The sequence below is a fragment of the Capra hircus genome (genome assembly GCF_001704415.2).
Source record: "Capra hircus breed San Clemente chromosome X unlocalized genomic scaffold, ASM170441v1, whole genome shotgun sequence".
Classification (NCBI taxonomy): Eukaryota; Metazoa; Chordata; class Mammalia; order Artiodactyla; family Bovidae; genus Capra; species Capra hircus.
The window spans coordinates 29995006-30067094 of record NW_017189516.1 but is presented as its reverse complement, the minus strand read 5'-3'; the positions used below and the strand labels follow the sequence as shown (position 1 = coordinate 30067094).

General features: G+C 38.1%; 1 protein-coding gene across 1 annotated transcript; it reads left to right on the top strand.

The window, feature by feature from the left end:
- The first annotated feature begins 15096 nt into the window (after positions 1-15096).
- On the top strand, positions 15097-36042 carry LOC108634298 (myotubularin-related protein 8). Its single transcript, XM_018043682.1, has 6 exons — positions 15097-15247; positions 16556-16665; positions 25531-25656; positions 26514-26563; positions 32845-33045; positions 35469-36042. Exons 1-6 carry the CDS (start codon positions 15097-15099, stop codon positions 35599-35601), a joined length of 771 nt encoding a protein of 256 aa, XP_017899171.1. The 3' UTR covers positions 35602-36042.
- The last annotated feature ends 36047 nt before the right edge of the window (positions 36043-72089 follow it).

Here is a 72089-nt window from a genome sequence, read left to right as displayed (position 1 = left end):
TTGCTTTTGCCTTTGCCTTGCTTCATTTTGTACTCCAAGGCTAAACTTGCCTGTTATCCCAATATCTCTTGACTTCCTACTTTTGCATTCCACTCCTCTATGATGAAAAGGCATATTTTCTGATGTTAGTTCTAGGATCTTGTAGGTCTTCATGGAGTCATTCAACTTTCAGCTTTTTCAGCATTAGAGGGTGAGGCATAGACCTGGTTTACTGTGATGTTGAATGGTTTGCCATGAAAACTATCTAAGATCATTCTGTCATTTTGAGATTTCAACCAAGTACTGCATTCAGACTTTCTTGTTGACTATGTGGCGCTACTCCATTCCTTCTATGGAACTCTTTGCCACAGTAATAGATATAATGGTCATCTGAATTAAATTATCAGATTTCCGTCCATTTTAGTTCACTGATTGCTAAAATAGCAATATTAACTTTTGCCATTTCATGTTTGGCCACATCCAGTTTGCCTTGCTTCATGGACCTAACATTCCAGGATCCTATGCAATATTGTTCTTTACAGCATTTGACTTTACTTTCACCACCAGATACAACCAGAACTGCGACTGTCATTCCACTTTGGCTCACCCTCTTCATTCTTTCTGTAGCTATATCTCTGCTCTACCCCAACATAATACTGGGCACCTACCAACCTGTGGGGTCGCTCTTTCAGTGTCATATCTTTTTGCCTTCCCATACTGTCCATGGGGTTCTTAAGGCAAGAATAACTAAGTAGTTTGCCATTCCATTGTCAAGTGAGACACTGATGTGTCTAGTCTGTATACATATTAATTTCCAAAGTGACTGTATGAACTTTTGATAGTGACATATTTGTTAGCCCTAACTGGCAGGAAAATGCCCTTCAGCCACTCATCATAGCTTGATGACATGCCTAGTGCCCAGCCTTTCTACTGCTGCTTCTTGTTGAGCATTTGAACCTTCACTGGCTGTTGGCTGTCAGTCAAGGACAGATTCTCATCTTATGTATCACTTAAGATTTGTGTTTCCATATTAATTTTCTGTTTTGATGATCTGTTCATTGGTGTTATGGGGTGTTAAAGACTCCTACTATTACTGTTGTTACTGTCAGTTTCTCCTTTTCTGTCTGTTGTGTTTTTCTTATGTATTGAGATGTTCCTATGTTGGGTGCATAGATATTAATAATTGTTATGTCTTCCTCTTGAATTGATCCCCTGATCATTATGTAGTGTCCTTTTTTTTAAGGGAATGTTATTTTTAAAATTTAAATTTATTTATTTTAATTGGAGGCTAATTACTTTACAATATGTATTGGTTCTGCCACACATCAACATGAATCCGCCACGGGCATACACGTGTTCCCCTTCCTGAAACCCCTCCACCTCCCTCCCGATACCATCTCTCTGGATCATCCCAGTGCACCAGCCCCAAGGATCCTGTATTGACCTGGACTGGTGATATGTTTCTTATATGATATTTAACATGTTTCCATGACATTCCCCCAATCATCCCACCCTCTCCCTCTCCCACAGAGACCAAAGACTGTTCTGTACATCTGTGCTCTCTTTGCTGTCTCGCATATAGGCTATCATTACATCTTTCTAGTTCCATATATATGCATTCATGTCAGTTCATTTCAGTTCAGTCACTCAGTTGTGTCCACTCTTTGCAACCCCATGAATCCAGCACGCCAGGCCTCCTGCCATCACCCTCCCGGAGTTCACCAAACATGTCCATCGAGTGTGATGCCATCCACCATCTCATCCTCTGTCGCCCCTCTTCTTCCTGCCCCAATCCTCCAGCATCAGGTCTTTTCCAATGTAGTCACTTCTTGCATAGGGGCCAAAGTATGGAGTCAGCTTTCAGTTTCTTCAAAGAACACCAGGACTGATCTCCTTTAGATGAAATGTTGGATCTCCTTGCAGTCCAAGGGACTCTCAAGAGTTTCTCAACACACAGTTCAAAAGCATCAATTTTCTGGTGCTCAGCTTTCTTTAAGTCCAACTCTCACATCCTACTGACCACTGGAAAAACCTAACCTTGACTAGATGACCTTTGTAAAGTAATGTCTCTGCTTTTAATATGCTTCTAGTTGGTCATAACTTTTCTTCAAGGAATAAGCATCTTTTAATTTCATGGCTCAATCACCATCTGCAGTGATTTTGAGCCCAGAAAAATAAAGTTCTGATTCACTGTTTCCCCATCTATTTCCATGAAGGTGATGGACCAGATGCCATGTTCTTTCATTAGATATACTGTATTGGTGTTTTTCTTTCTGCTTACTTCACTCCTTATGATTGACTCCATTTCATCCACCTCATTACAACTGATTCAAATGTTTATTTTTAATGGCTGAGTAATACTCCTTGTGTTATGTGTACCACAGCTTTCTTATGCATTATCTGCTGATGGACATCTAGTTGCTTCCATGTCTGGCTATTGTAAACAGTGCTGCGATGAACTTTGGGGTACACATGTCTCTTTCAATTCTGGTTTCCTCTGTGTATACGCCCAGAAGTGGGATTGCTGAGTCATAAGGTAGTTCTGTTTCCAGTTTTTTAAGGAGTCTCCACACTGTTCTCCATAGTGGCTGTACTAGTTTGCATTCCCACCAACAGTCCAAGAGGCTTCCCTTTTCTCCACACCCTCTCCAGCATTTATTGCTTGTAGACTTTCGGATAGCAGCCATCTGACTGGCGTGAAATGGAACCTAATTGTGGTTTTGATTTTGCGTTTCTCTAATAATGAGTGATGTTGAGCATATTTTCATGTATTTGTTAGCCATCTGTATGTCTTCTTTGGAGAAATGTCTGTTTAGTTTCTTTCGCCCATTTTTTGATTGGGTCATTTATTTTTCTGGAATTGCAGCTTCAGGAGTTGCTTGTATATTTTTGAGATTAGTTGTTTGTCAGTTGCTTCATTTGCTATTATTTTCTCCCATTCTGAAGGCTGTCTTTTTCATCTTGCTTAGAGTTTCCTTTTGTGGCAGAAGCTTTTAAGTTTAATTAGGTCCCATTTGTTTATTTTTGCTTTTATTTCCAGTATTCTGGGAGTAGGTCATAGAGGATCCTACTGTGATTTATGTAAGAAAGTGTTTTTGCCTATGTTCTCCTCTAGGAGTTTTATAGTTTCTGGTCTTACATTTAGATCTTTAATCCATTTTGAATTTATTTTTGTTATGGTGTTAGAAAGTGTTCTGGTTTCATTCTTTTACAAGTGGTTGACCAGTTTTTCCCAGCACTACTTGTTAAAGGAGATTGTCTTTTCTCCATTGTATATTCTTGCCTCCTTTGTCAAAGATAAGGTGTCCGTAGGTGCATGGATTTATCTCTGGGCTTTCTATTTTGTTCCATTGATCTATGTTTCTCTTTTTGTGCCAGTACCATACTGTCTTGATGACTGTGGCTTTATAGTACAGCCTGAAGTCAGGCAGGCTGATTCTTCCAGTTCCATTCTTCTTTCTCAAGATTGCTTTGGCTATTCGAGTGTTTCTTTTTTTTTTGTATTTCCATACAAACTGTGAAATTATTTGTTCTAGCTCTGTGAAAAATACCACTAGTAACTTAATAGGGATTGCATTGAATCTATAGACTGCTTTGGGTAGTATACTCGTTTTCACTGTATTGATTTTCTTCCTATCCATGAACGTGGTATATTTTCTCCATCTATTAGTGTCCTCTTTGATTTCTTTCACCAGTGTTTTATAATTTTCTATATATAGGTCTTTAGTTTCTTTAGGTAGATATATTCCTAAGTATTCTTTATCTCTTGTATTCTTCATTTTAAGGTTTATTTTGTCTGATATGAGGATTGCTACTCCAGCTTTCTTTTGCTTTCCATTTGCATGGAATATAGTTTTCCATCCTCTCACTTTCAGTTTGTATGTGTCTTTAGGTTCTGAACTGGGGTGTCTTGTAGACAGCATGTATATGGGTCTTGTTTTTGTATCCATTCATCAAATCTGTGTCTTTGGTTGGGGGCTTTTTAACTCGTTTGCATTTAAAGTAATTATTGATATCTATATTCCTGTTGCCATTTTCTTAATTTTTGGGGGGGTTCATTTTGTAAATCTTTTCTTGTATTTCTTGAATATATAAGTCCCTTTAACATCTGTTGTAAAACTGGTTTGGTGGTACTGAATTTTCTTAACTTTTGCTTGTCTGAAAACCTTTTGATTTTCTCCATTAATTCTGAATGAGATCCCATGCTCAGTAGAGTAATCTTGGTTGTAGATTTTTGCTTCCAGTGCTTTAATTATATCCTGCCATTCCCTTCCTGCAGAGTTTGTGCTGAAAGATCAGCTGTTAAACATACGGTATTTCCCTTGTATGTTACTTGTTACTTTGCTGCTTTTAGTATTTTTTCTTTGTGTTTAATCTTTTTTAGTTTTATTAGCATATGTCTTGGTGTGTTTCTCCTTGGGTTTATCCTGCATAGGCTCTTTGAGCCTCTTGGACTTGGTTGACTATTTCCTTTTCCATGTTGGGGAAATTTTCAACTATAATCTCTTCAAAAATTTTCACATGCCCTTTCTTTTCCTGTTCTTCTTCTGGGACCTGTATAATTCTAATGTTGGTGTGTTTGATATTGCCGAGTTCTCTGAGACTATCCTCAGTTATTTTCATTCTGTTTAATATATTCTCCTCTTCAGAAGTTATTTTCACCATTTTATCTTCCAGCTTAATGATTCGTTCTTCTCTTTCAGCTGTTCTGCTATTCATTCCTTCTAGAATATTTTTACTTTCAGTAATAGTGTTTGTCTTTTTTTTTATTCTTTAATTCTTCTAGGTTTTTGTTAATCGATTCTTACATTTTCTGCATTCTGTTTTCAAGGTTTTTGATCATCTCTACTATCATTATTCTAAATACTTTTTCATGTAGTTTGCCTATTTCCTCTTCACTTATTTGGACTATTGTGTTTCTAGTTTGTTCCTTCATTTGTGCAGTGTTTCTCTGCCTTTTCATTATTTTTTTAAACTTACTGTGGTTGATGTCTCCTTTTCCCAGGCTTAAAGGCTGAATTCTTTCCTCCTTTTGGTTTCTTCCCCACTAAGGTTAGTGCAATAGTTGGTGTAATCTTCATATAGGGTGAGATTTATGCTGAATTTTGTTTGTTTTTACTCTCATGGGAAAGGCTGAGTGAGGTGGTAATCCTGTCTGTTGATGATTGGGTTTGTATTTTTGTTTTATTTGTTGTTTAGATGAGGCATCCTGAACAGGTGGTTGGGTGATGCCTGGGCTTGTATTCAAGTGGTTTCCTTTGTGGGAGTTCTCACTTTTTGATACATTTAGAAAATGAAGATCATGGCATCCGGTCCCATCACTTCATGGGAAATAGATGGGGAAACAGTGGAAACAATGTCAGACTTTATTTTTGGGGGCTCCAAAATCACTGAAGATGGTGACTGCAGCCATGAAATTAAAAGACGTGTACTCCTTGGAAGAAAAGTTATGACCAACCTAGACAGCATATTCAAAAGCAGAGACATTACTTTGCCGACTAAGGTCCATCTAGTCAAGGCTATGGTTTTTCCTGTGGTCATGTATGGATGTGAGATTTGGACTGTGAAGAAGGCTGAGTGCCGAAGAATTGATGCTTTTGAACTGTGGTGTTGGAGAAGACTCTTGAGAGTCCCTTGGACTGCAAGGAGATCCAACCAGTCCATTCTGAAGGAGATCAGCCCTGGGATTACTTTGGAAGGAATGATGCTAAAGCTGAAACTCCAGTACTTTGGCCACCTCATGTGAAGAGTCGACTCATTGGAAAAGACTCTGATGCTGAGAGGGATTGGGGGCAGGAGGAGAAGGGGATGACCCAGATGAGATGGCTGGATGGCATCACTGACTTGATGGACATGAGTCTGAGTGAAGTCCGGGAGTTGGTGATGGACAGGGAGGCCTGGCGTGCTGCAATTCATGGGGTCACAAAGAGTTGGACATGACTGAGTGACTGAACTGAACTGAACTGAGGGTTAGTTCGCTGGTAGTCTAGGGTCTTGGAGTCAGTGTTCCCACTCCAAAGACTCAGGGCTTGATTTCTCATCAGGAACGAAGATTCCACAAGTAGTTTGTTATGGCAATAAGTGAAATTAAAACACATACCCTAAACAAGAAACCAAAGATGAACCTCAGACAAATGGCTGTTAGAAAATCAGGTAAATATGATTGAAGTTATGAAATATACATACATACATAAAAATCACTGCAGATGGTGATTGCAGCCGTGAAATTAAAAGACGCTTACTCCTTGGAAGAAAAGTTATGACCAACCTAGACAGCACAGTAAAAAGCAGAGACATTACTTTGCCAACAAAGGTCCGTCTAGTCAAGGCTATGGTTTTTCCAGTGGTCATGTATGGATGTGAGAGTTGGACTATAAAGAAAGCTGAGCTCCGAAGAATTGATGCTTTTGAATTGTGTTGGGGAAGAATCTTGAGAGTCCCTTGGACTGCAAGGAGATCCAACCAGTCTGTCCTAAAGGAGATCAGTCCTGGGTGTTCATTGGAAGGACTGATGCTGAAGTTGAAACTCCAGTACTTTGGCCACCTAAGAGCTGACTCATTGAAAAGACCATGATGCTGGGAAAGATTGAGGACAGGAGGAGAAGGGGACGACAGAGGATGAGGTGGTTGGATGGCATCACCAACTCAATGGGCATAGGTTTGGGTGGACTCCAGGAGTTGGTAATGGACAGGGAGGCCTGTGTGCTGTAGTTCATGGGATTGCAAAGAGTTGGACACCACTGAGTGACTGAACTGAACTGAACTGAACATAAGCAAAATCAAACAGTCCAGCAAAACAAAGTACAATAGATTGACCTAGCAAACAAAGGAAACCAAAAATTATATCTACCTGTTAAGAACAAGACTGACTAAAGCACAAACTGGAAACAAAACTGAAGCAAGGTGCCAAGTAGGGTATAAAACAATGAAAACAAAACTAACAAATATGATGAGAGGAAAGGAAGGAAAGAATAAATATTTAAAGCAAAATAGAGGCAGATAAAGAAGATTTATGTAAATTAAAGTTAACTGCAAGGGGAAGATAACAGTAGGAAAAGCATACAAAGGAATAAGTGTAGAAAAAATAATAATAGATTTAAAAAATTAAAATTAAAAAAGGAGGAAAGAAAAAAGATATCAAAAAGGAAGAGGAAAGAATAAAGAAAAAAAATGAAAATTCTACAGAAATGCAAAAGCCCAAAATAGAGTCAGAGGTTTATAACAACAATAAAAAGTGTGACTGCAAAAAAAAATTCAAAAGCTTAATTAGCTTTCTTAGTTTCAATAAAATCAACAACTACAACAGAAGGGGAACAAAAAGGAAATGGAAAAGAAAATCCAAAATTAACAATAGAACAACTCAAAACATAAGCATAATAAATGTTTTTCTTTGGTCACTGCTGTCAGGATCCTTTCCCATGCTGGGAGTCACAGTCCACCTCACCTCCTGAGGATGCCTTCCAACACTGTGCTGGTCTCTGGGCCTGCTGTGGGTGCACCTCAGATTCTAATCTGGTCATTCACCTGTGTGATCTTGCCTCCACTGTCCACAGCTCTGAGAAAGAGTGCATTTTGTTTTGTGGGAGCCCTCAATGTCCTTTCATATATTCCACAGAAAGTTTGCCTAGTTGATCATGGGGATTTAATCTGCAGCTTTGACGGCTGGTGAGAAGGTTTTGGTTCTTCTTCCTCAGCCACACTGCCCCTGGGTTTCTATTTCGGTTTTATTTCCACCTCTGCATGTGGGTCATCCACTGAGGTTTGCTCCTGAGGCTGTCCTAGAGGACTTGTGTCTGCCCCAGTGAGGGCCAGGTGCAGAGGTGTTGTAGCTGCATGGGTCACAGTGATTCTGGCAGCACCAGGTACTCAGGGGAGTTAGCGGCTAGGGCAGCAGGAAATACAGTGCTCTAGAAGGGTAAGGCAACCAGTATTGTCCAATACACTCCAGTATTCTTGCTTGAAGAACCCCCTGACAGAGAAGCCTGGCAGGCCACAGCCCACAGGGTTGCAAAGAGTTGAACACAACTGAAGCGACCCTGCATGCAAGACATTTTTTTCCTTTTCTTTTTTTTTGCCTGTGGCAGCTCTATCCCAGTGGGGGTTGAGTGTGAAGGTGGCACAGCTGTGTAGGTTGCCAGGATCCTGGCAACACCAAGTGTGCAGGGACATGGACTACCTCAGCTGGTGGAGTTATGGCCCTATCAGAATCTTTTGAGCTTCTGGTGGCTGGTGATCAGAAGGCCTCTTTGGCTATCCTTTCTCTGTAGCTCTGCCTATTCAAGCACTCATAGGGCTCCCTTGCCTGGGGTCCTTCTCTGTTGTTTGGTGCATCAGCTACATAGAGCGGACACCCTGGCTGGGGTCCTGCTCTGTAGATCAGCACTTCAGGTACTTAAAGGGGCACCCTGGGTGTGGTCCTGCTCTGTAGTTTGGTGTGTCAGGTGCCTGATGGGCCAGCCTGTCTATTGTTCAGCTGCTGGTGCTCGCTTGTGGAGAGAGAGATGCTATGGTGATGGCTCCACCCCCTACATGTGACTCAGCAGTATTGCCTTGTTTCCATGGTTACCTCAGTTTCCTCCACAGGCATTTCCCACTGCAATCTCCTCCGTCATGTCCCCTCATCTGTCTCTCTGCAGCCAACAGCAGCCCTCGCCCTAAGATTGCTCCACAATCCCTAAGGTCCAGCTCCTAGCCTCTGCACCTTCTAGGGTACCTGTTCAGGGTATGTATGGCTGCAGCAAGGACTGTCTGATTTTCATTCCATTTAGGCTGCCACAGATCAGCTGTTTCACTCATAGCCTTAAATGTTTCTCCTCCAACTCAGACAGTTACCCTGTTGTGGGGATCAGACCCCTGCTTCAGTTCCCCCACCTGCCAAGGACAGGTTGAGTCCTAGTAACACTCCTGTTTTTCTCCCTCGTCCCTTCATACTGCCGAGTTTTGCTTGGTTCTATATATTCTTTTCCACTGGTCAGGAACTTCTGTCCACTCTCAGCTGGTGTTCTCCATGCATTTTTGTATCTGAAGGTATATTCCTGATGCATCTGTGGAGAGAGATGTACTCCACGTCTACCTGCTCCTCCACCATCTTTCAGGTTCCCTTAAAGTCTTTTCTTTTCACACACAGCCACAGAACAAAATAGTTTTGCTTATAATTTGATATGTGGAATGTGGCTGACTAGGCGGTTTCATTGCTAACTAGTGATTGCTAAGTCCCTGAGTTAGATAGAAGCCTAAGCCAGGGGTTGTGACTGCAGAGTTGAGCATGTGGTTGAAACCGCACTGTGGCTTTAGACAGATGTGTGTCCATTTTTTGTGATCTCTGACTCACTGGGCTCAGTAGAGAAAATAATTTCTGATTTTGTTCATATACCGTCCTTGGAGTACAAAATGAAGCAGGGTATGGGCTAACTGAATTCTGCAAAGAGAATGGACTGGTCATAGCAAACACCCTTTTCCAACAATGCAAGAGATGACTTTACACATGAATATAACCAAATGTTCAATTTTAAAATCAAATTGATTACATTCTTTGTAGCTAAAAATGGAGAAGCTGTGTACAGTTAGCAAAAACAAGTACTGGCACTGACTGTGGCTCAGATCATCAGCTTCTCATAGCAAAATTCAGGCTTAAATTATTCAAAGTGTGGAAAACCACTAGACCAGCCAGGCATGACTTAAACCACATCCCCTATGCATGTGCAGTAAAGGTGATGAATAGATTCAAGGGATTAGATCTAGTAAACAGTGTACCCGAAGAACTATGGACAGAGGTCTGTAATACTCTACAGGAGGCAGTGATCAAAACTTCCCCAAAGTAAAAGGAAAGAAAGAAGGCAAAGTGGTTATCTAAGGAGGATTTACGAATAGCTGAAGAAAGAAGAGAAGTGAAAAGTATGGGAGAAAGGGAAAGATACATCCAACTAAATCCAGAGTTCCAAAGAATAACAAGGAGAGACAAGAAGGTGTTCTTCAATGAACAATACATAAAAGTAGAGGAAAACTACAGAAGGGGAAAGACTAGAGATCTCTTCAGGGGAATTGGAAATGTCAGTGGAACAGTTTGCCCCAAAGATGGCCACAATAAAGGACAGAAAGTGTAGAGACCTATAGTAGAAGCAGAAGAGATCAAGAACACTTTTCCTCCCTCTATTTGAAGTAATGGGGCCGGATGCCATGATCTTAGTTTTTTTTTAGTTTCAAAGTGACTCTTTCACTCTCCTCCTTTACCCTCATCATGAGGCTGTTTAGTTTCTCTTTTCTTTCTGCCATTAGAGTGATGTCATCCACATATCTGAGGTTGTTGATGTTTCCCCCACCTATCTTGATTCCAGCTTGTAACTCATCTAGCCTGGCATTTCTCATGATGTGCTCAGCATATAGGTTAAACTAACAGGGTGACAGCAGACAGCCCTATTGAACTCCCATTTCAGTCTTGAACCAATTGGTTGTTGCATACAGGGTTCTAACTGTTGCTTCTTGACCCACATACAGGTTTCTCGGGAGACAGGTAAGATGGTCTGGTATACTTTAAGACAGGTAAGATGGTCTAGTATACTTTAAGAGCTTTCCACAGTTTGTTATGATCCACACAGTCAAAGGCTTTAGCATAGTCAGTGAAACAGAAGTAGATGTTTCTCTGGAATTCTCTTGCCTTCTCTATGATCCAATGAATATTGGCAGTTTGATCTCTGGTTCCTCTGCCTTTTTTAAACCCTACTTGGACAGCTGGAAGTTCTTAGTTCACATAATGCTGAAGCCTAGCATGCAAAATTTTAAGCATGGCCTTATCAGAATGGGAGATGAGTGCAATTGTCTGATGGTTTGAACATTCTTTAGTACTACCTTTCTTGGAAATTAGGATGAGGATTGACCTTTTCCAGTCCTGTGGCCACTGCTGGGTCTTCCAGATCTGCTGACATGTGGAGTGCAACACCTTTTTGGCATCATTCTTTAAGGTTTTAAATAGCTCTACTGGAATTCTATCACATCCACTAGCTTTATTAACAGCAGTGCTTCCTGAGGCCCATTTGACTTCATATGAACTCCAGAATGTCTGGCTTTGGGTGACTGACCACAAAATCATAGAAATCTGGTTCATTAAGATCTTTTTTGTACAGTTCTTCTGTGTATTCTTTCCATCTCTTCTTGATCACTTCAGCATCTACTAGTTCTCTACCGTTTCTATCCTTTATTGTGCCCATCTTTGGGCAAAATATTCCCTTGATATTTCCTGAAGGGATCTCTAGTCTTTCCTCTTCTGTTATTTTCCTCTGTTTTTATGCTTTGCTCATTGAAAAAGGTCTTCTTGTCTCTCCTTGCTATTCTTTCGAACTCTGTGTTTAGTTGGATGTGCCTTTCCCTTTCTCCCTTGCTTTTCATGTCTCTTCTTTCTTCAGCTATTTGTAAAGCCTCCTCAGATAACCACTTTGCTTTCTTGGTTTTCTTTTTCTTTGGGATAGTTTTATACTGCCTCCTGTACAGTATTACAGACCTCTGTCCATATTTCTTCAGGTACATTGTTTGCTAGATCTAATCCCTTGAATCTATTCATCACCTCTACTCCATATGCATAGGGGATGTGATTTAAGTCATACCTGGCTGGCCTGTTGCTTTCCCCCTCTTTCTTTAATTTAGGCCTGAATTTTGCTATGAGAAGCTGATGATCTAAGCCACAGTCAGCTCCAGTACTTGTTTTTGCTCACTGTGTACAGCTTTTCCATCTTCAGCTACAAAGAATATAATCAATTTGGTTTCAGTATTGACCATTTGGTTATGTCCATGTGTAAAGTCGTCTCTTATGTTGTTGAAAGAGGGTGTTTACTATGACCAGTGCATTCTCTTTTCATAATTCAGTTAGTCTTGCCATGTTTCATTTTGTTATCCAAGGCCAAACTTGCCTGTTACTCCAGGCATCTCTTGATTTCCTACTTTTGAATTCCAATCCCCAGTAATGAATAGAGCTTCTTCTTCCTTTTTTTTTTTTTTTTGGTGTTAGTTCTAGGAGGTCTTCTATGTCTTCATGGAACTGTTCAACTTAAGCTTCTTCAGCATAGGTGGTAGGGGCATAGACTTGAATTACTGTGATGTTGAATGACTTGTCTTTGAAACAAACAGATCATTCTGTCATTTTTGAGGTTGCCCCCAACTACTGCATTTCAGACTCTTTTGTTGATTTTGAGGGCTACTCCATTTCTTCTATGGGATTCTTGCTCACAGTAATAGATACAATGTTCATCTGACTTAAACTTGTCCATTCCCATCCATTTTAGTTCACTGATTCCTAAGATATTGATGTCCATTACTTCATGGCAGATAGAAGGGGAAAAGGTGGAAGCAGTGACAAGTTTCCTTTTCTTGGGGTCTAAAATCCCTGTGAATGGTCACTGCAGCCATGAAATCAGAAGACGATTGCTTCTTGGCAGGAAGGTGATGACAAACCTAGACAGTGTGTTAAAAAGCAGACATCACTTTGTCAACAAACGTTTGTATGGTCAAGGCTATGATCTTCCTAGTGGTCAGGTACAGGTGTGAGAGCTAGACCCTAAAGAAGGCAGAGTGCCAAAGAATTTATGCCTCCAAACTGTGATGCTGGAAAAGACTCCTGAGAGTCTCTTGGCCAGCAAGGTGATCAAACCAATCAATCTTGACAGAAATCAACCCTGAATACTCATTGGAAGGACTGATACTGAAGCTTAAGCTCCAGTGTTTTGATCACCTGATGCAAGCAGCCAACTCATTGGAAAAGTTCCTGATGATGGGAAGGATTGAAGGCAGAAGGATAAGGGGGCATCAGAGGATGAGATGGCTGGATGGCATCACTGATGCAATAGACATGAACTTGGGCAAACTCTGGGAGATAGTGAGGAATAGGGAGGCCTGGCATAGCAAAGAGTGGGACATGACTGGGCAACTGAACAACAACAATCATCCTTCAGTTTCTCAGAAGTTTGCTGTCTTGCTTCAACTAAAACTGCATTTGACATTCAGGGATTAGAAAGAATTTAATCAAATCTGTGTCTTTCACCATTATTAATCTTAAAAATGGTAAAGAGAAGTACCAAGCTTTTGAAAAACTAAAGAATTGGTGCCCTTTGTCCAAATGAAAGATCAAAAAGTCCACCTTTTTTTAAGTGTATTTTATTTATTTATTTTGCTGTACCAAGTCTTAGTTGTGGCATGTGGGACCTTCGACCTTTGTTGATACATGTGGAATCTTTAGTGTGTGTGTGTGTGTTTGTGTGTGTTCTCAGTTATGTCCGACTCTTTCTGACCCCCTGGACTGTAACCTTTCAGGCTCCTCAGTCCATAGGATTTTCCATTCAAGAATACTGAAGTGGGTTGCCATTTCCTTCTCTAGGAATCTTTAGTTGTGGCATGAAAATTATTAGCTGTGGCATGTGGAATCTAGTTCCTTGACCTGGGATTGAATCTGGGCCCCCTGCCTCAGGAGCATGGAGTCTTAGCCACTGGAATACCAGGGGAGTTCCTCAAAAGTCCGTTTTAATAGGTCCATTTTTCCTCTCTCAGAGGACATGCAAATATCTAGCAACACTCCTCTTCTGGATGGCTAGATCTATGCTTTTATTAGAAACTGTATTGTAGTGACAAAGTTCCATCCTTATGAGTTGATCAAATCTGGGTTCAGACCTTGCCTTCAGCTTTTATCCATATGATTCTAGTTGAAACTGGTTCACATCTCTGAACTCATCTTCTTATGAGGATAATATAAGTACCTATCTCTAGTGGTTCTTGTTGAGGGTTAAATGAGATAATATATGTGAAGGATCTAGCACAGTATCTAGTATACACATACTGGGGGCTCAGCAAATATTATATATTCTTTCCTACTTGAACATCAGGCTGCTTATATATAGCAGTTTCTCAGATATGCCAGACCTATTCCCAGAGAGTGTGTAGTGGTATGATGTAGCTAGGTATCTGTAGTAGCTGGCCTTTCTGCTGCTGCCCAAACTTGGGTAGGGACTGCTATAATTATTGTTTAATTTTTGGATGCATCCTTCAATCATAAACTTTCTTGTTACTAGGTGGTTGTTGCTTACACCTCCTGAGGTGTCCCTTTGATATTTGTTATTAATTTAATGAAAGCTCAGTGACATTGTGTGATAAGAAGTCAGAATTACCATTGTCTTTCCCTTTAAAAAATATCTTGCATTCTAAGTAGAATATGTTAACTTCTAGATTTTTTTTCCTGCATATGTTAATGTCAATAGTTTGTGTTTTTGAGGTTTCAATAGCATTCTTAAATTTTAAATACTATTATTTTAAATTCTTAAATGCTATTATTTCAATAGCATTGTTAAAATTTTATTACTACAGAAACTATACTCTATCCATATACATGCTCCTCCTACCTTCTGAAATGCACAGTAATGGGAGACTAGAAAATAGGCCCAGACAACATTAGTAAGATGGTCATCATTATAGAAGGTATTTTGGCTGTTTTATAGTTTTTTGATTAATATCTCCTCTCTGCAAGTCCCATTTACTCTCTACCCCACCCAACGTTCTTCATATGACCTGCTAGTGTTCTGATTATAACAGCTGAATATAGTGTTAAAATGGCCCTTGGTAGCTCCATTTCAATTTTATCAATGGGTGAAAGTCATGTATCTCATGAAGTCATGTTTTAGACATTTTTCTACAGTAGTTCTTTATAATTAACAGGCCCTGAAGTTCTTAGACTTCTTTCTAGAGCTTCTCAGTTATAAATGCTTTTGAACTTCTCAATTATAAAGACTTTTTTCTCAATATTAAAGCCCTTTCAGGTGAGAAAACATTTGTTTGTGATAGGAAACTCAAAATTATTATTTTAGTTCTTCAGATCAGACATCCTCATAGCTGCCATATCCTTCAATCAATCTCTTAAGCTGGGTTTTAATAATAAAATAAAAATACTAAATCTCCTTATCTTTACCTGTACTATTCTGTTACTTAAAATACCTTATCTATATGCCAATGAAATTCTCTTCATTCCAGAATGTGCTGTATCTTATCTGACTTCAGTTTTAAATGGGTGAGATTTAAAACTGTTTAGAATGAAGCATTGAGATTGACAAACCATGTTCTTTCATCATCTGCTCTATCTGCTCTCTTATGTTCTCAATATTGCAGTTAAATGCCTTGGCCAACCGAGCAGCTGGGAAGGGGTATGAAAATGAAGACAACTATGCCAACATTCGCTTCAGGTTCATGAGCATTGAGAACATCCATGTGATGCGGAACAGCCTGCAGAAACTCTTGGAAGGTACAGGGATTTCACCTGGACTAGGCCAGAGGCTAAACAGATTGCATAATTACATAAGGAAAAAGTATGTCTGATTTTGGGGTAAAATATAAAAGCAACCAGCAGAGCAGAATCAATAGGTGGTAAGATTTTTGACTATATTATGAATCCAGTTTGCATACCTAGTACTGAATTATAGCAGTGTTGGTCTGACAAAGGAACTGCAATATTTAGTTTCATAACTCTGGAGTCCATCTGGGTTTAGTTGGAAATAATTTATGGAAATAATATATCTGTATAAAATTATAGAGATTGCTATGTAGAGGTGGGTAGATCAACACAAATATAAGTGAATTTGGGATTTATTTCATCTTCCTCATTTAATCTGCTGTAAAGAGTCAGTCCAGTTTCATCACTGTGCTGATAAAGGGGGTGAATTTAGACTTCAAAGGAATAAAACTGTTATCAAGCAGTTTGGGTCATCTGTCATAGCTGCAAAATAATTGGGATCAGAATGGGGGCAAGGTGAGATCAGGGCCTCACAGGACTCTTGAGTCTAGAACATTTCTCCCAAAGCCACTATCCAGGATTCCATGATGAGATATGTCATCTCAGGCACACATTAGGGAAAACCTGCCCTCCTTAAGTGAACTTGTTCTTCCTCTCCTCAATTTTTTACTTATACTGTCTACCAGGACCTCTCCTTCACACGACCCTTATCAGATCTTGTCTCCTAGTCTGCAGCCCTTTTAGGGTATTAGTATTCCTCTTCCTTAGGTCTCTTCCTCCTTTCTTTTTTGTCCCACAATATTATATAGTAGGAGAAGAGAACCTTTTGCAGATTTTTTTGAGGCAAAAGATTGCCCAGTGCAAAATGCATGAAAATTAACATAATTTTTTCAACTGTTGAGACAGCACATAACTGCAAGGGAGTAGGTGGTGATGTGGAAGTAGACAGATGTTAAGGGCTACAGAGTTAGGATGAGTAGGAGGAGTTAAAATGGGAATCAAATGTGTTTTCTAATAGCAGGAGATGTGAGTATTTTCCTGTGGATACTAACTCAGTCTTTGGTCTCTCTTCTTTAGAAATTTCTGTGGTCTTGGGGGTGGATTCTATGGACTTGAGAAAGCAGAAACCCAAACTAGGAGATATGGTAGACTCTAGCTCTAGTACTGTCCCTGATTTGCTGTGTGATTTCCAACTAATTATTTAAACTTTCTGTGCCTCAGCTTCCTCATTTACAAAATGGGAATCCACTTTGTCCCCTTTCATGTTGAATAAACTGAGGTAATTGTGAATTTCAATTTCTGCTTCCTTTTCTACCTTAGTTTGTGAATTGAAAACTCCAACAATGAGTGAATTTCTTAGCGGCCTGGAGAGCTCAGGGTGGTTGAGACACATTAAAGCTATTATGGATGCTGGAATTTTCATTGCAAAGGTAATAATCAGGACTTTTAAGAACTTGCACTGACTTAAGTATGGGATCTCTTAAAGTAGCAGTGTATCATGGAAAGAAAATATGAAAAAAGACACCTGGTTTCTAGATTTAGGTCTACCACTAATTTAATGTGTGCCCTTGGCAAATCTCTTTCCTTCTCTAAGTTTGATCCTCTGTAAAACAAGGTAGTTAAACTAGAATCTAATGACATAACTTTTCTCTGGGAGGGGGGTACTGAAACTGAACTCTTTGACAATATGATTGACCCTCTCCCCTGGAAAAATGTACATATGGCTATGCATACAGAATATAGACCTTAATTTCAGAGACCTCAGATCTCTGGTTAAAAACTCTTAAATAATATCTCATGGTCCTTCCAACTCAAATACTCTGATGTATTTTTGTGTTGATTCTAAGGTACCAAGTGGAAGTAAGACTGGGTATAAAATAAATGCAGTTTGTTTCTATGGGTTTTCAGAGCTCTGAGTATAAAGCTGACCTTTCTGATGTCTTTGTATAGGTCTGCCTCTTAATACAGTCTAAGCAGACTTCATCACTCATTTATGCTGAGTCACTTTCTGACCTTCAGAACCCTGGCTTCTGTATCATTTATTAGGTGATGTTAAAAAAAAGAAGAAATTTGGAGTGTACATTTTCTCATTTTGAAATTTTGTTTATATATTCCTACATGAGTTCTTCCTCTCTTCACCCCACCCCAATTATTTGGTACAAGTGAAGAAAAGGAGAGAATCACTTTCACCACCCTTTTGCCATTTTCTCAGTTGAAGATGAGATTTATAGCCTCTGCCTTAAAAGGTTTTTAAAAGCGTGTATGTATTTAACTATCTTAAATATCTAGCCCTAATGTTTTTCAATTACCCAGTCCTATTGCTTACATTTTTCATTATAATATATTATTAGTGCTTACTGTGTGACCCCCCCAGGTCATTTCAAACCCATTATTCTAGCTGTTCTTTATACTGTTCCTTTTTTGCATGTACTATACCCATATATTTGTATTTCCTTTCTGAAACTGACTTCATGAGACCAAAGAGAGTGTGAATGGAGAAGGGAATAAATTTGGTAGATAGTACAACCTCATAAACATTTGTAAATTAAAATGAATGGATGAAAAAAAAAATAGGCTCATGTTTGTACAATTATCCTGTGTTTCCCATCTCCATAAACACCTATATATCCCCAGCTTGAAAAAGTCAGCCTTGAATTTTCTCTGTTCCCCTCCATCTGGTAATTGCCTCATCCTATGAGCTATCCTCAAGTGTTTCTCAAATCTATCCTTTCTTTCCAGCCTCTGCCTTAAGTACTATAATAACTTTCTGACTGGTTTACTTGTCTCTAGTAGTTGCTCCCCAGTTTGGCCACCAAATTGATACTAAAGTCATCTTTCTTGAGCAAATATGATAATGTCACTTTAAACTCAAAATCCTCCAATGATTCCCCTTTGCCCATAAGACCCTGGCAATCATGAAATCTTTTTGTTCTCAAAAACCCTATAGTATCCCTCCCTCTCTCTTTGTCTCTCATTATCTTTATTTATTTTTCTCACTATGAAAATTATACATGTACATTGTAGAAGTAAACAATTCAGAAGTATATAACATAAAATGTATATATTCCCTGTAGTTTTCCCCCACAACATATACATCACTATTAATAGTTTAATGTATGCCTCTAGATCAGCACTATTTGAACTTCCTGTGTTGATGGCTTCCTTTGTGGCTCAGAAGATAAAGAATCTGCCTGCATTGCAGGAGACCTGTGTTTGATCCCTGGGTTGAGAAGATCCCCTGGAGGAGGAAATGGCAACCCACTCCAGTATTCTTTCCTGGAATATTCCATGGACAGAGGACCTTGGAGTCATAAAGAGTTGGACATGACTGAGTGAGAGGGTGCTGCCCAATTCATGTGATGTTGGAAATGTTCACATGTGGCAGTTGCATACTTGAAACGTGGCTAGTGAGAGTAAGGAGTTTAATTTTTTTTAGATTTTTTTTTTATATAAATTTATTTTGATCAGTTTAAATTTAAATAGCCACTTGCTGCTAGTGACTACCATATGGCACAGTACAGGTCTAGATTTTCAGCATATATAATTATATATAGGGCTTCCCTGATATCTCCCTTGGTAAAGAATTATAACACTATATATATTATTATTACTACTTTGTAAGATTATGTTGTGCATATTTTTCTGCAACTTTTTATACTTAATATATGATAAATATTTTCTAGGTCAGTTCAATCAGTACTACCTCATTTTTTTTCAGTGACTATATAATATTCCATTAAGTAAATATTTGAATTTCATTTATTAGGTGATATTAAAAAAAGAAGAAATTTGGAGTGTACATTTTCTCATTTTGAAATTTTGTTTACATATTCCTACATGAGAACATGCTCTCTTCACCCCACCCCTATTATTTGGTAGAAGTGAAGAAAGGAGAGAATCACTTTTCACCTCTCTTCTGCCATTTTCTCATTTGGAGATGAGATTTATAGCCTCTGGCTTAAAATATTGGTCCCTGTTAACAGACAATTCAGTTATTCACATTTTTTACAAATGCAGACATTGTTGCATCAAATAGCCTTGAACATATTTCTTTATATGTGTCAGCATTCTTAAAAGTGAATTTTCAGTTGAAGAGTATGAGTATTTCAGTCTTTACTAGATGTGGCCAAATTGTCCTTAAACTAGGTTACACCAGTTTCCATTCCCACCAACAATGCCTCTCTCTATATAGCCAGCAATGGTTATCAACAGTCTTTTAAATTTTTGCTCATTTGATATGTCCTGTTTTGATTTGCACTTCTTTAATCATTGGTGAAATTGGACATCTTTTCCTGTCTACCAGTGACTTTTCACTCCATGTCGAGCCCTAAGGAAAGAGTGTAGCTGCTGCTATTAGGCCTCTGATACTACCTGAGGTATTTGGTTAACTGGGAAGCTTAAAAGGTTGAGAACTTTTTTCCAGATTTCTGTAAGTCTTGTCTTGCAACCTAACTATTTTTCTAGGAATATCATTTTTTTTGGTACCGTCTATTACAGAGGTTACTCATTTTCCCACACCCCTGAACCTCACAGTTCATGGCAGGTTCAATATTCCCCTTGCTTTTTACAAAACTACTTCCTCCTTTTAGGTCTGTTTCAGTTAGCTGTGCTGCTCTATACCTCTCCTAGTGGCTCTCTTTTCTCTAAGTACTTTGGAAACCATTTTAGGCAGGTGACTTGCTTTCTATCCTGATTCTTCCTCTCAATCCTGGGAGATTTGAATGTCCATGTACATACCTATAAAACAGTCAGCACTGATAGTTCTTTGAACTTTTATACTCCAGTTCTCACACTTTTACTCCAGCTAACCTGGTTTTTCTGTCCCATGAAGACCTCTGCACTTTTAACTCCATTTTTTCCACCTTTTCCTACTTTCTTCCCTATGGAGCCAAGACCTAGTGGTGTAGCACCTCATCCATTCCACCTTGCCTCTTTATCCTTCCATTCTATCTACCCTGCTAATCTCATTCATTCTCTGCTTTCTCTGCTTTTATATCCTGACTACTAAACAGTGCCACAAAGGAATAAATCCCATAGCCATGTTAATTGGTATTGAGTTTATGGTTTATAATATTGGTTGGGTCCCAGCCCTGTTCCACCAAGCAGATATTTCTAATATGTATTTTACTTTCAAGCTGGCTATAACACTGTTACTTTCCTCTCTATAAGCACATATTCTGGAGAAGGCAATGGCACGACACTCCAGTACTCTTGCCTGGAAAATCCCACGGATGGAGGAGCCTGGTGGGCTGCAGTCCATGGGGTCACTAAGAGTCGGACACAACTGAGCGACTTCACTTTCACTTTTCACTTTCATGCATTGGAGAAGGAAATGGCAACCCACTCCAGTATTCTTGCCTGGAGAATCCCAGGGACGTGGGATCCTGGCGGGCTGCCATCTATGGGGTTGCACAGAGTTGGACACGACTGAAGCGACTTAGCAGCAGCAGCAAGCACATATTCAGACTTGTCTCCATCTTTATAGAAAAATAAAGGTAATCTCTCATCTTGCCACACAACTATTTTTTCTCCTTCCTTGCTATCTTAGAGGAAATGGTGCTTCATACCTATATTCTAAATTCCATCCCCTCCTTCTTCAAGGAAACTTTTCCCCCTATATTTTCTTTTTCCCACCTCTCTTACATTTTCAATCTTTTCCTTTCAATGGTTTCATCCCTCAGAAATATGCTCGGCACTTTTTTTTTGGTGGGGGGAGCTACACTGGGTCTTTGTTGCTGTGAGGACTTTCTCTAGTTGCAGTGAGAGGGGACTACTCTCTAGTTGCAGTGCATGGGCTTCTCATTGTGGTGACTTCTCTTGTGCAGAACAGGCTGTAGGGCACACACACAGGCTTCAGTAGTTGTGAAACACAGGCTTTGTTGCCCCATAGCATGTGGAATCTTCCCAGACCAGGGATTGAACCCATGTCCTCTGCATTGGCAGGTGGATTCTTAACCACTCAGCCACCAGGGAAGTCAACTTAATACTTTCTTATTCCTAAGAAAAGAATTTTTCTTATCTTCTATTTACTGTTTTCTTTCCTCTTGCTTAGAGCTTTCTTGAAAGTAATTGACCTTCCTTATTTGCACTTCCTCACATCCCTTCACTCTTGAGTTCACTATAATCCAGTTTCCTTCCGTACCATTAGTACTCTTCTTGCTGAGGTCTCTAATGACCCCTAACTTGTCGATCTCCGGGTCACTCTTTAACCTTTGTTCTGTTTTCACCACTCTGCTACATTTGGGATTGTTATCCCCATTTTCTTTGAACCATTTTTGTAGTCCTGGCCTTAATCCAACTACTGTTTCCTGGTTCTTTTTCTACCTTTCAGGCTTTTTCACAAGCTGACTCCTTTAATAGCTTTCTCTTTCCTCTACTTTCCCCTTAAAAGTTACTGCTTTTTAAGGTCTTTCCTTTTCCCACTGTGGTCTCTGCGTGGACAGCACCAGTCATGCAGTTTCACTTACGATCTCTATTCATATTGTGGTCACATCTATACTCTGGCTCAGTTTCCTCATTCTCCTGAACTTCAGACCCACATATACAGTTGTCTACTGAATGCCCCACTGGGCATCCCCCAACTACCTCAGACTCTCCATGGCCTCAAATGAAATCTTACTTACTCTGAACACTAACTAAAACTTGTTTCTTCCTCTGTGTTTACTGTTCAGGCTAATGGTATTGTCATCCACTTATTTATTACTAAATGACACATTTAAGAGTCATTTTTGACTTTTCCCTCTCCTTCATCCCACATCTATTCTCACACTATGTCCTATTAAACTTTTTTTATTAACCTCTCTCTTCTCCTTTTCAGCCCCACTGCTACCACCTTTATTCAGGTGCTTATTGCCTTTCACAATTTTAGTGGCTCTTTGACTGATCTTTCTAAATCCAAACTTATGCCCTCTTATTCTCCTTATTGTCACCATAGTGAGTACATCTGATCATGGTACTTCTCTGCTTTTAACACTCCAGCAACTCCCTATCGCCACCAGATAAACTGCACACTTGTCAATCTGAACCTTACCCTCCTGGCCAGACTTGTCTCTCCTCACTCCCTCACTTCTAGTGTAGCCTCAACCACCAAGCTAGTTAATAATTCCTCACCTATGCCATGCCTCCTTGCCTTTGTAAATATTGTCAGATTATGCCCCCTGCCTGGAATATCCATTCCTCCTGGTCTATCTGACAAATGTCTACTCATCTGACAAGGCCAACTTTAGTTGTCTCCTCTTCTTTAGTTATTATATGCCTTTGTTGTATCTGGTGTTACCTTTCATTGTTTTAGTTATCATTGGTTTGTAGTCATTCATTTAAATGTTTGTCTTTTTTGTATTCCCAGTGCACACTATAATGCATCTTGTATAGTCACTCAGTAGTTACTAGCTAGGGGAGTAGATGAATGAATGTGTGAATAAATGCTGCTCTTCTTCCTCACCTGAAAAAATCCTACATTTTCTTCAAGGCTCAAGCTTCCCTGGCTCCTACAAAAGGCTATATTACCCTATAGCATCAGTTTTTCCACTGCATTGTATTTATTACCTTTGCTAATCCTGAATAGTTTGCTCAGTGAAGGCAGAAACTGAGTCTCATCTTTGTATCTCTAATCCTGAGCATATACATGACATAGAGGGATACATAATTAAGTGCTAGAATGAATAAGTGAATGCTCAATAGATCCCATTGCCAAAATTGCCCAGGTGGAGTAACTGCCCATATTTTTACATCATTCTGATTATATAGAAACTTACCTAAGACAGGTAAACCTCTCCACCTTAAGTTAAAAGTATTTATATTAGTAAGACTAAGTGGCTAAAGATTCCGAAGCAAATTACTGTCAGGTCTGGGACTGAGATGCAGAACTGTCCAGTTTTTGAGCATGAATTCTTCCTCTTGCCCACTCCTCGCTATAATAATTGATCCATGTCTTCTTCAGAAGTTTTATAAATGTAGATCTTCCTTTGTTTTTCTTTTTACCCATATCATGTATGTTTTGGGTTTTATTTATTTATTTATTTTTTACTTTATAATATTGTATTGGTTTTGCCACACATCAACATGAATCCACCACAGGTGTACGCATGTTCCCAATCCTGAACCCCCCTCCCTCTTCCCTCCCCATAAGATCCCTCTGGGTCATCCCAGTGCACCAGCCCAAGTATCCTGTATCCTGCATCAAAACTAGACTGACGATTCGTTTCTTATATGATATTATACATGTTTCAATGCCATTCTCCCAAATCATCCCACCCTCTCCCTCTCCCACAGAGTCCAAAAGACTGTTCTATACATCTTTGTCTCTTTTGCTGTCTTGCATACAGGGTTATTGTTACCATCTTTCTAAATTCCATATATATGTGTTAGTATACTGTATTGGTGTTTTTCTTTCTGGCTTACTTCACTCTGTATAATCGGCTCCAGTTTCATCAACCTCATTAGAACTGATTCAAATGTATTCTTTTTAATGGCTGAGTAATACTCCATTGTGTATATGTACCACAGCTTTCTTATCCATTCATCTGCTGATGGACATCTAGATTGCTTCCATGTCCTGGCTAATATAAACAGTGCTGTGATGAGCATTGGGGCAGATGTGTCTTTTTCAATTCTGGTTTCCTTAGTGCGTATGCCTAGCAGTGGGATTGCTGAGTCATAAGGCAGTTCTGTGTCCAGTTTTTTAAGGAATCTCCACACTGTTCTCCATAGTGGCTGTACTAGTTTGCATTCTCACCAACAGTGTAAGAGGGTTCCCTTTTCTCCACAACCTCTCCAGCATTTATTGCTTGTAGACTTTTGGATAGCAGCCATTCTGACTGGCATGAAATGGTACCTCATTGTGGTCTTGATTTGCATTTCTCTGATAATGAGTGATGTTGAGCATCTTTTCATGTATTTGTTAGCCATCTGTGTGTCTTCTTTGGAGAACTGTCTATTTAGTTCTTTGGCCCATTTTATGATTGGGTCATTTATTTTTCTGGAATTGAGCTGCGGGAGTTGCTTGTATATTTTTGAGATTAGTTGTTTGTCAGTTGCTTCATTTGCTATTATTTTCTCCCATTCTAAAGGCTGTCTTTTCACCTTGCTTATAGTTTCCTTTGTTGTGCAGAAGCTTTTAATTTTAATCAGATCCCATTTGTTTATTTTTGCTTTTATTTCCAGTATTCTGGGAGGTGGATCATAGAGGATCCTACTGTGATTTATGTCGGAGAGTGTTTTACCTATGTTCTCCTCTAGGAGTTTTATATTTTCTGGTCTTACATTTGATCTTTAACCCATTTTGAGTTTATTTTTGTATATGGTGTTAGAAAGTGTTCTAGTTTCATTCTTTTACAAGTGGTTGACCAGTTTTCCCAGCACTACTTTTTAAAGAGATTGTCTTTTCTCCATTGTATATTCTTGCCTTCTTTGTTGAAGATAAGGTGTCCATAGGTTTGTGGATTTATCTCTGGGCTTTCTATTTTGTTCCATTGATCTATATTTCTGTCTTTGTGCCAGTACCATACTGTCTTGATGACTTGATGACTGTGGCTTTGTAGTAGAGCCTGAAGTCAGGCAGGTTGATTCCTCCAGTCCCATTCTTCTTTCTCAAGATTGCTTTGGCTGTTCGAGGTTTTTTGTATTTCCATACAAACTGTGAAATTATTTGTTCTAGCTCTGTGAAAAATACTGCTAGTAGCTTGATAGGGATTGCATTAAATCTATAGATTGCTTTGGGTAGTATACTCATTTTCACTATATTGTTTCTTCCAATCCATGAACATGGTATATTTCTCCATCTATTAGTGTCCTCTTTGATTTCTTTCACCAGTGTTTTATAGTTTTCTCTATATAGATCTTTAGTTTCTTTAAGTAGATATATTCCTAAGTATTTTATTTTTTTCGTTGCAGTGGTTAATGGAATTGTTTCCCTAATTTCTTTATCTATTTTCTCATTATTAGTGTGTAGGAATACAAGGGATTTCTGTGTGTTGATTATGTTACATTTCTTTATTTTCTTTTTCATTCCCCATGTGTGTGTGGTCAGTTGTGTCTTACTCTTTGCAACACTATGGACTATAGCCTATCAGGCTCCTCTGATTCTCCAGGCAATCCTATGGACAGAGAATAGTGGAGTGGGTTGCCATTTCCCTTTCCAGGGTCATTCCTCATATAGGATACCAATATTATGAGAAGAAATTAATGTAGCCCAGTTAAGACTAAGTTCTCTGCTGTATTGATGGTAACCGTATATAATTAACCTGGCATGCTATGTAAAAGTTGTTTATGCTACTTTTTGCCTCTTGTCTTTACAGGCAGTGAAGATAGAAAAGACCAATGTCTTAGTCCATTGTTCTGATGGGTGGGACCGCACAGCACAAGTCTGCTCTGTGGCCAGCATCCTCCTAGATCCATTTTATAGGACATTCAAAGGACTCATGGTAAGAGAGCAGTGATTGGATGTTACTTTGCACAAGTGGGCGATTATGAATAGATCAAATATAACTCTCAACCGACTTGTTTTCTATAAGAAAGAGGTCTACAAAAACAACTCTGGTTTTCAGTTTAGCTTCTTTCACTAAAATAGGCATTTACAATCTACATACTTTCCATTGCACACTCAACATAGTTCCTTACCCATCAGAAGATAAGTTGGATATAATAGGCTGGTTGGTGTAAGGTAAAGGAAAGACTCAAAAAGTTAACAAAGTTTAATGGATGATTGTTAAATAAGCAAACTGATGGGCTCATCAACTTCATTGTCAGCCGTCTTGATGTCAGACTGATGTTTGTTTTCTGGTGCTGAATCCAACACTTCTTTGTCTTTCTATGAAACAGAACTTACAGTATGAGTTTATCCTCATTTTTCTTTTGGAAATGCTTTATTTTTTTTTTAATGGTTGAAATGCATTTATACCAAAATTTGTTCTTAGTACAAACTCAAATACTGCCTTTGGATTCCTATTTCTTCATAGGTTGAATTTAATATGTTTATCAAAGTTTAGTTATGACTCATATAGCCTGTCACACATTATGTAAAAGCCAAAAAACAAAAAAAAATGTTACAGTACAAATCCAGAATGATTTCTCCTGAGAGCTTTGAAATTTGAAGATAGCCTTTATAGGCCTTTAAAGGAAATCCAAATTACTTATTTATCATTTGGGAAATTAACTTTATGATCATTCAACACAAATTTGTACGAAGTCCACTTTAGCAAAGTGTTTTGATACGTTATAGGTATGATTAATTAATTTTATGATTTTTCTAATGCAAAGTTTTCTTTTTCATAAAATGAAGATCCTGATAGAGAAAGAATGGATATCCATGGGCCACAAGTTCTCCCAAAGGTAAACATATCCTCATTTTAAAGGTGGAGGCTAAGGAGAATTCAGTAGGGTGAGATTTATCAAAACCCTGATATGTTCTTGTCTAAGAAGGAAGAATAAGTTGAACATGGCATAAATCTCTTTTCATCAAGAAACACATATTCCATAAATAATGCTAAGGATCTAGGGACACAGTGGTAACTAGACTGTCATATCTGCCTTCAAAGTGAAACAAATGATTATATCAAATCATTAAATATTTCAAGGAAGACTAAACATCATAGGCCACAGAGGAAAAAGAACTTAACTGTGTTTGAAGAACACAAGATAGGCTTCCAGGAATAGGCAATTTTTAAGGATGAATTTTAGGGACTGAGTAGGAGTTTGCTAGAGAGAACAGTGAACATTCAGGTAGAGGGAGTAATATCTAATGCAATGCAACTTTTAATCTTTTATAAGAAAAAAGGCATTTGCATATGTTTGTTCTTTGGTAAGAGGTGGATGCAAGAACTTATATTTATTTAGTGATCTAGTGCTACTATAAGCCAAATAGCCTTACTGAGACTTTGTGTGTTATGAGAATAAGAAATGTTTACCAAATACCTAACAATATGCTGTAAACTATGTGAGACACCGAGTTGATAAAGGCACATAAAATATGAGTTTTTCCCTCAAGGAGGTTGCTGTTTAAGTCTTATTATCCCACATTTGTGTGTATACATTTAATTTCTTTTGATTACCACTCTCTAGCTATTTGGGTCCATCTGTTTGTTCTTCTTTTGTCAACAAACTTTGGTCCAGGCAATATGCCAGGTTTTGAGGGGACTGTATTGGACCAGATGTGTTTGCTGTCCCTTCTTTTATAGAAAATAAAATCAGGGATGACAGTATAATATGACATGGGCTTCCCAGGTAGTGCTAGTGGTAAAAGACCTGCTGGACAATACAGGAGATGTAAAAGATAAGGTTTAGGTCCCTGGGTTGGAAAGATCTCCTGGAGGAGGGAATGGCAACCACTCCAATATTCTTGCCTGGAGAATCCCATGGATAGAGGAGCCTAGTGAGCTACAGTTCATATGGTCACAAAGAGTCAGACACGACTGAAGTGACTTAACACACACACAGCATGATAACTGCTACAAGGGAACCTTACCCATTCTGGGCAAAGGAAAATTCCTAGAACTGGTGGTATTTTAGAACATTAAGAAGAGGAGGTTGATACATTTTTAGGTTTTGAGACATCTCCAGACTATTTTTCACTCTGGCTACACCATTTTATATTCCCACAAACAAGTAGGATGGTTCCCTTTTCTTCATATCCTTGGCCAGTATTTGTTGTGTTTCTTTTTGAGTTTCTTTTTGGGTATATATCTGAGAAAAAACAAAAACGTTAATTTAGAAACATACAAGTGCACCCGCATGTTCATAACAGCATTATTTACAGTTGCCAAGTTGTGGAAGCAACCTAAGTGTCCATCAATAGATGAATGGATAAAAAGGACATTGTATATATAGATACAGTGGAATACTACTCAGCCATAAAAAAGGGAGTGAAACTTTGCCATTTGCAGCATCATGGATGGACTTTGGAGGGCATTATGCTAAGTGAAATGAGTCATACAGAGAAATACAAATACTGTATGATATCACTTGTAATTGGAATCTAAAAAGTACAACAAACTAGTGAATGTAACAAAGAACTAGCAGACTCACAAATGTAGAGAACAAAGTAGTGGTTAGGAAGAAACTAGGGAAGAGGGGTAAAGAGAGGAGTAGGTAGGAAAGGTAAAGGAAAGACTCAAAAAGTTAACAAAGTTTAATGGATGATTGTTAAATAAGCAAACTGATGGGCTCATCATCTTCAGTGTCAGCCGTAGGTAGGAAATTTTTTAAGAGGGTTATATGAAATCATGTGTCTGAAACTTGTGAAAATTATAAAGCACTATAGATTTAAAGAATCTTTCATGCAAAAAAGGTTTTAAAAAAGAAGATTGTGTAAATCAAAACTATAATAAGATATTGCCTCACACTGGTCAGATGGCCATCATCAAAAAAATCTACAAACAATAAGTGCTGGAGAGGATATGGAGAAAAGGGAACCCTCTTGCAAAGTTGGTGGGAAAGTAATTTGATACGATCACTATAGAAGACAGTATGGAGATTCCTTACAAAACTAGGCATAAAACTACCATGTGACCCAGCAATCTCACTGCTAAGCATATACCCTGAGGAAACCAAAATTGAAAAAGTCATATGTACCCCATTATTCATTGCAGCACCATTTACAATAGGTAGGATATGGAGCAACCTAGATGTCCATTGACAGATGAATGGATAAAGAAGCTGTGGTGTGTATTTTCAATGGAATATTACTCAGCCATTAAAAAAACACATTTGAGTCAGTTCTAATGAGGTGGATGAACCTAGAGCCTATTATACAGAGTTAAGTAAGTCAGAAAGAGAAAAACGAATGTCATATATTATCATATATATATATATATATATATATATATATATATGGAGTCTAGAAAGGTGATACTGATGAACCTATTTGCAGGGAAGGAAAAGAAATGCAGACGTAGAGAACAGACTTATGGACATTGGGTGGGGTGGGAAAGGAGAGGGTGGGATGAAAGTAGAGAGTAACATGGAAACATATATTGTACTACCATATGTAAAATAGATCAGTTCAGTTGCTCAGTCATTGCCGATTCTTTTTGACTCCATGGATAGCCAATAGGAATTTAAAATAGATAGCCAATGGGAATTAGCTATATGACTCAGAGAACTCAAATTGGGGCTCTGTAACAACCTAGAGTGGTGGGATGGGTGGGAGGTGGAAGGGAGGTTCAAGAAGGAGGGGGCATATGTATACCCATGCCTGATCCATATTGATGTATGGCAGAAGCCCAATAAAATACTGTAAAGCAGTTGTTATTCATATTGATGTATGGCAGAAGCCCAATAAAATACTGTAAAGCAGTTGTTATTCATATTGATGTATGGCAGAAGCCCAATACAATACTGTAAAGCAGTTGTTATTTAATTAAAAATAAATAAATTTTAGAGAAGATTAAAGATTTGAAATAAATAGTGGATGTTTTGTAGAATGACTCCTTAGGAGAAAAGAGGGATATAGACTTCCATCCAAATGAAAACATTTAGCTTGAGGTAGAATCAAGAACCACCCTTACAGCAGAAAGCAAAGAGGAACTAAAGAGGCTCTTGATGAAAATGAAAGAAGACAGTGAAAAAACTGTCTTATAACTCAACATGTGAAAAACTAAGACCATGGCGTCTGGTCCCATCACTTCACGGCATATAGATGGAGAAAGAATGGAAACAGTGGGAGACCTTATTTTCTTGGGCTCCAAAATCACTGCAGATGGTAACTGAAGCCAGGAAATTAAAAGATACTTGCTCCTTTAAGAAGAAAATTAAATCCTTGCTCCATAGAAGAAAATCTATGACCAACATAAACAGCATATTAAAAAGCAGAAACATTACTTTGCCAACAAAGTTCCATATATAGTCAAAGCTGTGGTTTTTCCAGTAATCATGTATGGATGTGAGAGTTGGACTGTAAAGAACGCTGAACGCTGAAGAACTGATGCTTTTGAACTGTGGTGTTGGAGAAGACTCTTGAAATTCCCTTGGACAGCAAGGAGATCCAACCAGTCCATCCTAAAGGAAATCAGTCCTGAATATTCATTGGAAGGACTGATGCTGAAGCTGAAGCTCCAATACTTTGGCCACCTGATGTGAACTGACTAATTGGAAAAGACCCTGATGCTAGGAAATATTGAAGGCAGGAGGAAAAGGGGACGACAGAGGATGAGATGGTTGGATGGCATCATGCACTCGATGGACATGAGTTTGAGCAAGGTCCGGCAGTTGGTGATGGACAGGGAAGCGTGGTGTGTTGTAGTCCATGGAGACACAAAGAGTTGGACAGGACTGAGCAACTGAACTGAACTGATAACTAAGAACACCTCTTGAGTGGAGACTACATGGAAGGACAGGTGGAGAAGGAACTAAGTTTGTAAATGTCCAAGGCATAAGTTAGTTATTTTTACTTGATGGCCTTAATCTTTTTCATTAATACTGTAGACATCAATGTGAAATGTGTCAGGGTTACAGAAGATAGATTAAAATTTGCAAGAGCTGTAAGGGGTAATGGGAAAACTGTGTTAAGGATATACATAAAGGTTGCTGCTGCTGCTGCTGTTTAGTTGCTTCAGTCATGTCCAACTCTGTGTGACCCTAAGAACTGCAGCCTGCCAGGCTCCTCTGTCTATGGGGATTCTCCAGGCAAGAATATTGGAGTGGATTGCCATGTCCTCCTACACGGGATCTTCCCAATCCAGGGCTTGTACCCAGGTCTCCCACATTGCAGGCCAGTTCTTTACTGTTTGAGCCATCAGGGAAGCCAAAGAATACTGGAGTGGGTAGCCTATCTCTTCTCCAAGGGATCTTCCCGACCCAGGAATTGAACCCAGGTCTTCTGCATTGCAGGTGTATTCTTTACCAGCTAAGCTATCAGGGAAACCCATTAATAAAGGTTACTTGGGAACAATTAAGTTCCAGCTGAGTATGGAGACTTCAGTTGTCAATTTGCCTGGTTTTAAATTTTTCGCAAGCAGCGTTTATCAGTCAGGATTTGGAAGTAGAGAACATAGCTTTGTTTGTTCCTCAGTGGTTGGATTTTGAGGGAAAATAATGACAAAAAAAGACCAGAAAGTTGAAGAAAATGGGGAAAGACTAGTTGATGGGGGCAGATCTAGAATATGGAGTGGTAAGGAAGCTAGGAGGAATCTGGCAAGTAGAGAGGTCCAAAGATGAGGGCTGGATGAGGTAAGATGAGCAGCTTTTGGAAATATAATATATGGTGATCAGAGCAGGATATTGAGATTAAGGTTTCAAAGTAGAGGAAGCACCTTTAGCTAACATCAAGAAACATGGACGCCATGGATACACAAGCCTGATGTGAAGTACATAGAGGTAAAGATCGGTGAAGTAGGTTAGTTAGTTAAAGAGTCTAAGCCAATGTAGGTCATCTGCATCTACTCCAAAGATAAGTACTTACAACTGGAGTCAGATTCTTCAGAAAATGTAGAGAAGTGACACAAATATTGTAGAAGACAACACTGAGGAAAATGAATGAGCATGACCCATAATGGAAGTATTTTTAAGAGAGTAAAAGGAGTAGTTGAATGCAGTGGTAATGAGGAGAAAATTGATCCCACTTCAGCTTTCTTTTAGGATTATGATATACGAAGAGTGAATGACGAGCCTTCTCCCTTTTATTTGGGGCCCAAGAAGTAGTGTCCTTGGTGAGGTAGATTTCAATCATATCAAAAGGTAGAACATTCAGTGTAGAAGTTAAGGACGCCATGTATGTTTACAGTGGATTAGGGCTTCTAGTGGATGGTAGAGTTGGGAAAGAGCATCATGGGGGAGAAAACATTAAACAGTTCTGGGATGAGATTTTTTCATTCATTTAAGGAATGTATTAAATACTATTTTCACACCAGGCATTGTCCAGTAAACAATATAGATATGACCTTTGCTCAGTTCAGTTCAGTTGCTCAGTCGTGTCCGACTCTTTGTGACCCCATAAATTGCAGCACGCCAGGCCTCCCTGTCCATCACCAACTCCCGGAGTTCACTCAGACTCGTGTCCATCGAGTCAGTGATGCCATCCAGCCATCTCGTCTTCTTTCGTCCCCTTCTCCTCCTGCCCCCAATCCCTCCCAGCAACAGAGTCTTTTCCAATGAGTCAACTCTTTGCATGAGGTGGCCAAAGTACTGGAGTTTCAGCTTTAGCATCATTCCTTCCAAAGAAATCCCAGGGCTGATCTCCTTCAGAATGGATTGGTTGGATCTCCTTGCTCACATGAAGCTAAATATTGCTGTTAAATTAATTAAAATTAAATATAATTGAAAATTCAGTTCCTTAGTCATACTAGCCACATTTAAAGTGCTTAATAGTGACTGCCATATTGGACAGCACAAATATGGAACATTTCAATCATTGTAGAAAGTTCTATTGTAGAGGATGTAAAAGGAAATAGAATAGATGACCAAAGGGTTTATGATCTGGATAATAGTGAAAGTTGCTGGTGGCGAAAAGATCCACTGGGGTTAATGAACTTTGAGATTCTAAGTGTTATTTAGGCATTAGATATTTCCTTACCAATTCCAACACAGAAACTGAAGGTGACCTTGCTATAGCCTGTTCCAAACAGTGTAATCCCTGATGTTAATCATTGTCTTTCTTTACCTTTATTTGTATCTCTTAGGTGTGGCCACCTGGATGGAGACTCTAAAGAAGTATCCCCTATTTTCACACAGTTCCTAGACTGTATCTGGCAATTAATGGAACAATTTCCATGTGCCTTTGAATTTAATGAAAATTTCCTGCTGGAAATTCATGACCATGTTTTCTCCTGCCAGTTTGGGAACTTCCTTGGAAACTGCCAGAAGGATCGAGATGATCTGAGGTGAATTCAGTTTGTGAGAAAACACTGAATAGGGAGAGAAGATCAGTATAAATTTACCAGTCACCCTGAATTTGGGACAGCAGTTCACAAAAGGGGAGGAGATGACAACTATAAAAATAATTTTTGAAGCATAAAACACTTGGAATTTTATGGGTATTCCTCAAAACCTCAGAATCTTTATCTGTGAAATAGGGTTAATAATACATAATTTTCAGATCTATCATGAGGAATCAATAAAGCAATGGATGTGCAAGGGTTTTATAAGGAATGAGTGTATGAGTAGTCATTAGCTACTGTCCTTTATCATTTGTGTCTAAGATCACTAAATAGCAGGTCATAGGCCAAGTCTGGCTTAACAGGTATATTCTGTTTCATCTGTAGAGTATTTTTTAAACTGTTAATTAGTAGTCAGTATTTAAATATCATGATATTTCACATAAAATCCAGTTGTTTTAGGATTTTTTCCAAAATCAAAAAGCCATTGTGGCAAGATATTCTGCAAAATCAGGAACTCTGGCAGTACTGGACCTGCATTTTCTAATGGCAATAATCAGCTGGAGCTGAATAATAGACTGCTCCATTTGAATGAAGCAAGCTCACTCTTGTCTGCCACAATTCTCACTACTTTCTGTTGTTTATTCTCAGCTCACTTCGTATGTTACTTCCCCAGCTCCTATAGGCGCTTGAATTGGTACCAGACTTAAACTCTAACATCCTCACAATGTATAAAATGTAAATAATTTTTGAAGTTGACAAGACAGAGTTTCTGGGAATAGCATTCTCCTTGTTTTAGAGTCAGAGAAAAAGAATAGAGAGGCGAAGTGACTATCTCACAATCCACTCTTGTTTCAGAGTTGTTAGCTGAGTAGCAGTTAGCTCAAGTTCTCAGGCCCTGCTATGATGTATCCTGGATAAGTCAGATGATATCTCTAATTCTGTTTTCTTGTCAACACTGAGAACAGTGGTGAACTTTGCTGCTTCAAAATCTGTAGTTACTTAGTAGCTTCTGTACACATTTCTATTTCATTTTGCAACTAAAACTTTCTTACCCTCTTCCCAAATGCTTATAAACACATTTGTTCTGTCTCTGACCTGCTTTTCTAGCGCTAAAATCAGAGATCTTTTCCGTATACTTTTTCTCCACCCTCTTAAAATGAGGCTAATATATCCCCAACCCATTCCTCACACAAATCTGAATCTTCATGTAAAAGTATGAAAGTTGAAAATTTTAACATATGCTTTAATAGTTATTATATAAAACAAGCAGACATATCATTCATCCATGAAAGAAAAGACATGGACTCTAGGATCCGAGAGACCTGGGTTAAGATTTTGGCTTTGTCACCTACTAGCTGTGTGACTTTTGCAAATTAATTTTTGTCTCATTTTCTCATTATTATTTTGGGAATAAAATATCTCACAAGGTTTTATTATGAAATTCAATAGAGTATTTTAAATAGAGTCTGGGACAGTGTTTGACACATAGTAAATACTTAACAAATACTATTTAAGTTACCTCTGCAAGATTTTTTTTTCTTTTATCAACCAACAACAAATAAGAAAGATGCATATACAGTTCCTTTGGCCTCATTGAAATGGTCTGAGGATTCTAAAAGTTACAAGACTACAATTTTTACGTCATATATCCCATATCACTTCTCTTTGTTGTCCTCCTAGAGCTTTCTTTGACACTGTATGAGCAAATGAACTTCCCATGCATGGATACACAGCAGCTTTCATTGGGGACAATGAATTCCATGCTTTTTTGTGTTAACTAAGTCACTCCCCAGGGACTCAGCTAAGGGATAAGAAGAATCAGTCTTGTAATATAAATATCACAATCAGTGCTGCTCACCTGGGACAACTCACAAATATTTGCTAATATAAATTGCTAAATTGTTTTTCACTGTCTTATACCTTCTGAGTGGAGGAGAAGCTGGCTTGAAATAAAATATAGAAAAGCCAGAAATTAACCTCTTGTCTGTTAATTTACCAGATTTTTAAAAGGAATTCTAGAATTTTTAAAAACTGGAAAGGTTATTCATAGAATCCAAGATTTGGAAGAGACCTTAAAGATCACATTATACAAATGAGAAAATAGGCCCAGAAAGGGCTAGGGGCATCCCTAAGATTACATCACCAATCTGCGGCAGAGACAGAGTGTCTGCATATATACTCGGCACATGTGGTTCTTCAGTGTGGAACTCTTTCTAATCTCTTTAAAAATGGATAAGTTGAAGCCCAGATAATTTGTTACTCTATCATTCTTCATTACCATTTTTTTATTTTCCTTGTATCATATCCTAGCCTTCTGTCTTAGGTTATTTGTTAATAGAACTTAGATGATTGTCAAGTTCAGCAAATCTATTGATGTTACCTGCTTGCTGCTTTTAATTTTTTGGCTTGTTTTTCTTTTCTTACAGAATATATGAGAAAACCCATTCAGTGTGGCCTTTCTTGGTTCAGCGGAAACCAGACTTCAGGAACCCTCTCTATAAAGGCTTCACTATGTATGGGGTACTCAATCCTAGTACTGTGCCCTGCAACATTCAGTAAGTTCCTAAGCTGTTCATCCTTTCTTACAGCAAGCCCCAAGGCCTCAGCTTCTTTGCCTCTCCTTGTATAACTGACATCATCTCCATAATCCAAGCTATAGAGTAGGACATTTTCTCCCAGATTACCCATTCCTTGCTGCCTCTGAAAGCAAGACCACACTCCCATTAGTTTTCAGGGCTTTGTAGTTACTTGCTTAGGGAAATAAACAAGAAACAATTGTTTATTTATAGTAGTACAACCAGTCAAGATGTAGGTTGTTTCATTCCTTTTAGTCTTTCCTTACGTATTTCTCTTCTTTCTTATCCTTTTCCCCCCAAAAGAGAAGGAAAAACAGAGAAAGATAATGTGCTGATATAGTTTGTTCTACTTTCCCCACAAAGTGTTAAGTACAGGGTGCCATGCTCACTGACCACAATTCAATGAGTACAAGACAGAACTGAATGCATTTATTAAGTCTAATGGTTTATTTTGTATATTCTGTAGGATTTTATATGTGTAAGATTATGTCATTTCTGAATAGATATTGTTTTAATTATTCCTTTTCAATTTGGATGCCTTTTATTTTCTTGCCTTATGTAGAACTTCCAGTGCTGAATAGAAGTAGTGAAAGCAAGCATTCTTATACTGTTTCTTATCTTAGGGGGAAATCTTTCAGTCTTTCTCCATTGAGTATGTTATAGTTTTGCTTTATTTTACTAATGACCTTTATCATGTTTAGGACATTCCGTTCTGTTCCTAGTTTGTTGAGTGTTTTTATGATGAAAGTGTTTTAGATTATATCAAATGTTTTTTTCTGAATCATGTTGAGATGCAGATGATTATATGTTATTTTCTCCTTAATTTTATTTTTTGTTTGTTTTTGTTTGGCCACACTACATGGCTTGAGGGATCTCTGTTCCCTGACCAGGGATTGAACCCAGGCCATAGTAGTGAAAGCTCAGAATCCAGGGCATTAGGCCATCAGAGAACTCCCTCTTGTTAATTTTGTTAATGTGGTCTGTAGTGCTGATTGATTTTCAGATTTTGAACCAACCATGCTTTCATAGGGTAAATCCCACTTGGTCATGGTATATACTCCTCTTAATATGCTGCTGCATTTGGTTTCCTAGCATATTGTTGAGGATTTTTGCATCTATATTCATAAAGCATATTAATCTACAATTTTCTTACAATGTCCTGGTCTGGCTTTGGTATCAAGGTTATAGTGACCATATAGAATGAGCTGAGAGTGTTCCATACTCTTCAACATTTGGAATAGTTTTAAAAGAATTATTGTTAATTATTCAGTGTTTAGTAGAAGTCACTAGTGAAGCCATCTGGTCCTGAATTTTTCTTTATTGGGAATTTTTTGATTACTGAATCAAAAACTGTTATAGGTCTGTTCAAAGTTTTTATTTCTTGAGTCATTTTTAGAAGTTTGTATGTTTCTAAAAATTTTTCCATTTCATCTAATTTGTTGGCATGCAATTGTTCATGACTTTGTCTAGTATTTTTCTTTATTTCTAGAAGTTCAATAATAACATCCCTAACTTAATTTATGATTTTAGTAATATGAGACTTTCCTCTTTTATTTCTTGAGGTCAAAATACCTTCGTTTAATGTCAAAAGCATCTTGTACATAAACTGGATAATACATATTAAATGATGCATTTCTGTTACTTTTAGGGGTTTGAGGGGCATTTTTCCAGTTTTATTGTGATATAATTGACATGTAACATCATGTAAGTTTAAGGTATATAGTGTGATGATCTGATACATGTAAATATTGTGAAATGCTCACCACAACAAGATCAGTTAGCACATCCTCTACTCATACAGTTACCATTTTGCTGTTTGCTGTTATGGCGAGAACATTAATGCTCTACAATCATAGCAAAATATGGAATGATTAACAAATTTGTATGTTATTATTTTACACCTGTCATGCTAATCCCTGTATTATTCCAATTGTATTATATATGCTGCAAAAATGAGCACCCTCTCATTGTTTTTAATCAGTTTAACTTAACATTTTATTGAATTTATTAATGTTTTCAAAGAACCAACTTTAGTTTTGTTGATATTCATTTATCTCTGTTTTAATCTTTCTTATTTCTTCCCTTATGCTAACTTTGGGTTTAATTTGCCCTCCCTTTTTAGCTTCATAAGATGTAAGATTAAGTGGTTCTTTTTAATGAATGTACTTACAGTTATAAATTTCCTTTTTAGCAGTTCTTTCTCTAGTATTTTGGTATATTGTATTTTTGTTTGTATCAATCCCAAAGTGCTTTTTAATTTGAATTTCAGATAGTTCAGTTCAGTTGCTCAGTCATGTCCGACTCTTTGTGACCCCATGGACTGCAGCACACCAGGCCTCCCTGTCCATCACCAACTCCCAGAGTTTACTCAAACTCAGATAAAGAAACAATAATTTGCCTAAAAAGCTTAGATCCTTTAATGCACTTAAAGACAGTTCTAAAATGTAAGAAACAATGAATTGGGGCATTCAAGGCACAGCCTTTCTCTCCTCCCTTAGTGTCATCTTCACCCAGGTGAGACTCCCTGAACATCCATTTTCCCATGCAGGTTCCAGGATGCAGTTAGTTAAATCACTTTATTTCATAAAAATATACAGAATAGATTCCAAGGAAGGGGATATGTGAGTTGAAGGGAATGTGTGTATCTAATTTGTTATGGGTAATGCCAGATTGAGGCTGACCCTCTTGTGGAGTAGAAGCACTGCTTCTCCCTTTCTCTCTGCAGGCAGAGCTTGACTTCCCAGCCCAATCCCTCCATCTACTTTCTTCAAGAAACAGCTCTGCCTTTTTCCTGACCATTTTCGTCAACAATGTAAGGTTCTAACCAGTGCTGTGATGAGCTATATTGGAGCCTGTTGCAATGGGCCTATATATGTGCTTACCATCTCCTACTACCCTGTTCTCTGTATCTATGTATTTATCTTTTTTATTTGTTCTTCTTTTTATTCCACATGTGAATGAAATAATATTTGTCTTTCTCCATCTGACTTATTTCACTTAATAAATATAAAATCCTTAATATCCATCAATGTTGTCACTAATGGCAAGATTTTGCCTTTTTATGGTTGAGTAGTATCCTGTTGTATATATATGTATTGTGTGTGTATTTGTGTATATATATATATATATTTTTTTTCTTTTCTTTATCCATCCATCAATGAGCACTTGGGTTGTTTTATGCCTAGGCTATTGTAAATAAATCTGCAACATACATAGGGGTGGTGTGTATCTTTTCAAACTATTATTTTTGCATTCTTCATATGAATACCCAAAAGTAGAATAGCTGGAAAGTATGGTATTTTTTTCTTAACTTTTTGAGGTATCTCCATACTGTTTTCCATAGTGGATACATCAAATTACATTCCAATCATCAGTGCACAAGTGTTCACTTTTCTCTATATCTTTTCCAACATTTGTTTCCTGCCTTTGATACTAGCCATTCTGATGGGTGTGAGATGATATATTGGGGTTTTGATGTGCACTTCCCTAATAATTAGTGATGTTGAACTTCTTTTCATGTGCCTGTTGGCTATCTGTATGTCTTCTTTGGAAAAATGTCTGTTCAGATCCTCTGCCCATTTTTAAAAAAATCAAGTTGTTTATTTTGTTGTTGCTGAGTTATATGATTTCTTTATATATTTTACATATTAACCCCATATCATATATTTGAAAATGACTTGTCCCATTTGGTAGGTTGTCCTTTCATTTTGCTGATGGTTTCCTTTACTGTACAGAAGCTTTTTAGTTTGATGTAGTCCCATTTGTTTATTATTTTTTTATTTTACTTTACAATACTGTATTGGTTTTGCTTTTGTTTTCCTTGCCTGAGGAGAAAGATATTGCTAAGACCAACGTCAAAGAATACTGCCTATGTTTTCTTCTAGGGGTTTTATAGTTTCAGGTCTTATACTCCAGGATTTGATCCATTTTAAGTTGAATTTTGTGTCTGCGATGGGATAGTGGTCTAGTTTTTTTTTTTTTTTCCACATGTGGATTGTCCAGTTTTCCTAATGCCATTTATTGAGGAGACTACCTTTCTCCATAGTATGTTTTTTGCTCTTTTATCATAAATTAATTGTCCATATGTGCATGAGGTTATTTTTGTGCCCTCAATTCTGTTTCATTGTTCTATGTATCTTTTTTCTGCCAATGCTGTGATGTTTCTGATACTGTAGCTTTGTGGTATGCTTTGAAATCAGGGAGGGAAATACCTTCACTTTGTTCTTTTTCCTCAGAATTTATTTTGCTATTTAAGTGAAAAGTGAAAGTGTTAGTCGCTCATTTGTATCTGACTCTTTGTGACCCCTTGGGCTGCAGCCAACCGGACTCTTGTCTCCATAGAATTCTACAGGCAAGAATACTGGTGTGGGTAGCCATAGCCTTCTCTGGGAATCTTCCCAACCCAGGGATTGAGCCTGGGTCTCCTGTATTGTAGGCAGATTCTTTACCATCTGAGCCACCAGAGAAGCCCAGGATGCACATAGATTTTAGGATGTTTTGTTCTATTTCTGATGAACAAATGTCATCAGGATTTTGATAGGGATTGAATTGAATCAGTAGATTGATTTGGTAATATGAACATTTTAGTAGTGTTAATTCTAATCCACAGCCATGGAATGTCTTTCCATTTCTTTGTGTTTTGTTAAGTTTCTTTCAACAGTGTCATAGATTTTAGCAAACTGGTCATTCACTTCCTTAGTTAAATTTATCCCTAGGTATTGTTTCTGTTGTGATTGTAAAGAAGATTATTTTCTTTTTAATTTCTCTTTCTGCTTGTCTGTTGTTAAGGTGTAGAAACTCAAAAGATTTTGCATATGAATTTTGTACCCTGCAACTTTATTAATTTACTATTTCTAATAGGTTTTTTTGGTGGAGGCATTAGGGTTTTCTATATATAAAATCATGTCATCCACAAATAGTTACAGTTTTAGTTCTTATTTTCCAATTTGGATCCATTTTATTTCTTTTTCTTTTATAGTTGTTCTGACTAGGACTTCTCATGTTGAATAAGACTGGCAAGAGTGGGCATCCTTGTCTTGTTCCTAATCTTAGGGGTATAGCTTTCAGTTTTTCTTTGTTGGATATGATGTTAGCTGTGGGCTTGTCATATATGACTTTTATAATGTTGAGGTACATTTACTCTATGCCCATTTTATTGAGAGTTTTTATCATAAGTGACTGTTGAATATTGTAAAATGCCTTTTGTGCACCTATTGAGATGATTATACAATTTTTATTCTTAATTTTGTTGATGTGGTGTATCTCATTGGTTGATTTGTGAATGTTGAACCATACTTGCATTCCTGGAATAAATCCCAATTGGTCACATTTTATCCTTTTAATGTATTGTTGTGTATGTTTTGTTAATATTTTTGCTGACAACTTTTGTGTCTATGTTCATTAGAGATACTGACCTATACAATTTTTTTTTTTTTTTTTTTGCTTTACTCTTGTTTGGTCTTGGTATTAGGTAATATTGAGCTCATAAAATGTGTTAGCAAGCATTCCCTCCTCTTCAATTTGACAAGGGTGAACATTAACTCAACTTTTAATGTTGGGTAAAATTCACCTGTGAAGGGATCTGATTCTCGATTTTTTTTTTCCCTTGGGGTGAGTTTTTTGATTACTGCTTCAGTCTCTTTACTAGTGATCGGTCTATTCATATTTTCCATTTATTCATTATTCACTCTTGGACAGCTGTATAATTCTAAAAATTTATCTGCTTTTAGGTTATCTAATTTGTTGCTGTATAGCTGTTCACAGCATTGTCTTATAATGATTTTTATTTCTGTGGTATCCATTGTAATTTCTTCTCTTTTATTTTTTATTTTATTTAGCTGAGCCTTCTATATTTTTTCCTCTTAATGAGTTAAGCTAAATGTTGTTTATCTTTTCAAAAAACCTGCTCCTAGTTTCATTCATATTTTTCTATTATCTGTTTTATCTCTATTTCCTCTATTTCTGCTCTGGTCTTTATTATTTCCTCCCTTCCATTAACTCTGAGCTTTGTTTGTTGTTCATTTTATAGTTCTTTTAGGTTTATGGTTATGTTGTTTATTGAGATTTTTCTTGTATCCTGATGTAGGCCTGAATTGCTACAAACTTCCCTCCTCATACTGCTTTTGCTGCCTCCCATAAATACTAGTATGTCAGGTTTTCATTTTCATTTGTCTTCAGGTATGTTTTAATTTTGGAGCTTCTCAGGTGGTGCTAGTGGTAAAGAACCCACCTGCCAATGTAAGAGACATAAGAAACATGGATTCATTCCCTGAGTTGGGAAGATCCTCTGAAGGAGAGCCTGGCAACCTACTCCAGTATTCTTGCCTGGAGAATCCCATGGACTGGCAGGCTACAGTCCACAGGGTCACCAAGAATCAGACACGACTGAAGCAACTTAGCACACACACACACGTTTTTATTTCATCTTTAATTTCTTCATTGACCCGAGTTGTTTAGTAGCATATTTTTTAGTCTCTAAGTAGTTCTAATTTTTTCCAGCTTATTTCCTGTAGCTGATTTCTTTTGTATATGCCACTGTGATCAGAAAAAAAGACTTGATGTGATTTCAGCCTTCTGAAATTTATTGAGACTTTTTGTGTATGTGTCCTAGCATAGGATCTATCACTAAGAATGTTCCATGTCCACTTGATAAGAATGTATATTCTGCTGTATTTTTAAGAAGTAGTCAGTACCAACCTATCAAATCTATGTGCTCTAATGTTTTCTTTAAGGCTGCTGTTTCCTTGAAGACTTTCTGCCTGGATAATTTGTCCATTGATGTAACAGGGTGTTAACATGTGCTACACTTACTGTGTTGCTTTTAATGTACCCCTTTAATTCTGTTAATAATTCCTTTATATATATTTGTCACTCTTTAACATGGTTCATGTATATTAATAATTTTTATATCTTCTTGAAGAATTGTACCCTTTATCATTTATAATGTCCATCTTTGTCTCTTGTTAATTTTTTTGGCATAGTCTGTCTGTCTGATATGGTATGCCAACATCTACTTTTTTTTTTTTTGACTGCCATTTGCTTCACTTTGAGTCTATGTTTGTCTTTAGAGCTGAGATAAGTCTCCAAGAAGCAGTATATAGTTGAGAATTGTTTTTTCCTTTATTTATCCAGCCACTCTGTATCTTTTGATTGCTAAATTCAACCAGTTTTTATTTAGAATGATTATTGCTATCGAGAACTCAGTACTGCCATGTAAACTTTTGTTTCTGGTTGATCTATGTCTCTATTGTTTCTTTTTCCTTGTGTTTCTATCTGCTATTTTAATTTAGTGGCTTTCTATGATGTCTTTCTCAGTTACCTCTTTCTTGTTTCGTGCTGTACTTTAGATTTGTGTATGGCAGTTACCATAAAGTTTATACAAAGAATCTCTTAAAGTAGTTTTTACCTTTTGAAAACATCTTTCCTTAGTTTTTCTAAACCACAAAGATTATACAAAGTATCTCTTAAAGTAGGTTTTTTCTTCTGATAATATCTTATCTTAATTTTTCTAAACAGTTTGCATCCTTTTTCTCTTTCCTTTATATATTTCTGTTGTCTCAAATTATCCCTTTTTATGTTGTCAGTTTGTTACTAAGTGGAAGTAACTATAGTTACTTTTGCTTCTTTTTTGATTTGAATTTTATAATTAAGTTTTAAACAACCTATTCTAATATACATTTGTCATTTTCTGATTCTGTTTATTACCTTATTCAACATTTTCTGTACCTTTGACTTTTTCTGTCTGGTAGAAGAGCTCCTTTTAAACATTTCTTGTAAGGCAGTCCTAGTGCTGATGAATTTCCTCAGCTTTGTTATTTGGGGAAAACCTTCAAACCTTCATCTTTCATATGTAATATCTTTGCCGAATAAAGTATTCTTGGGTTACAGTTTTTAATCTTTCAGTATTTTTAGGATGTCATTCCATTCCCTCCTGGCTGGCAGAGAAATCTGATAGAATAATGGAGGTTCTTTTGTAGGAACAGTTCAGTTCAGTTCAGTTGCCCAGTTGTGTCCGACTCTTTGTGACCCCATGAATCGCAGCACGCCAGGCCTCCCTGTCCATCACCAACTCCCGGAGTTCACTCAGACTCACATCCATCGAGTCAGTGATGCCATCCAGCCATCTCATCCTCTGTTGTCCCTTTCTCCTCCTGCCCCCAATCCCTCCCAGCATCAGGGTCTTTTCCAATGAGTCAACATGAGGTGGCAAAAGTACTGGAGTTTCAGCTTTAGCATCATTCCTTCCAAAGAAATCCCTGGGCTGATCTCCTTCAGATGGACTGGTTGGATCTCCTTGCAGTCCAAGGGACTCTCAAGAGTCTTCTCCAACACCACAGTTCAAAAGCATCAATTCTTTGCCACTCAGCCTTCTTCACAGTCCAAATCTCACATCCATACATTACCACTGGAAAAACCATACCCTTGACTAGATGGACCTTAGTCGGCAAAGTAATGTCTCTGCTTTTGAATATGCTATCTAGATTGGTCATAAATTTTCTTCCAAGGAGTAAGCGTCTTTTAATTTCATGGCTTCAGTCACCATCTGCAGTGATTTTGGAGCCCCAAAAAATAAAGTCTGACACTGTTTCCACTGTTTCCCCATCTATTTCCCATGAAGTGATGGGACTAGATGCCATGATCTTTGTTTTCTAAATGTTGAGCTTTAAGCCAACTTTTTCACTCTCCTCTTTCACTTTCATCAAGAGATCTTTTAGTTCCTCTTGACTTTCCGCCATAAGGGTGGTGTCATCTGCATATCTGAGGTTATTGATATTTCTCCTGGCAATCTTGATTCCAGTTTGTGCTTCTTCCAGTACAGCATTTCTCATGAGGTACTCTGCATAAAAGTTAAATAAGCAGGGTGACAATATACAGCCTTGACGTACTCCTTTTCCTATTCGGAACCAGTCTGTTGTGCCATGTCCAGTTCTAACTGTTGCTTCCTGACCTGCATACAAATTTCTCAAGAGGCAGGTCAGGTGATCTGGTATTCCCATCTCTCTCAGAATTTTCCACACAGTCAAAGGCTTTAGCATAGTCAATAAAGCAGACATAGATGTTTTTCTGGAACTCTCTTGCTTTTTCAATGATCCAGAGGATGTTGGCAATTTGATCTCTGGTTCCTCTGCTTTTTCTAAAACCAGCTTGAACATCAGGAAGTTCATGGTTCACGTATTGCTGAAGCCTGGCTTGGAAAATTTTGATCATTACTTTACTAGCATGTGAAATGAGTGCAATTGTGTGGTAGTCTGAGCATTCTTTGGCATTGCCTTTCCATCTATTTTTCCTCTGGCTGCCTTTGAAATTTTTTCTTTGTCATTAATTTTTGACAGTTTTAATATAATATTTCTTGGATAAGGTCTTTATTAATTAATGTAATTAGCTAATTAGCTATTCTCTTGGTTTCATGGACATGCATATCTAGTATTATATATTTTGGATATTAACTCATTACCATTCATATCATTTGAAATGTTTTCTCCTATTCAGTGAGTTGTCTTTTTGTTTTGTCAATTGATCCCTTTGCTGTGCAAAGGCTTTTAAGTTTTATTAGGCCCTATTTGCATATTTTGTTTTTATTTCCTTTGCTTCAAGAGACAATTCAAAAAAAAATACTGCTATTATTTATTTCAAAAAGTATTCTTCCTGTGTTTTCTTCTAAGAGTTTTTTTGGTTTGTAGACTTACATGAGGTCTTTAATCGATCTAGAGTATATTTTTCTATACGGTGTTAAAGAATATTCTAATTTCATTGTTTTACATATAGCAATCCAGTTTTACCAGCATCATTTATGGAAGAGACTATCTTTTCTATGTTGTATATTCCTGCTTCCTTTGTGATAGGTTAATTGACCATAGTTGCATGGCTTCATTATTGGACTTCTATTCTGTTCTGTTGACCTGTGTATCTGTCTTTGTGCCAGTACCATACTGTTTTGATTTGCATTGTATTCAGTAGTATAATTTGGTGTCAGGCAACATGATCCTTCCTGCTCTGTTCTTCTTTGCAAAGATTGTTTTACCTATTTTTGGTTTCTCTTTTTTCCATAGAACCTTTAAAATGTTTGTTCTAGTTCTATTAAAAATTCTCCTTTTGTGACAGGGATTGCATTGACTCTGTAGATTTCTTTGGGATGTATGGTTATTTCAATAATAATAACTTTTCCAATCTGTATACTGAGTTATATAGCCTATATACCAACTTTGATGAAAGTTTTTAACATGAATCAAAACTGAATCTTGCCAAAAGCTTTTTCTACATCTGTGATGTTGATCACCTGGTTTTTATTCTTTTTGTTAATGTGATATATCACATTGATTGATTTGCAGACATCAAAAAATCTTTCCATCCCCAAGATAATCCCATTTGATCATGTGTGTGATTTTTTAAATCTATTGTTGGATAAGCTTTTCTAATATTTTGTTGAGGATTCTGGCATCTATGTTCATCGATGATATTGGCTTATTTTGTGTTGTCTTGTCTGCTTTTTTTGTATCAGGATGATGCTGGCCTTATAGACTGAGGCCAGAAGCATTCCTTTCTCAGCAGTGTTTTGGAATAATTTAAAAAGATATGTTAACTCTTTTCTAAATGTTTGCTAGAATTCACCCATTAGGCTGTATAGTTCTTTGGTTTCAGTTTCCAGTTTTATAGTTTATATTTCAGTTCCAGGTTATAGTTTCCAGTTTTATTGAGAGTATTTTTATTATTAATTCGATTACATTACTGATAATTGGTCTGTTCATACTATTTCTTCCTGGTTCAGTATTAGGAGATAGTACATGTCTAGGAATTTTTCCTTTTCTTCTAAGTTGTCCTTTTTATTAGTGTGTAATTGTTCATGGTAGACTGTTAAGATCCTTTGTATTTGTCTGATGTCAGTTGCAAATTCTTTTTTCTCATTTCTGATTTTATTTATTTTGGCCCTTTCTCTTTTTTTCATGATGAATCTGGCTAAAGATTTATGAGTTTTATTTATCTTTTCAAGCACCATCTCTTATTTGATTTTTCTTTTAGTCTCTCTGCCCTGATATTTATGATTTCTTTCCTTCTACCAACTTTGGGTTTTGTTTGCACGTTTTTTATAGTTCCTTTAGGTGTAAAGTTAGATTATTTGAATGTATTATTGTTTGCTGAGGTCAGCTTGAGAGTCCCTTAGACTGCAAGGAGATCCAACCAGTCCATTCTGAAGGAGATCAACCCTGGGATTTCTTTGGAAGGAATGATGCTAAATTGAAGCTCCAGTACTTTGGCCACCTCATGCAAAGAGTTGACTCATTGGAAAAGACTCTGATGCTGGGAGGGATTGGGGGCAGGAGCAGAAGGGGACGACAGAGGATGAGATGGCTGGATGGCATCACGGAGTCGATGGACGTGAGTCTGAGTGAACTCCGGGAGATGGTGATGGACAGGGAGGTCTGGTGTGCTGCAATTCATGGGGTCGCAAAGAGTCGGACACGACTGAGCGACTGAACTGAACTGAACTGAACTGAGGTCAGCTTGTTTCACTACAAATGTCCCTGTTAGAACTGCTGTTGCTGTGTCTCATTGATTATGGACCATTGTGTTTTTGTTTTTATTTGTCTCCTGGTATTTTTTTAATTCCTCTTTGAGTTCTTCAGTGATGCATTGGTTGTTTAGTAACATATGTTTAGCCTCCATGTGTTCTTTTTTCAGGTATTTTTCAGTTGCTAGTCTCACAACTTTGTGCTTGGAAAAGATGCTTGATAAGTTTTCAAATTGTGTCAATTTACTGATGCTTCAATTGTGGCCTAGTATGAGATCTACCCTTAGAATGTTCCATGTGACATTAAAAAATGTGTATTGTGTTGCTTTGGCTTGGACCATTTTATATAACATATATATAGCAAGTCCATTTGGTCTAATGTGTCATTTAAGGCCAGAGTTTTCTAGTTGCTTTTCTTCTTGAATGACCTTTTCATTGATATTAGTGAGGTATTATCAGTTCAGTTCAGTAACTCAATCGTGTCCAACTCCTTGAGACCCCATGGACTGCAGCACACCAGGCTTCCCTGTCCATCACCAAACCTGGAGCTTACTCAAACTCATGTCCATCGGGTTGGTGATGCCATTCAACCATCTCATCCTCTGTTGTGTCCTTCTACTCCCACCTTCAATCTTTTCCAACATCAAGGTCTTTTCCAGTGAGTCATTTCTTCACACCAGGTGGCCAAAGTATCGGAATTTTAGCTTCAGCACCAGTCCTTCCAATGAATATTCAGCACTGATTTCCTTTAGAATTGACTGGTTTGATCTCCTTGCAGGCCAAGGGCCTCTCAAGAGTCTTCTCCAACACCACAGTTCAAAAGCATCAATTCTTTGGCACTCAGCTTTCTTCACAGTCCAACTCTCACATCCATACATGATGAGTAGAAAAACCATAGTTTCGACCAGTTGAAAATTTGTTGGCAATGTAATGTCTCTACTTTTTAATTTGCTGTCTAGGTTGGTCATAGGTTTTCTTCCAAGGGGCAAGCGTATTTTATGTTCATGGCTGCAGTCACCATCTGCAGTGATTTTAGTGCCCCCCCAAAAAAAAAGAGTCTCTCACTCTTTCCTTTGTTTCTTCATCATGCCATGATCTTAGTTTTCTAAATGTTGAAATTTAAGCCAACTTTTTCACTCTCCTCTTTCCCTTTCATCAAGAGGCTCTTTATTTCTTCAATTTGTGCCATAAGGGTAGTGTCATTTGCATATCTGAAGTTATTGATCATTCTCCTGGCCATCTTAATTCCAGCTTGTGCTTTATCCATCCTGGAATTTTGCATGATGTACTCTGCATATAAGTTAAATAAGCAGGGTGACAGTCTTTACTTTATTTCATTCTTTTTTTTTTCCTTTTTCTATTCAGGAAAACTAATTTTCACTACTCTTTCATCCAGCTCACTGATCTGTTCCTCTCTATCTTTTAGTCCTCTATTGATTTCTTCTATTGTACTTTCTTTTCAGTTACTGTATTTCTTATTTCCAGTTGTTATTTATATATTCATACTCTTTGTTAAAATTTCTGACTTCCTACTTTGTGGATCCATTCTTCTCCTGGGTACTTTGATCATCTTTTAGATCACTATCCTGAACTCTTTGTCAGGTAAATTGCCTATTTCCACTTTGCTATGTTCTTTTAGTGTTTAATTTTGTTCCTTTGTTTGGAACATGTTCCTCTGTTACCTCGTTTTTCCTAAGTTGCTGGTTTTATTTCAATGTACCTAGCATGTTGATTATGTTCCAAGCCTTAAAGAAGTGGCCTTAAGTAAGTCTGAGGTACCCCACGTCCAAGGTAAGAGAAACCCAAGTAAGATGGTAGGTGTTGTAAGAGCCATCAGGAGGCAGACACACAAACCATAATCACAGAAAACTAGTCAGTCTAATCACATAGACCACAGCCTTGTCTGACTCAGTGAAATTAAGCCATGCCATATGGGGCCACCCAAAATGGGCGGGTCATGGTGGAGAGGTCTGACAGAATGTGGTCCACTGGAGAAGGGAATGGCAAACCACTCAGTATTCTTGCCTTGAGAACCCCATGAACAGTATGAAAAGTCAAAATGATAGGATACTTAAAGAGGAACTCCCCAGGTTGGTAGATGCTGAATATGCTACTGGAGATTAGTGGAGAAATAACTCTAGAAAGAATGAAGGGATGGAGCCAAAGCAAAAACAATACCCAGCTGTGTATGTGACTGGTGATAGAAGCAAGGTTCGATGCTGTAAAGAGCACTATTGCACAGGAACCTGGAATGATAGGTCCATGAATCAAGGCAAATTGGAAGTAGTCAAACAAGAGATGGCAAGAGTGAATGTCAACATTCTAGGAATCAGCAAACTAAAATGGACTGGAATGGGTGAATTTAACTCAGATGACCATTATATCTACTACTGCAGGCAGGAATCCCTTAGAAGAAATGGACTAGCCATCATGGTCAACAAAAGAGTCCAAAATGCAGTACTTGGATGCAATCTCAAAAATGACAGAATGATCTCTGTTAATTTCCAAGGCAAACCATTCAAAATCACAGAATCCAAGTCTATGCCCCAACCAGAAATGCTGAAGAAGCTGAAGTTGAACAGTTCTATGAAGACATACAAGACCTTTTAGAACTAACACCCCAAAAAGATGTCCTTTTCATTATAGGGGACTGGAATGCAAAAGTAGGAAGTCAAGAAACACTTAGGGTAACAGGCAAATTTGCCCTTGGAATATGGAATGAAGCAGGGCAAAGGCTAATAGAGTTTTGCCAAGAGAAGGCACTGCTCATAGCAAACACCCTCTTCCAACAACGCAAGAGAAGACTCTACACATGGACATCACCAGATGGTCAACACTGAAATTAGATTGATTTTATTCTTTGCAGCCAGAGATGGAGAAGCTCTATACGGTCACCAAAAACAAGACTGGGAGCTGACTGTGGCTCAGGTCATGAAGTCCTTATTGCCAACTTCAGACTTAAATTGAAGAAAGTAGGGAAAACCACTAGACCATTCAGGTGTGACCTAAATCAAATCCCTTATGATTATACAGTGGAAGTAAGAAATAGATTTAAGGGACTAGATCTGATAGATAGAGTGCCTGAACTATGGAAGGAAGTTCGTGACATTGTACAGGAGACAGGGATCAAGACCATCCCCATGGAAAAGAAATGCAAAAAAGCAAAATGTCTGTCTGGGGAAGCCTTACAGAAATATCTGTGAAAAGAAGAAAAGTTAATAGCAAAGAAGAAAATGAAAGATATTAGCATCTGAATGCAGATTTCCAAAAAATAGCAAGAAGAGATAAGAAAGCCTTCCTCAGTGATCAGTGCAAAGAAATAGAGGAAAACAACAGAATGGGAAAGACCAGAGATCTCTTCAAGAAAATGAGAGATACCAAGGGAACATTTCATGCAAAGATGGGCTCGATAAAGGACAGAAATGGTGTGGACCTAACAGAAGCAGAAGATATTAAGAAGAGGTGGCAAGAATACACAGAAGAACTGTACAAAGAAGATCTTCACACCAAGATAATCACAATGGTGTGACCACTCACCTAGAACCAGACATCCTGGAATGTGAAGTCCAGTGGGCCTTAGAAAACATCACTAGCAACAAAGCTAGTGGAGGTGATGGAATTCCAGTAGAGCTATTTGAAATCCTGAAAGATGATGCTATGAAATTGTTGCATTCAATATGCCAGCAAATTTGGAAAACTCAGCAGTGGCCACAGGACTGGAAAAGGTCAGTTTTCATTCCAATCCCAAAGAAAGGCAACATCAAACAATGCTTAAACTAACACACAATTGCACTCATCTCACACGCTAGTAAAGTAATGCTCAAAATTCTCCAAGCCAGGCTTCAGCAATACTTGCATTGTGAACTTCCAGATGTTCAAGCTGGTTTTAGAAAAGGCAGAGGAACCAGAGATCAAATTGCCAATATCCGCTGGATCATTGTAAAAGCAAGAGGGTTCCAGAAAAACATCTATTTCTGCTTTATTGACTATGCTAAAGCCTTTGACTGTGTGGAAAATTCTGAGAGAGATGGGAATACCAGATCACCTGACCTGCCTCTTGAGAAATCTGTATGCAGGTCAGGAAGCAACAGTTAGAACTGGACATGGAACAACAGACTGGTTCCGAATAGGAAAAGGAGTACGTCAAGGCTGTATATTGTCACCCTGCTTATTTAACTTCTATGCAGAGTACCTCATGAGAAATGCTGTACTGAAAGAAGCACAAACTGGAATCAAGATTGCCAGGAGAAATATCAATAACCTCAGATATGCAGATGACACCACCCTTATGGCGGAAAGTCAAGAGGAACTAAAAAACCTCTTGATGAAAATGAAAGAGGAGAGTGAAAAAGTTGGCTAAAGCTCAACATTCAGAAAACGAAGCTCATGGCATCTGGTCCCATCACTTCATGGGAAATAGATGGGGAAAGAGTGGAAACAATGTCAGACTTTATTTTTGGGGGCTCCAAAATCACTGAAGATGGTGATTGCAGCCATGAACTGTAAAGATGGTTACTCCTTGGAAGGAAAGTTTTGGCCAACCTAGATAGCATATTCAAAAGCAGAGACATTACTTTGCCAACAATGGTCCATCTCGTCAAGGGTATGGTTTTTCCAGTGGTCATGTATGGATGTGAGATTTGGACTGTGAAGAAGCGCTGAAGAATCGATGCTTTTGAACTGCGGTGTTGGAGAAGACTCTTGAGAGTCCCTTGGACTGCAAGGAGATCCAACCGGTCCATTCTAATGGAGATCAGTCCTGGGTGTTCTTTGGAAGGACTGATGCTAAAGCTGAAACTCCAGTACTTTGGCCACGTGGAGTTGACTCGTTGGGAAAAACTCTGATGCTGGGAGGGGTTGGGGGTAGGAGAAGAAGGGAATGACAGGATGAGATGGCTGCATGGCATAGAGTTTGGGTGATCTCCGCGAGTTGGTAATGGATAAGGAGGCCTGGTGTGCTGCAGTTCATGGGATCGCAAAGAGTCGGACATGACTGAGTGACTGAACTGACTAAGTAAGTCTGAAATAGAAAAACAAATATAGTATATTAACACATATATATATAGAATCTAGGAAAGTGGTACTGATGAACCTATCCGTACGTTCAGCAATAGAGATGAACCTATCTGTATGGCAGCAATAGAGACACAGACATAGTGAACAGACTTGTGGACACAGTGGGGAAAGGGGAGAGTGAGATGATTTGAGAAATTAGCATTGAAACTCATGTATATTACCATATGTAAAATAAGTAATTGCTGGGAATTTACTGTATGACACAGGGAGCACAACACAGTGCCCTGTGACAATCTAGGCAGATGGGATGGAGTGGGAGATGGAAGGAGGTTCAAGAGGGTGGGGGACGTGTACACCTGTGTGATTCATGTGTATTATGGCAGAAACCAAGACAACATCATAAAGCAATTATCCCCCAATTAAAAATGAATAGATTTTTAAGATAACACTTAAATTGATAATAAAAAAAAAGAAGTGGTCCTTTTAAGGAAATGTCCTAATGCATCCTAGCAGCAAACTCCTTGCTCATAAACTAAGGTATATGCTCTAATGCTTCCTGCTATGTTAGGCTTTGTGGGTCTTTCTTTTGTGTTATGCTGGTTATACAGGCAGTCTGATAAATTTGGTTGCCCCTCAGTCTGGTTGGTTGCTACATTTTACCTTATAATGAGGTTGCTAGCTGCTGGTTGATGGAACTTGGTCACAAGATTGACTGTGGAAACCTGGGGTGCTCTGGTGCAAGTGCTTAGTCACTGGTGGATAGAGTCAAGTTCAACAGAACCCAGGGCTTTTGTCTGCCTGCTAGTGAGTCAAGCCGGGTCCTGGGTCTAGTGCTGGTCCACTGGCATGCAATGTTGTGGCCTAGAGACTGCTTATAAGTCCTAGGTATCCCAGAGCTGGTGTTGGATCACTGGTGCTTGGTGGCCTGTTCATGACACAGTTCACTGTATATTCTGAAGTATCCTAAAGTTTCTATTGATATGCTGGTTGGTGTGGCCAAGGCCCAGCTGATTCTAGTGCAGAATCTAGCCTGTTAGTGGGTAGGCTGTGTCGACCAGATGCATAGCTGCTATTTTCTCTTGTCTAGTTTCTGTCTACTGGGGGGGTTATGCTGATCCCCAGGCTAGAGCAGGTTCACTGCTGTTGCATTTTCAGGACCCAACTCATCATAAGATGGGGTCTGGCTTGCTGGTGGGCAAATTGTGTGCACAAATTGCAGGACTGGTTTTCTTGTGTCTAGTGTCTGCCCCCAGCAGGTACAACTGATTCAGACATTACAGTAGACTCCATGGAAGGCCTTGTCCTTCAGAGAATTCTGGAAGATTTTGGGATTCTGGGTTAGTTTCTGCCAACTGGTGAGTGGAGCTGAGTCCTAGGCCCTCTGCTAGGAATGGCCATTTCTAGAGACACTTGGGGACTCAAAAGGGTCTTAAGGTTACTTGTTTGCTGGTGGGTGGGGCTGTGTCCTTAGATAGTTAGTTGCTTGTTTCGAGGTATTCCAGTACTGCAACCTATAGTCCCTTGGGCCGGAATGGGGCTGGACCCTGGGGCTCATAAGATACAGGGAAAATATAGCATTGGCACCTGCCAGCACTAGTGTCCACATAGTAAAACAAACTGCCAACAATGGCAGCTTCCAGTGCCTGTTTCCCTCAGGTGAGCTAAAGTTTGCTCAGTGTATGGTACACTCTTTAAGTCTCTGTTTACCAGCCCTCTGACACTCCTGAGAGTAAGCCCCGCTGACTGTTAAAGTCAATTGCTCTGGGCCCTTGTCTTACCGATACAGGACCCCATGCTTGAGAGCCCAATGTCAGGCTCAGACATCTCACTAATTTAAGAGAGCCTCTACAATTGTTAATTATTTTGTTTGTGGGCCACCAACACAGGGATATTTGAGTATACTGAGACTTGCCTGTACTGAGAACAGTTACTTCTACCAATATTGTTTTGATTCCTTCTTTATATCTTTCATTGTAGAAATGTTTCTGGTAGGTACCAGATTTTTTCATCACTGATTTTTTTTTTCTATAAATAGTTGTGATTTTGGCATTGCTGTGAAAGGAGATTAGCTTCGGGACTTTCTACTCTGCCATCACTGCCAATCTTAACTATTCCATGGCTTTTAAGTTTGATTTGTGGTGAGCTATCATTTTCTTTTTGTGATACAGTGTTACTTTGTTTTTTCTTGGGATATGATGAGTTGTTTATCTACTAGTACATGTGAAGTCAGAAAAGACTTTCTTCTTTAGGTAAAACTTCTATTTTTTTTTTTTTTTACTTTCTATTGGAATATAGCTGATTTACAGTATTCCATTAGTTTTGAGTATAGAACAATCTGATTTAGTTATATATATTCATATACTATTTCTCAGATTCTTTTCCACATAGATTATTACAGATTATTGACTATGTGCTATATAGTAGGTCCTCGTTGATTTTCTATAGTAGTGTATATATGTTAATCCCAGCTTCCTTATTTATCACTCCCCCACATTTGGTAACCATGAGTTTGTTTACTAAGTCTGTGAGTCTCTTTCTGTTTTATAAGTAAATTAATTTCTATCATTTGGATTATACAAATAAATGATATCATATAATATTTGTCTTTGTCTGACATACATCAGTAGGATAATTTCTAAGTACATGCATGTTGCTGTAAATGACATTATTTCAATATTTTAAATAACAGAGTAATATTCCATTATATATATATACCACATCTTCTTTATCCAACCATCTGTCAGTGGACATTTAGGTTGCTTCCATGTTTTTGCTAAGTGCTATAGTGAACATTGGGATGCGTGTATCTTTTTGAATTATGCTTTTCTCCAAATATATGCAGAGGCGAGGGATACTGGATAATATAATAGATCTATTTTTATTTTTATTTTTTTATTTTTTATTTATTTTTATTTTTACTTTATTTTACTTTACAATACTGTATTGGTTTTGCCATACATTGACATGAATCCACCACGGATGTACATATATTTTATTGAGGTATAGTTGACATATGTTTCAAGTACATGGACAGGTGATTCAGTTATACATATACACACATTATTTTTGAAATTATTTTTCATTATAGGTTATTACAAGTTATTGACTATAGTTCCCTATGTTATCCAGTAAACCTTCATTGCTTGTTGCATATATATATCTTTAACTAGAAATGTAACATTTATTCATACTAAGACAAAAGAATGGAATCAAAATTTCATAGATTTTTAGTAGACAAAAATGTCTGTTTTCTAAAATATATATTATACATATTAGTTATACATATGTATACAAAAGCTTTTCTACTATGCTTGATAAAGGCTTGAGAAAGAACATCAAAAGAAAAAGAAGAGATGGAGAAATTGGAAAAATAAGCTAAATGAAATGGGGGAACTAAATATGAAATAGAAAAAGTGAAACTAGGTAAAAGTAAAAGATCATCAAATAGACCCGTTACTTTTGTTTTTTTATTTTTAATTTATGTATTTATTTCAGTTGGAGGCTAATTAAAACATTATAGTGGTTTTTGCCATACATTGACAAAAATCAGCCATTCGTTTACATGTGTTCCCGATCCTCAACCTCCCCATCCCATTCCTCAGGGTCATCCCAGTCTACCAGCCCTGAGCACCCTGTCTCATGCATTGAACCTGGACTGGAGATCTACTTCACATATGCTAATATACAAGTTTCAATGCTGTTCTCCTAGATAATCCCATGCTTGCCTTCTCCCACAGAGTCCAAAAGTCTGTTCTTTACATCTGTGACTCTTTTGCTGTCTTGCATACAAGAGTACATGTGTCTCTTTCAATTCTGGTTTCCTCAGTGTGTATGCCCAGAAGTGGGATTGCTTGGTTGTATGGCAGTGTATTTCCAGTGTTTTAAGAAATCTCCACACTGTTCTCCATAGTGGCTGTACGAGTTTGCATTCCCATCAACAGTGTACTAGGGTTCCCTTTCCTCCACACCCTCTCCAGCATTTATTGTTTGTAGACTTTATGATAGCAGCCATTCTGACTGGTGCGAGATGGTAACTCATTGTGGTTTTTAAAAATTAATTTGTTTATTTTAACTGGAGGCTATTTACTTTACAGTATTGTAGTGGGTTTTGCCATACATTGACATAAATCAGCCATGGGTATACACTTGTTCCCCATCCTAAACCTGCTCCCAACTCCCTCCCCTTCCCATCCCTCAGGATCATCCCAGTGCACCAGCCTTGAGCACCCTGTCTCATGAATCAAACCTGAACTCGTGATTTGTTTCACATGTGATAATATACATGTTTCAATGCTATTCTCAAATCATCCCACCCTTGCCTTCTCCCACAGAGTCCAAAGTCTGTTCTTTACATCTGTGTCTCTCTTGCTGTCTCGCATATAGGGTCATCGTCACCATCTTTCTAAATTCTATATATATGTGTTAATATACTATATTTGTATTTTTCTTTCTGACTTACTTCACTCTGTATAATATGCTCCAGTTTCATCCACCTCATTAGAACTGATTCAAATGCATTTTTTTAAATACCTGAGTAATATTCCATGGTGCATATGTACCACAGCTTTCATATCCATTCATCTGCCATTAGGCATCTATGTTGCTTCCATGTCCATGCTGTTTTAAACAGTGCTGCAATGAACATTGTGATACACATGTCTCTTTCAATTGTGGTTTCCTCAGAGTGCATGCCCAGCAGTGGGATTTCTGGGTCATATGTCAATTCTATTTCCAGTATTGTAAGGAATCTCCACATGGTTCTCCATACTAGCTATACGAGTTTCCATTCCCACCAACAGTGTAAGAGGGATCCTTTTTCTCTCCACCCTCTCCAGCATTTATTGTTTATAGAGTTTTTGATAGCAGCCATTCTGGCTGGCATTAGATGGTACCTCATTGTAGTTTGGATTTGCATTTCTCTGGTAATGAGTGATGTTGAGCATCTTTTCATGTGTTTGTTAGCCATCTGTATGTCTCCTTTGGAGAAATGTCTGTTTAGTTATTTGGCCCATTTTTTTGATTGGGTTATTTATTTTTCTGGAATTGAGTGGCAGGAGCTGCTTGTATATTTTTGAGATTAATTCTTTGCCAGCTGCTTCATTTGCTAATATTTTCTCCCATTCTAAAGTCTGTCTTTCACCTTGCTTATACTTTCCTTCATTGTGAAGTGAAGTGAAGTCGCTCAGTCATGCCCAACTCTTTGCGACCCCATGGACAGTAACTTGCACCAAGCTCCTCCATCCATGGGATTTTCTAGGCAAGAGTACTAGATTGGGTTGCTGTTTCCTTTTCCAGGGAATCTTCCCAACCCAGGGATCGAACCCAGGTCTCCCGCCTTGTAGGCAGACGCTTTACCATCTGAGCCACCAGGGAGGTCCTTCATTGTACAAAAGCTTTTAAGTTTAATTAGGTCCCATTTGTTTATTTTTGCTTTTATTTCCATTAATCTGGAAGGTGGGTCATAGAGGATCCTGCTGTGATTTATGTCAGAGAGTGTTTTCCCTATGTTTTCCTCTAGGAGTTTTATAGTTTCTAGTATTACATTTACATCTTTAATCCATTTTTAGTTTACTTTTGTATATGGTGTTAGAAAGTGTTCTAGTTTCATTCTTTTACAAGTGGTTGACCAGTTTTCCCAGCACCACTTGTTAAAGAGAGTGTCTTTAATCCATTGTATATTCTTGCCTCCTTTGTTGAAGATAAGGTGTCCACAGGTGTGTGGATTTATCTCTGGGCTTTCTATTTTGTTCCATTGATCTATATTTCTGTCTTTGTGGCAGTACCATACTGTCTTGACTGTGGCTTTGTAGTAGAGCCTGAAGTCAGGCAGGTTGATTCTTCCAGTTCCATTCTTCTTTCTCAAGATTGCTTTGGCTATTCAAGGTTTTTTGTATTTCCATACAAATTGTGAAATTATTTGTTCTAGCTCTGTGAAAAATACTATTGGTAGCTTGATAGGGATTGCACTGAATCTATAGATAGCTTTGGGTAGTATACTCATTTTCACTATATTGATTCTTCGATCCATGAACATGGTATATTTCTCCATCTATTAGTGTCCTCTTTGATTTCTCTCACCAGTGTTTTATAGTTTTATACATATAGGTCTTTAGTTTCTTTAGGTAGCTATATTCCTAAGTATTTTATTATTTTCATTGCAGTGGTGAATGGAATTGTTTCCTTAATTTCTTTTTCTCCTTTCTCATTATTAGTGTATACGAGTCCAAGGGATTTCTGTGTGTTGATTTTATATCTTGCAACTTTACTATATTCATTGATTAGCTCTAATAACTTTCCAGTGGAGTCTTTAGGGTTTTCTATGTAGAGGATCATGTCATCTGCAAACAGAGAGAGTTTTACTTCTTCTTTTCCAATTTGGAGTCCTTTTATTTCTTTTTCTGCTCTGATTGCTGTGGCCAGAACTTCCAGAACTATGTTGAATAATAGTGGTAAAAGTGGGCACCCTTGTCTTATTCCTGACTTTAGGGGAAATGCTTCCAGTTTTTCACCATTGAGGATAATGTTTGCTGTGGGTTTGTCATATATAGCTTTTATTATGTTGAGGTATGTTCCTTCTATTCCTGCTTTCTGGAGAGTTTTTTTTTTTTTTTTTAATCATAAATGGATGTTGAACTTTGTCAAAGGCTTTCTCTGCATCTGTTGAGATAATCATGTACTGTAGCCTACCAGGCTCCTCTGTCCATAGGATTTTTCAGGCAAGGGTACTAGAGTGGGTTGCCATTTCCTTCTCCAGGGGATCTTCCCAACTGGCTTTTATTTTTCAATTTGTCAATGTGGTGAATCACATTGATTGATTTGCGGATATTGAAGAATCCTTGCATCCCTGGGATAAAGCCCACTTGGTCATGGTGTATGATCTTTTGAATGTGTTGTTGGATTCTGATTGCTAGAATTTTGTTAAGAATTTTTGTATCTATGTTCATCAGTGATATTGGCCTGTAGTTTTCTTTTTTGTGACATCTTTGTCAGGTTTTGGTATTAGGGTGATGGTGGCCTCATAGAATGAGTTTGGAAGTTTACCTTCCTCTGCAATTTTCTGGAAGAGTTTGAGTAGGATAGATGTTAGCTCTTCTCGAAATTTTTGGTAGAATTCAGCTGTGAAGCCGTCTGGACCTGGGCTTTCGTTTGCTGGAAGATTTCTGATTACAGTTTCAATTTCCATGCTTGTGATGGGTCTGTTAACATGTTCTATTTCTTCCTGGTTCAGTTTTGGAAAGTTGTATTTTCCTAAGAATTTGTCCATTTCTTCCATATTGTCCATTTTATTGGCATATAATTGGTGATAGTAGTCTCTTATGATCCATTGTATTTCTGTGTTGTCTGTTGTGGTCTCTCCATTTTCATTTCTAATTTAATTGATTTGATTTTTCTCCCTTTGTTTCTTGATGAGTCTGGTTAATGGTTTGTCAAGTTTATTTATACTTTCAAAGAACCAGCTTTAGGCTTTGTTGATTGTTGCTATGGTCTCTTTTGTTTCTTTTGCATTTATTTCTGCCCTAATTTTAAAGGTTTCTTTCCTTCTACTAACCCTGGGGTTCTCCATTTCTTCCTTTTCTAGTTGCTTTAGGTGTAGACTTAGGTTATTTATTTGACTTTTTTCTTGTTTCTTGAGGTATGCCTGTATTGCTATGAACTTTACCCTTAGCACTGCTTTTATAGTGTCCCACAGGTTTTGGGTTGCTGTGTTTTCATTTGCATTCGTTTCTATGCATATTTTGATTTCTTTTTTATTTCTTCTGTGATTTGTTGGTTATTCAGCAACGTGTTGTTCAGCCTCCATATGTTGGAATTTTTCATAGTTTTTCTCCTCTAATTGAGATCTTATCTTACTGCATTATGGTCAGAAAAGATGCTTGGAATGATTTTAATTTTTTTTTAAATTTATCAAGGTTAGATTTATGGTCCAGGATGTGATCTATCCTGGAGGAGGTTCCGTGAGCACTTGAGAAAAAGGTGAAATTCATTGTTTTGGGGTGAAAAGTCCTATAGATATCAATTAGGTCTAACTGGTCTATTGTATCATTTAAAGTTTGTGTTTCTTTGTTAATTTTCTGTTTAGTTGATCTGTCCATAGGTCTGAGTGGGGTATTAAAGTCTCCCACTATTATTGTGTTATTGTTAATTTCCCCTTTCATACTTGTTAGCTTTTGCCTCTCCGCAATATGTTGGGTGCATATATATTTATAATTGTTATATCTTCTTCTTGGATTGATCCTTTGATCATTATGTAGTGTCCTTCTTTGTCTCTTTTCACAGCCTTTGTTTTAAAGTCTATTTTATCTGATATGAGTATTCCTACTCCTGCTTTCTTTTGGCCTCTATTTGCTTGGAAAATCTTTTTCCATCCCTTCACTTTCAGTCTGTATGTGTCCCTTGTTTTGAGGTGGCTCTCTTGTAGACAACATATATAGGGGTCTTGTTTTTGTATCCATTCAGCCAGTTTTTGTCTTTTGGTTGGGGCATTCAACCCATTTACGTTTAAGGTAATTATTGATAAGTATGATCCCATTGCCATTTACTTTATAGTTTTGGGTTCGGGTTTATACACCCTTTTTGTGTTTCCTGTCTAGAGAATTTCCTTTGGCATTTGTTGGAGAGCTGGTTTGGTGGTGCTGAATTCTCTCAGCTTTTGCTTGTCTATAAAGCTTTGATTTCTCCTTTATATTTGAGAGAGATCCTTACTGGGTATAGTAATGTGGGTTGTAGGTTTTTCTCTTTCATCACTTTAAGTGCGTCTTCCATTCCCTCCTGGACTGAATAGTTTTTATTGAAAGATCATCTGTTATCCTTATGGGAATTCCCTTGTGTGTTATTTGTTGTTTTTCCCTTGCTGCTTTTAATATTTGTTCTTTGTGTTTGATCTTTGTTAATTTGATTAATATGTGTTGGGGTGTTTCGCCTTGGGTTTATCCTGTTTGGGACTCTCTGGGTTTCTTGGACTTGGGTGATTATTTCCTTCCCCATTTTAGGGAATTTTTCAACTATTATCTCCTCAAGCATTTTCTCATGTTCTTTCTTTTTGTCTTCTTCTTCTGGAACTCCTATAATTCGAATGTTGGAGTGTTTCATATTGTCCTGGAGGTCTCTGAAATTGTCCTCATTTCTTTTAATTTGTTTTTCTTTTTTCCTCTCTGATTCATTTATTTGTACCATTCTATCTTTTATTTCAGTAATCCTATCTTCTGCCTCCATTATTCTACTATTTGTTGCCTCCAGAGTGTTTCTGATCTCATTTATTGAATTTTTCACTATTTATTGACTCTTTTTTATTTCTTCTATGTCCTTGTTAAACCTTTCTTGCATCTTCTCAATCCTTGTATCCAGGCTATTTATCTATGATTCCATTTTGATCTCAAGATTTTAGATCATTTTCACTACCATTATTTGGAATTCTTTATCAGGTAGATTCTCTATCTCTTCCTCTTTTGTTTAGTTTGGTGGGCATTTATCCTGTTCCTTTACCTGCTGGGTATTCCTCTGTCTCTTCATCTTGGTTATATTGCTGCGTTTGGGGTGGCCTTTCTGTATTCTGGCAGTTTGTGGAGTTCTCTTTATTATGGAGTTTCCTCGCTGTGGGTGGGGTTGTATCAGTGGCTTGTCAAGGTTTCTTGGTTAGGGAAGCTTGTGTTGGTGTTCTGGTGGGTGGAGCTGCATTTCTTCTCTCTGGAGTGCAATGAAGTGTCCAGTAGTGAATTATGAGATGTCAGTGGTTTTGGAATAACTTTTAGCTGCCTGTATATTGAAGCTCAGGGGTGTGTTCCTGTGTTGCTGGAGAATTTTCATGGTATGTCTTGGTGTGGTACTTGTTGGCCCTTGGGTGGTGCTTGTTTCAGTGTAGGTTTCTGGAGGCGTTCAGTGAGCTACTATCGATTGATGTTCCCTGGAGTCAGGAGTTCTCTGATGTTCTCAGGATTTGGACTTAAGCCTCCTGCTTCTGGTTTTCAGTTTTATTTTTACAGTAACCTTATGACTTCTCCCTCTTTACAGCACCGATGATAAAACATCTAGATTAAAGATGAAAAGTTTCTCCACATTGAGGGACACCCAGAGGGGTTCACAGAATTACATAGAGAAGAGAAGAGGGAGGGGGGAGTTAGAGGTGACTGGAATGAGATGAGGTGGGATCAAAAGAGGAGATAGCACGCTAGCCTGTAATCACTTCCTTATGTGTGCTCCACTGTCTGGACCACTCAGAGAAGTTCATGGAGTTATACATAGAAGAGAAGAGGGAGGAAGGAGACAGAGGTGGCCAGGAGGGTAGAAGAGGGAAATGAAAAGGAGAGAGACAGATCCAACCAGTAACCAGTTCCCTAAGTGGTCTCCACCGTCTGAAACACACAGAGATTCACAGAGTTGGGTAGAGAAGAGAAGGGGGAGGGAGGAGACAGAGGCAACCTGGTGGGGAAAAAGGAGAGTCCAAAGGAGGAAAGAGCAGTCAAGCCAGTAATCTCACTCTCAAGTAAAAATGATTACTGAAGATTGGGTTTTTAAAGGTACAAAATTGATAACAAATGCCAAAAAGCAAAGGTTAAAAATCTTTGTAGAGGTTGGGTCTTCAAAAGTACAATATTAAAGAAAAGAAGAAGAACAAAGAAAAAAACAAAGTCATAAGAATTACTAAAAATCAACAACAACAACCACAGAAAAATATGTATGACATTTGCTTTAAAAATAGGGTCTCTCTCTTTTTTTTTTTTTTTGAAAAGTAATAGTAGGTTATAAAAATAAAAATTAAAGGAGAAATAGAGGGCTTAAAAATTTAAAAACTGTTAAAAAAAGAAGAAAAAACAAAGATAAAAAGAATGATCATAAAAATAGTAAAGGTATATCTGGGACTGTCTCTGGTGTTGTTGTGGGCAGTGTGGGGTCAGTTCATTTTCAGATAGTTCCTTGGTCTGGCTTATATTTCTCAAGATCTATAGGCCCCTTCCTATGTAGTAGGTACTAACGACAGGGTTTTAATCTATTGCACCTGTCACTTCCAAGGTGGTTCCCTCTGTTTTAGCTTCTTCTGTTTGCTGGTCTCTTCAGTGTCTGTTTTCCACCCTGACACAAGGAGGGCGATGGTGGGCACTTCTTTTTTATGCTCACTTGTTCAGTCATGCTGGGGGGAGGGAGGGATGCTGCAAACAAATAACATTGGCATGTGCTCACAGTGTCTCAGCCACGTTGGGCCTACCCCCGCTCAAGGCGCACACTGCTCAGGCTTTAGGTTGCTCTGCCGGGAACTGTCTGAGGCCGGCCCTGGACTGTATGCACCTCCCCGGTCTAAGCCACTCAGGCTCAGGCACTCAGGTAGTCCTCAGAGGTGCAGACTCGGATGGACCTGCGTTTTGTGCCCTTCCCAGATCCGAGTAGCTCAGGTGTTTGGCGAGCGCAGTCGCTGCGACTTATCACCTTTCCCATCCCTGCTGCTCAGTTTTCTGGGTGTACAACTGGCACCCCTTCTTAGGTGGATAGTGACTGTCCAGAACCTCAAGAAGTCTAAGTTAGCAAAGAAGCTTACTTGCAGTTTGGTAGTTAATGTCTCTCTGGGGCTGTGATTGCCCCCTTCCAGCCCTTCTGTCTCTGGCTGCCTGTCACCGGAGGGGGATGGTCTGCAGCTGGCTAATTCTGTTCCATCCTTTGTTCTGTGCGCAGTCCTGGCAGTGTCTTATGTTAGAGCTTTTCATGTGGTAGCTATCCCACAGTCTGGTTTGCTAGCCCAAGTTAGTTCACTCTGGTTACACTTGGGGCATTCTGGCCCGATTCTTAAAAAGCACTGCAGCCTGCACCTCCCTGCCCAGCCCCCGCTTGCTAGTGGTAGATGCAGGCCTCTGCGCTGCTTCTCCGCTGGGGGAGTTACCGTTGGGCTCGTAATCTGTTGGTTTTAATTATTTATTTATTTTTCCTCCCTGTTATGTTGCCCTCTGTGCTTCCAAGGCTCGCCACAGACTCGGCAGGAAGAGTATTTCCTGGTGTTTGGAAACGTGTCTCTTTTTAAGACTCCCTTCCCGGGACGGAGCTCCCTCCCTACCTCTTTTGTCTCTTTTTTTTTTCATCTTTTATATTTTTTCCTACCTGTTTTTGAAGACAATGATCTGCTTTTCTGGGTGCCTGATGTCCTCTGCCAGCATTCAGAAGTTGTTTTGTGGAATTTACTCAGCATTGAAATGTTCTTTTGATGAATTTGTGAGGGAGAAAGTGGTCTCCCCATCCTACTCCTCTGCCATCTTAGGACCATCTATCTCTAATATGTCATTTAAGGCCTATTTTTCCTTACTGATATTTTTCTCCTAATGATCTATCCATTGATGTATCTGAGGTGTTAAAGTCCCCCACTTTTATTGTGTTATTGTTTCTCCTTTTATGACTGTTAGCATCTGCCTTATATATTGAAGCACTGCTATGCTGCGAGCACCTTTATTTACAAGTGTTATATCTTATTCTGTGATTAATCCCTTGATCATTATGTAGCTTCCTTCTTTGTCTCTTGTAACAGTCTTGTTTTAAAGTCTATTTTGCCTTATATGACTACTGCTACTCCAGCTTTTTTTTTATTTCCATTTGCCCAAAATAACTTCCCCATCTCCTCACATTCAGTCTGATTGTATCCCTAGGTCTGCAGTGGGTCTCTTGTAGACAGCATATATACAGTTCTTATTTTTGTATCTATTCAGCCAGCCTATGATTTTTGTTTGGGGCATATAGTCCATTTACATATATATTTAATCCATATAAATATGGATGAAGTAGTTATCAATATGCATATACTTATTGCCATTTTGTTAATTATTTTGGATTTTTGTAGGTTTTTTCTTTCATCTTCTTTTATTTTTTTCTCTTGTATTTTGATGACTACCTTTAGTGTTGTGTTTGGATGGCTTCTTCTTTCATTTTTTTGTGTATCTATTTTAGATTTTTGGTTTGTTGTTACCCTGAGGTTTTGATATAGCAGATTGTATATATATATACACATATATATATATTATATATATGATTGTTATAAGTTGCTAGTCTCTAAATTTTAGATGCATTTTTAATATTCTGCATTTGTATTATTCTCATGATTACTGATTTAGATAACGTATTCCGCTGTGGATGATGTCCTACCTTTATTATATGTTTGCCATTACTGGTGAGCTTTCCCATTCATGATTTTCTTGTTTCATGTTGTGGCCTTTATTTTTATGCCTAGAGAAGTTCCTCCAGCATTTCTTTTGAACCTGGTTTGCTGGTACTGAATTCTCTTGGCTTTTGCTTATCTGTGAAGTTTATGATTTCTCCATCAAATCTGAATGAGAGCCTTGCTCAACAGTTTTATTGGTTGTAGAGTTTTGCCTTCCATTACTTTAAATATATCATTTTTCTCTTTTCTGACCTGCAGGATTTCTGCTGAAAAATCCACTGATAACCTTATGGGGATTCCCTTGTACATTATTTGTTACTTTCCTCTTGTTGCTTTTAATATTTTCTCTTTGTGTTTAATTTTTGTCAGTTTGAATAATATGTGTCTTGGCATGATCCTCCTTGGGCTTCTCCTGTACAAGACTCCCTGTGCTTCCTGGACTTGAATGTTTCCTTTCCCCTGTTCAGGAAGTTCTGGCTATAATCTCATTAAATATTTTCTCAGGCCCTTTCTCTCTCTCTTCTTCATCTAGGACCCCTGTGATACAAATATTGGTGTATTTAATGTTGCCCCAGATGTCTCTGATACTGTTCTCATTTGTTTTCATTCTTTTTTCTTTATTCTGTTTTGTGGCACTGATTTCCACCCCTCTGTCTTCCAGCTCACTTATTTGTTCTGCCTCAGTTATTCTGCTACTGATTCCTTCTAGTGTGTTTTTCATTTCAGTTATTGTATTTTCAGCTTTGTTTATTTGTCCTTTAAATCTTTTAGGTATTTTTAAACATTTCTTGTATCTTCTTGATCTGTTTCTCCATTATTTTCCTGAGATCTTGGAACATCTTTACTATCATTACTAAGAATTCTTTTTCAGGTAGATTTCCTGTCTCCACTTCACTTAGTTTCTCTGCATTTTTATCTTGGTCCTTGTTTTGGACCACATTTGTCTGCTACCTAATTTTGTCTAAATTTCTGTGTTTGTAGTCTCCATTCCACAACTTGCTGGGTTCTAGTCTTCTTGCTTCTGGTGTCTGCCCCCTGATAAGTGAGGTTGGTCCATGGGCTTGTGTAGGCTTCCTGATATGAAGAACTTGTGTCTGCTCAGTATTGGGTGGAGCTGAGTCTTTTCCTTCTATTGGGCAGAGTCCTGTTGAAGGATGTGTTTAGAGGTGGCTGTGATCTCAGTATGACTTTCGACAGCCTGACTGCTGATGTGCTGGGCTGCATTCTCACCTGCTGTTTGATTGGCCTGAGGCATTCCAGCACTGGAGCCTGAGGGTTCTTAAGATAGGCCAAGTCTCTGTGGCTAAATGGCAACCTCTGAGAGAGCCAACTCCAGCCAATATTCCCTAGGACTTCTGCACTAGTGTCTTTGCCCTCACAGTGAGCTAGAGCCAACCCTCATATCCCCCAGGAAACCCTCCATGACCTGCTAGGAGGTCTAGCCCAGGCTTCTCTGTAACTTCTGGTGTCACTGCCTTGTGCTGGGTTAAGTGCACATGAAATCTTTTGTGGTTCCTCTACAAATATAGCTTCTGTTTCCTCCAGTCCTGTGGATCTCCTGCAATCAACCCATTTTACTTCAGAGCCAAATACTCTAGGGGCTCCTCTGCCAAATGCCAGACCCTCAGGCTGGGGATCCTGCTGTGGGTTTCAAAATTCTCAATTCTGTGGGAGAACCTCTGTGATATAATGATTTTTCAGTTTGTGGGTCACCCACCCAGCAGGTATGGGATTTGATTAAATCATGAATGTACCCCTCCTACTGTCTCATTTTCTTTATATCACTTGTTTGTCTTTGGATATAAATATCTTTTTGGTAGGTTACAGTCTTTTTTGTTGATGGTTATTCATCATTTAGTAGTGATTTTGATTTTTTCATAAGAGGATGTGAGCTCAAGAACCTCTGCCCTGCCATCTAGTATAGAATCTGTTACAAGATTCAAGGAAACAATGTTCAAAATGATCAACAAGTTTTATTTCACCTGAAGTTAGGGCACACCCATGATGTCTGTTATTGATCAGTCACTAAGTCATGTCTGACTCTTTAAACCACATGGATGCTGCACTCCAGGCTCCCCTGTTCTTCACTTTCTTCCAGAGTTTGCTCAAATTCATGTCCATTGAGAGGGTAATGCCATCCAACCTTCTCATCCTCTGCTGTCCCCTTCTCCTTTTGCCTTCAGTCTTTCCTGGCATCAGGTCTTTTCCCATGTGTCGGCTTCTTCGCAGCAGGTAGCCCAAGTATTGGTGCTTTGGCTTTAGCATCAATCCTTCCAATGAATATTTAGGGTTGATTTCCTTATGGATTGACTGGTCTGAACTCCTTGCAGTCCAAAGGATTCTCAAGTTTTCTCCAGCACCACAATTTGAAAGTATCAATTATTCAGTTCTCAGCCTTCTTTATGGTTCAACTCTCATATCCCTACATGACGCCTAGAAAAACCATACCTTTGACTATACAGACATTTGTCAGCAAAGTGCTGTCTATGCTTTTTAATACAATATCTAGGTTTGTCATAGCTTTCCTTACAAAGAGCAAGTGTCTTTTAATTTGTGATTCTGGAGCCCAAGAAAATAAAATATGTCACTGTTTCCACTTTTTCCCTTTTTATTTGCCATGAAGTGAAGGGACCAGATGACATGATTTTAATGTTTTGAATGCTGAGTTTTAAGCTAGCATATTAACTCTATGCTTTCATACTCATCAAGAAACTCTTTAGTTCCTCTTCACTTTCTGCCATTAGAGCAGTATCATCTGTTGTAGAATCAACAGTCTTGATTCCAACTTGGGATTCATCCAGCCTGGCGTTTCACATGATGTACTCTGCATAAAATTTAAATAAGCAGGGGAACAATATACAGCCTTGATGTAATTTTTTTCCCAATTCTGAACCAGTCAGTTGCTCCATGTCCAATACTAACTGTTGCATCTTGAGTTGCATATAGGTGATAAGGTGGTCTGGTATTACCATCTCTTTAAGAATTTTCCACACTTTGTTGTGATCAACACAGTCAAAGGCTTTAGCATAGTCAATGAAGCAGAAGTAGATGGGTTTCTGGAATTGCTTTCTCTATGATTCAGAAGATGTTGGCAATTTGATCTCTGGTTTGTCTTCCTTTTCTAAATCTAGCCTGTACATCTGGAAGTTCTCTGTTCATATACTACTGAAGGATATTGAGTGTAAACTTACTAGCATGTGAAATGAGTGCAGTTGTACAGTACTTTAAACATTCCTTAGGAGAGCAGAGGGCAATTACTAATAACTAGAAGGAATTAAGTGGCTGGGACAAAGCAGAAACAACACTCAGTTGTGGATATGTCTGAGGGTGAAAGTAAAGTCCAATGCCACAAAAACAATATTTCATAATAACCTGGAATGTTAGGTCCATGAATTAAGGTAAATTGGATGTGGTCAAGCGGGAAATTTAAAGATTGAACATCTTAGGAATCAGTGAACTTAAATGAATGGGAATGGGCGAATTTAATTCGGATGACCATTGTATCTGCTATAGTGGGCAAGAATACCTTAGAAGAAATGGGGTAGCCCTCACAGTCAACAAAAGATTCTGAAATGCAGTACTTGGGTGCAATCTCGAAAATGACAGATTAATCTAGGTTTATTACCAAGGCAAACCATTCAGTATCATAGTAATCCAAGTATATGCCCCAACCACTAATGCTGAAGAAGTTGAAGTTGACTGGTTTATGAAGACCTACAACACCTTCTAGAATGAACACCAAAAACCAAAAAACAAATAGGGGATTGGAATGCAAAATTAGGAAGTCAAGAGATAATGGGAGTAACAGGTAAGTTTGTCCTTGGAATACAAAATGAAGCAGGATAAAATCTAACAGAGTTTTGTCATGAGGATACTGAAATCAGATTGATAATATGCTTTGCAGCTGAAGATGGAGAAACTGTATACAGTCAGAAAAAGAAAAAAAAGACCTGCAGCTGTCTGTGGCTCAGATCATGAGCTCCTTATTAGAAAATTCAGTCTTAATTTGAAGAAAGTAGGGGAAACCACTAGGCCACTCATGTATGACCTAAATCAATCCCTTATGATTATACAATGGAGGTGACAAATAGATTCAAGGGATTAGATCTGATAGAAAGAGTGCCTGAAGAACTATGGATGGAGATTCTTAACACTGCATAGGAAAGAGTGACCAAAATCATCCCGTGATGTCTAGTAAAGTTTTTATATCTTTATCCTGAGCTGTCTCTTGCTATTTTTGAGAGTAAGAACTCTCAACTATCCGTCATCTCTACTAGAGATGCCACCAAATGCTTTCTTTGCAGGCACTTGTGCCTCTTCAGTTCAGTTGCTCGGTCATGTCAGGTGCTTTGCAATCCCCTGGACTGTAGCACACCAGGTTTCCCTGTCCTTCACGATCTCCCAGAATTTGCTCAAATTCATGTCCATTAAGTTGATGATGCCATCCAATCATCTCATCCTTCTTCTACTCTTGCCCTCAATCTTTCCCATCATCAGGGTCTTTTCCAGTCGGCTCTTTGCATCAAGTGGCCAAAGTATTGGAGCTTCAGCTTCAGCATCAGCCCTTCCAATGAATATTCAGGGTTGATTTCCTTTAGGATTGACTGATCTGATCTCCTTGCTATGCAAATGACTCTCAAGACTCTTCTCCAGCACCACAGTTCAAAATGATCAATTATTTGGTGCTCAGCCTTCTTTATGGTCCAACTTTCACATGTGTACATGACTCCTGGAAAAACCATAGCTTTGATTATACAGACGTTTGTTTGCAAAGTGACGTATCTGCTTTTTAATATGCTGTCTAGGATTGTCATAGCAATCATCTTTTAATTTCATGGCTGCAGTCATTGTCCACAGTGATTTCAGAACCCCCTCAAAAATAAGCTCTGTCATTGCTTCTGCATTTTCCCACCTCTTTGCCTTGAAGTAATGGGACCAGATGCCATAAGCTTATTTTTTTGACTGTTGAGTTTTAAGCCAGCTTTTTCACTGTCTGCTTTCACCTATGTGAAGAGACTTAGTTCTTCTTCACTTTCTGCCATTAGAGTGATATCATCTGCATAAATGAGGTTATTGATGTTTCTCCAGGCAATCTTGATTTCAGCTTGTGATTCATGCAGCCCAGCATTTCATGATGTGCTCTGCAATGTAAGTTAAATTAGCAGCGTAACAATATACAGTTTAATATATTTTGACTTAATGTCTATTTTATATTTATTAGTACAGTGCCACCAGCTCTCTTTTGTTTACTCTTTGCATGGAATATCTTTTTCTGTTCATTCAGTTTTTTCACATTAAATCAAAAGTTAAAGTGAAAATAGCTTGCAGCCACAAATTTTTATCCTTTTTGCAAAGTTTTGTATTGTAATTAGATAGTTTATTCCATTTATATTTAAAATAGTTACTGATAAAAACTATTTTACTGGTTGTCTGAGGAGCCCTTTACAAATAGGAGAGAAGAGAGGTGAAAGGCAAAGAAAAGGAAAGGTATACCCATCTGAATGTAGAGATCCAAAGAATAACAAGGAGGAATAAGAAAGCTTTCTTAAGTGAATGACGCAGAGAAATAGAGGGAAACGACAGAATGGGAAAGACTAGATATCTTTTCAAGAAAATCAGAAACACCAAGGGAACATTTCATGCCAACATGGGCACAGTAAAGGACAGAAATGGTATGGACAAAACAGAAGCAGAAGAGATTAAGAACAGGTGGCAAGAATACACAGAGGGACTGTAGAGAAAAATCTTAATGACCCAGATAATCATGATATTGTGGTCACTGACCTACAACCAGACATCCTGGAATTCAAAGTTGAGTGAGCCTTAGGAATCATTACTACAAACAAAGGTATGTATGACAATCTGTAGGTTCATCCACATCTCTGCAAATGGCACTATTTCATTCCTTTTTGTCGTTAATATATAATACCACATCTTCTTTATCCTTTCTTCTGTCAGTGGACACTTAGGTTGCTTCCATGTCCTGTCCTTTATAGATAGTGCTGCAATGAACATTGGGGTACATACATCCTTTAAAATTAGGTTTTTTTTCCAGATATATGTTTAGGAGTAGGATTGCTGGGACACACATATGTGATATTTTAAGTTGCCAATCTCTTGAAGATCAAATGCATTTTAACAACTCTGTATTTTACTACCAACATTCAGTGTTTTTGATATCATGTTTTACATCTTCTTCTTTAGTGTATGCTCTAGTTATTTATTGTAGAATAGGTTATTTTACTGCTTTTGTCTTTTAACTGTCCAACTAGCTTTATAAGTGGTTTATCTACTACTTTTATTATATCTTTTACAAGAGATTTTTCTTCCATATTTCCAATTGTGAGTTTTTCTTTCTCACTTAGAGAAATCCTTTTAACATTTCTTTAAAAGCTTGTTTTATGATGCCAAACTCTTCCAGCTTTTGCTTACCTTTACAATTCTTAACCTCTCCTCCAAATCTGTATGATAGCCAGAGTATTCTTGCTTACCGTTTTTTTTTTTTTTAACCTATATTTCCTTTAAATATATTATGCCACTGCCTTCTCACCTGCAAGCATTCTGCTGAAAACTCAACTGATAGACTTATGGGAATTCTCCTGTATGTACCTAGTTGATTTTTCTTTGCTGCTTTTAACATTCTCTTTCTCTTTAATTTTTTCCTTTTTAATTACAGTGTGTCCTTGTGTGGTCCTCTTTGGTGTGGTATTGTTTTAGACTCTCTGTAATTTCTGGACCTGAATGTCTGTTTCCTTTCCCATGTTAGGGAAGTTTTTAGATGTTATTTCTTCAAGCATATTCTCTGCAACTTTCTTCTCGT

Coding starts and splice junctions, on each gene's coding strand:
- LOC108634298 (XM_018043682.1), top strand. CDS start 15,097: ATGTTCTCAATATTGCAGTTAAATGCCTTGGCCAACCGAGCAGCTGGG. Junction 15,248..16,555: donor CCTGCAGAAACTCTTGGAAG/GTACAGGGATTT, acceptor TTTCTACCTTAG/TTTGTGAATTGAAAACTCCA. Junction 16,666..25,530: donor CTGGAATTTTCATTGCAAAG/GTAATAATCAGG, acceptor TTGTCTTTACAG/GCAGTGAAGATAGAAAAGAC.